Genomic DNA, 72,089 nt, shown 5'->3' with positions numbered 1-72,089 from the left:
GACCATTAATTAATAGAGGACCAGTTGAATAAAATATGGTATATCCACACAACAGAAGATTATGCAATTGTTAAATAAATTGTTAAAAGATGAGGAAGCTTGCTGTGTACTGATATGAAAACTTCTCCAAGATATTTTATTGAGTGGACAAAGCAAACTGCAGGATATTTTGTATATACTAGTCTACTTTTTACATATAATCGGAAGAAAATTAAGCACATACATTTGTATTTACTTCTATATCAATAAGGAAACTCTGAAAGCTATATCTAAAACTAATAATGTTTTTACCTGGGTGTATTTGTGGTAAGGTGGGGGTACTGGGGTGGATGGAAGACATTAATGAATGCAAGCTATTTATATAATTATCTTTATATAAATATCATTATATATTTTATATATATAATTTATATACATATAATGAACATGTGAATGTATTACTTATTCAATAAATTTAAAGTTGCTTAAGTGATGTATGTACCGTCAACAGGAAACTAGTTAAGTAAATATGGCAGATTCATAGAGTGGAATATTATGTGGCCATAAAACAGAATAAGGAAAGTCTTTATGTGTTGATAGAGAAAGATCTCTCAGATGTGTTACTGTGTTTAAAAGGATATTCACGTGCAGAATAATGTCCTTCACATGCTACCATTTTTTTGGAAGGAGGAGGAATATAAACTTGTACTTGCTTGTGGATGATTAATTAGCTCTAAAGGGACATACACAGAATGAATATCTGTGGTTGGTTCTGTTGAGGGAAACAACTTTGTGGTGTAGCTTGAAGGTAGAAGGGAGACTTTTCACTGAATAGCCTGTTATGCTTTTTTTAAAAAAACCATTTGACTGTTATTATCTTTTTATAAATATAAAATTCAAGCATTTAATTTTTAAAACAGTATTTAATTATAATTACTGCTTTTTCCTAAAGAAAGAAAAGAATGAATCAATAAATTGATCTCAAAAGTACAGAAAAGAAGAAAACCAAGCTCTAATTTATCAAACTAATTTATCAAATTATTAATCCAACTACTATCAAACTACTAATATTTCTCCTAATTTTCTTCTATACAAGTTTGACTGTAGTGTACTACTTTGATTCAAACTTAGCTTAATAAACTTAACTGGATTCATATTTTCTAGACATGTATATACATGTCATATTTGTCTCTCATCCACCCCACCTCCCACTCCAGGAAGGGAAGACTAAATGGACTGAGATTGCATAAGTTAAATTTTACCTGGTTCATTATCACTTTCAAATAATTTATGCATTTTAAGCAGCTGCTTTTCTTCTCCTATGTGTCAATCATGCAAATTAGCAAGACCTCAAAGAAACTAGCCCATAATAAATCAATTGTTAAGCTAAGTCTTTCACAGTGTTATCTTTCCCTGTGCAGATGTTAACAGCTGTAAAGCACCCACACTTCCACATTGGAAAGTAGTGGAATGATCATGAGTTTATAGCTAAACACATGTAAGGTTTAATCTTGCCCTGCCATTTATAATCTACATGTCCTTGGACAAATCATTTAATGCCTTTATGCCTCGGTTTTCCTTACCTGTAGAATTGGAATGCAAATGCCTATTCACAGGGCTGTCATTTATATAAGGTAGGAGACTAAAGTGTTTAGTAGAACTTTTGTTACTGGGATGACCGATTGTCCCAGTTTCCCTGGGACTTTTTCCATCAGCCCTGAAAGTCCCACGTCCTGGGAAACTCCTTAGTCCCAGGCAGATCAGGACAGCTAGTCACCCTATTTGCTACGAAAGGAATATTCAGTGTGAATTAAAATTTTGGGTGCCCAAACTAGGGAGGGCAGTAGTGTCCACAGTAGATTATTTTTATTCCTTCTTGAGAGGCTTCAGTGAGGACACAAAAAGTCAGTTCTGAAAGTTTTAGGCAATTAAAGTACAAGATTGGAAAAAAAAGAAAAAGAAATTAAGATTTCACTACTTGTGAAGGCAATATGTGGTTGTATGATAATAGAAATACTGTAGGACATTTGATGAGCGCTTATATATGTGTATGTGTATATGTATATATGTGTGTGTGAATGCATATGCCAGACACTGTTCTAAGCACTTCACATCCTTTATATCATTTAATGCTTACAATCCTATAAGGAAGGTACTGTTACTCTCATTTTACAGATGAAGACACTGAGGCACAGAGATGTTGAGAAATTTGCCCATAGTCACCAAAGAGGAGATGATCAAGGTGCAATTCAAAAACAGTAGAATGGTTCTGGAGCCCATTCTCTGTTAAACGTGCCTCTGAAGGACCCTCAGTATTGAGAACTTCATCGTTCATTTCTATTGTAAATGCTATAAACAGAAGTTCATCAGAGAACATTGAGGTAGGAACTCCACAAGGAGTTCTCAGCTGAGCAGGAGAGAGATGCAGCTGCTGCCTCTGGGAACCTTAGGAAACTCTGAAGAAGAAGGTGGAGCAGCCTCAGCTATTCATCATGGACACACTGACACTTTTGAGTATTGGAGGGTGACAAGGGGGAGTCAGACTCCTAGTTATTCCCTTTTTCCCCTGCTTCCCTCAACTTCTAGGAGACCTTGGCGGTTAGCTGAAGCAGTTCACAGAAAAATCCACCCACGTCTTTGACCACGGCAACACTATGAAGATTAAAGGGAGAAGTGTGTCCATTACAAAATGAAGACCCACCTTCCCAAAACCTACTTCTTTGTTACCTCCTGCCACTAAGCATGGACTCTGCTGAATCTCCTGTCCCCAGTATGGAATGGACTGGGAAGAGCACTGGCCTGGAGAGATTTTTAAACAACCTGTCCAAAAGCACTACCTCTTAGCCATTCTGTGCCTCAGTTTCCTTGTCTGTAAAATGGCTCTTATAACATTATTCCTGTCTACATCACTCACATTATTGTGAGGATCATGAAATCTTGGTCTGTACAGCAAATATTTGTGGAATGCCTAATACGTACAAGGTTATAAATGAGAGAAGACAACAATAACAACAAAAAGAAAGTACAAGATAGGCAGGGAAAGGTGAGTAGTGATTTGACTTGGGAGCCAGGTGGCCTGCATTTTAGTTCTGGTTTTGTTGGAGACCAACTATGTGTCTGGCCTCAATGCCACTGGGCCTTGGGTTCATCATCTATAAGTGAGAAATTTAGATCAGCTCTTTCTTAGCTCTAAAATTCTATTTTAGGGATAGTCAGAAATCCCCAACTGCTGTGAAAAATCTCTGCACACCACTAAGAGGAGATGAAAAAGCTCAGCACCCTTGTCTTTTCAGTCCCTCCAACGCTATGAGCATGTATCGAGCACTATCTACTGTGTGGAAAACTTTCTGCTGAGTAGGAACAAGGTGAATGAGACCCAGCCCGTGCCCTCCATTCACATAGGACTGAGTGAGAATTATTTTTGCCTGCCAGAATCTGAGAAATCTCTGGCAGGAAGTGGGTTACCAGCTGGGGCTGAAGGTTGGGTAAATCTTTAATGGGCAGTAGATGACCAGGCACTGAGGGCAGAGGCAGCAGCCTGAACAGGGCAGGGGAGTGCTAGTTGTCTAGAATCCTACTGCAGACTGCGAAGAGAGGTCACAGGGCTTGGTGAGAGCAGATAATAAATATTACAGAGAGCTCTTTTACTAGGGTCACAGCTACCCAGACTGCTAAGTGGGAACGAAATACCACCCAGACTGCTAAGTGGGAAAGAAAATGGAGGCCGTGGGTAATAAGGGGGAGCAGAGAGAGGAGAACCTGAAGTGGAAGCCTAAATGCAAGGCCCAGGAAAGGCTTCTTTAGAAAGGGCGGGGGCGGGATTTGAACAGGTTTGTGAATATATGACTAATTAGCAACCGAAAGAGAGCAACATAGAAAAGTTCACTTTGGGAAGGAGCAAGGAATTTTATTCTTTCCAGACTTCAGCTACGGGAAGAAAAGAAAACTTCAAGAAAATGAAAATAGTTGATAAAGGGTGGGGAGAGGTGGAATTGGAGGAAGGTCGTCAAAATTCCAGTCATAAGACAAATAAGTGCTAGGGATGTAATGTACAACATGATGACTACAGTTAACACTGTTGTAATCATATATAGAAAAGTTGTTAAGAGAGTAGATCCTGACAATTCTCACCACAAGGAAAAAAACATTTGTTTTTCTAAATCTGTATGAGACGATGGATGTCGACTAAACTTATTGTAATAATCATTTCACGATATATAAGTCAAATCATTATGCTGTACACCTTAACCTTATACAGTGCTATATGTCAATTACATCTCAATAAAAGTAAAAAATAAGTGCATTTAATAATAATACTACCAAAAAAAAGAAAATAGTTGGTGGAATTTGTGTTACATGGTCTCAATCAACAGAGTAAAGTAACAGTCAACAACACTGCACCAGCCCTTAGTTGACTCCATTTTCACCTCAGTTTGGTGAACTGTTCTTCATGTTTCTATAACAAGGACAGTGGTACTTAATTAGTGGGATAATTAATGTTTTGGTTAACTGAAGGCTTACTGAAGATTTCAAACAGAAATTCTACCTTTGTTCCAACTTCTGTTTTTAAATTTTGTAGAAGTCTATTATTCTACTCTCCTTTCTTGGAAATTAAAATGTAAAAATGGGCTTAAAGTTAGGATTTATTGGGTTTTTTAATAAAATATTCTCAATTTTAAAATCGATGATTATAGAAAATATGGAAAATAAGAAAAGTGTGAGGAGGAAAAATTTTCACATAGCCCACAGCCCAAACATTACTAATATTTTGGGGCTAGTATTTCCCTCTAGTTTTTTTTTTTCTAGGCATTTTTAACTGTTATGGTCTGATGCAAATAATATATATTGGGTTTTTTTTCCATTTAATCATAGAAAACAGGAATTTTCTCATTATTACAAACTCTGTCAAGAGTTTGCCTACACTCTTCATTTTAATATCTGAATTCTATGATGAAACTATGCCATTAATTATTTAGTCACTCCTCTATTTGGACATTTGGGTTGTTTTTAATTTTTCACCATGACATATAATGCAGCAGTATGCAAATTAGAAAGGAGTTTTCTAATTTATTTAGGATAATTTTCTTAACTTTGATTCACATACCATACAATTCATCCATTCAGAAGTGTTTTGAATTAAGTTTTAATTCTGTGATTAAGGATCTGGCTGTTACTAATGGTCAGTTGTTTCACTGGGAACAATGATGTCCCAAAGTAAAAGCCCAGGACAGTGTTGTCCAATGGAAATATAATGCAAGTTATATAGGTAATTTTAAATCTTCTAGTAACCACATTTTTAAAAGTAACAAGAAACAGGTGAAATTCATTTTAATAATACAATTTTATTGAACTTATATCTAAAATATTTTCAGCCTTTTTTTTTTCGGCTGCAAAAAGCTTTACTGTTCCCATTTGGCCCAAGGCTTGGGAGAGGGCTCCAGGGTGCTTACAAAGCTGCCTAGTGGCTGCAGAGACGGGGCTTCAGGCAGAAGCTCTGACGCAAGAGGGGCTCCTCAGACGCCGCTGTGGGACAGGCTGGGACCTGGGACCCTTTACTGGAGTGCTTGCACCTGGACAAATGTCTCCTCCAGCAACAGAATACAAAGAAACTATAAGGGACTAAAAATAACTGCCTGCTTGCACAGTTGGGGCAAATTATGAACAAAGAGATACAAAAAGGCCAAAACCCAACTGACACTTCAGAGGTGTGGAGAGCAAAAGCAGGATACTGGGCATGATCCCTGCTCACAGCACCGCCAAAGGGATGGGCAGACCACCTAAGCCGCCCCTCCAGCCCCACCCACCGATCTACCCCTACCCTCACCCCATTTAAGGGACCAGTGCAACGCACCCTAGCTATTCCCAGGAACGAGCGAGGGCACCTGTTACTTGCTTTTGCTCCCTCATGCTGCAGCATGAGTCCCAATAAAGCCTTGCCTAAATTCCCCCTCTGGCCTCTTATCAATTTCTATTGATTAAAGAGTCCAAGAACCCAGGTTGGTAACAGCTGGGCTCCAGAAGGCCCTAGCCATGCTTGAGGGTGAGTGTTTGTAAGAGAACTCACCCAGCCCAGCCTGGGGACCAACCAGCTTGCAGAGGTGAGTCACGTGGTCCTCATCTTCTATGTGAGTTTCAGCTGCTCAGCCAGGTCGCGGCTCTCCGGAAAGTCACAGAGCGGGGCGTCTGGCGGGCAGCTTCCACAGAGTCCTGGGTTTTACCCCACTTATCTTGGGGTGGCTTCTGCACGTCCAGGAAGGGGGCCAGCCCGCTGGCTTTGCATTTTCAAGAGACGGCTGGGCATCCTCGCGCTTCTCCTCGGCCAATTCATGGAAAAAGTGGCCCACGCTCTCCAGAGCCACGTCGTCTCGGTGGAAATAGGAGCCCAGAGAGAGGTAGGTGTTGAAGGCCTGCAGATGCAGGTTGCCCGGGCCGTGGACGGTGACCTCCACCTCGGTGGAATAATTGTGACGAATCTGGGAGCTCATGGTTGATTGGTAATAAGGCGCTAAGCTCAAAAAATGGTGTTGGCTGGTCCTTGTGGCCGAGGATAGCTCAGTGGTTGGTTCTGAAGGCTGCGACTGGAAAAAGGTTGGAGCTTGGTCGGAGGCTGGAGCAAAGGGCGTCCCTGGGCCTGTTCTGTCCAAATACTGTTGAAACAAGAGACAGATCCGCGGACCGCCAAGCTCACTGCCCCAGACTTTAATCAATATAAAAAATTATTACTGAGATACTCTTTTTCATCCACGTTCAGTTTCCAAAAATCTAGTATGTATTTCAAACTTTAGCAAGTCTCAATTTGAACTAGTCATATCTCAAGTACTTGACAGCCTCATGTGGCTAGCGGCTACTATGTTGGACAGTGCTTGCAGGTCTAGGAGTTTGGCTGACCAAATCTTTGGAAGGTAGCAGAAAGTTGCTTTAAATATATCTTCTGATTTATTTCCCCTTATCTTCCTTTTTTAAATTAAAAAAAAATGAAGCAGGAACAAAATTTAGGTAACTGAAAAATCCTCCTAGAGAATGGTTAACTAAGTACTTACTCCTTTCACATACTACTTCATACTGAATATTTCTACCTCATGAGTAACAATTTATAATGTGTGAAAAAAGATGGTTTTAAAATATCTACTCTGTTATTCCAGTTGGAGGCTGGAGCTATTTCTGTTTATAGAATCTATGTGATTGTGCTGAATGCTAAACATCAGTGCTAACATTCTCCCCTAGTGGTAAATACTTTCCTTTATTGGGTCTTTAATGATGAAATAAACAGGAAAGAAAAAAAACATAAATGGATTTCACTGTTCTATGCAGGTGAAAACCATGTTTTTCAGTGTATTCTTTTTGCAATAAGTATTTGATCTGAGGGCCTCTATAATCCCAGGACACACAATCGTTCTCTGTTGTATGACAACTTCCTGCCATGAATAATTATTTTCCAAAAGCTATCAGGTCAGAGATGAAGCAGAGAGTGGGGGAAAGAGTCCATGGTGACCTCAGGCAGATTTTTTTACTAGTAGGAATCAGCCGGCTAGTTATTACCACCTGGCGCTGCTAATGAGTCTAGTTGGGAAAACAAAGCTGCTGAGCGTTCCACAGCAGGCTGTGCTGTGGTCCAGGTCTGGGGAGTCCTTTGGGGTCTGGTGAGCATGTGAAGATACATTTTAAGGTGTTTTGATTATTACAGAAATCGAACTCTTAGTTCTTCAGTTTTAAAAGAAACTTGTTGGGAATTCCCTGGAGGTCTAGTGGTTAGGACTCGGTGCTTTCACTGAAGAGGGCTGGGGTTTTATCCCCGGTTGGGGAACTAAGATCCTACAAGCCGCACAGTGCAACCAAAAAAAAAAAATGTTGCTGAGAAAACATTATCAGTTATTGATTCATTTATGCTTCTGTAACCTAAGTATTTTACTGTATTCACAATATAATTTAAAAAACAAATATATCTGATACATTAAAACCCATTTATTTGTAGTACTCTCAGAGGAAGTATACTAGCTCTTCCAAGAAAGTATTTCCACTACTAATTCAAATTGCCTCTGACAATCTAAATAGACAATATAGTGCAGTTATCCAGAGCAGGAAGGCTATTGTCAGAGAGTCCTAGATTCATATCTGACCTCCACCAGTTACCAACCCTGTGACCCGAAGAACATTATTTTTCTGTGCATAAGATCTTTTCTAAAAATAGGAATAGTGAGAGTTATTTGAAGGCTCAAGTGAGATAATGCATATGTGGTACTTAGCCGAATGCCCATCACTGCTGTCATTGTTGTAGGGATTTTGGGGGGAAAAGGGGTTATTATTATCACATACATCTCACGTATTCCAAGGTATCACAGGGTAGAGAATAGCAAATGAAAAAGCCAGGGGAATAGCAAATAATCAAGCATCAATTATGTGACCCAACTGCTGTGCTACATGAGAGGAAAGCATGGCTATCCCGTAAGTTGTGAGAATGAGGGGAAAAAAGACTGGAGTGATGGGAAGAGGAAGTAGTAGGAAATATTAAAGTAACTTATTTACCAAAAAGATGCTTTACTAAAACACTTCACATGTTGTTAATTAATGAATTCAATATATATTTGTTAAACGGTAACCATATGCAAAACACTGTGCTTGGTATTGGGGTTACAAAGATTTAGATAAGTTCCCTGCCTTCAGTAATTTCAAAGCCCAGCAGTGTGTTGCCTTTATTATTGTACTGCAGTATGTACCACCTTGCCTTGTAGTCCTTGACTTGTTCGTCAGTGTTGGCCTCTTGATTGCTGTCTTATTCACATTTGTACCTCTGCACTCAGTACCGTGCCTGGCTCATAATGGGTACTCAGTAAGTGTTTGCTGATGTGAATTCCTTAGCATGAAAAAGGGATTCAATCGCTATTGAATTTCCAACTGTAATAGATAAGCTCCTTGAAGGCAAAGACCCATGCTTGTAAACGTCTTGATGCAAAGAAACTTCTTGATATTAGGTTAACAGTTATGCCAAAATTAAAATACCATTATTAAAATGAGTTTGTGTAATATTAAAATGCAGTTACTGCAGTCTCAATTTTCAGCAGGTTCGTTTAGTCACAGGTGCATAAAATATACAATTGCATTGCACTCTTATCTAATTAAGGGCAATAAAACAGTGCAAATATGCTCTCCGATAAATAGGTTATACTTGAAGTTTGGAAAAACTTTTATTTTTCAGTGAGATGCTGTAAATAAGCTTTTCGCTGAATCATAAATGCTGGGACTTCATCATTTGTTTTCCCTTCAGATTACTTTGGTCTATTTCCTATTTTTAAAAGTAATAAAATTTAAGTAATAAATATGTTTAAATGAGGAAAAACTGATTACATCATATGTGTGTTTTCCAATTCTCATGTGGACGTTATGTAGTCAGTGAGAGCAATTCATAATACTGTTGCAGTGTATTTGATAAAATTATGTTTTGAGAGTGCATCCTTTCTGATGTCCTGTGAAGTTGCGCATTGTGATATCATTACTGAACTTTGATAGATTGTGGAAGTTTGTAACTGATGCCTTGATAGGATGAGCAGAGACAGGCTATAGATATTCCTAGTCTATTAAAGCTCATTATAATCAGTAGTCAAATCAAATTGTAATCTACAGCCTAATCCAAGAATGATGACTTTCCATTAATCTGTGATGGATTTTTATTTCTTTATTATGAGCTAAATGTGTAAACACAGAAGAATTAACAAAGCCATCTTGGCACAATCTAATTCTCAGGGCTCCCTCTGCTGGTAGTGAAAGACAACAAATTTACAGAGAGTTTAAGAATAAGGGTATTATCATTATTACAATTTTGCCATTTATATTAAAGCTAAATTTAATGTTGGACCCTTATGCAATGAAACCAAATGTTTTGGTTTACAACTAGCTAATTTTCCCACTAAAGATTAAGTGATATTTTTGTGGTTGAATTAGTCTTTTCATCATAAAAAATTGAACTATTTTGTATCTAAAATAAATATTCACCAGAGTTATAAAGTATAATTTATAACATAACTTACACAAATGATTACCAGCAACTTACATAAACAGGATCAGAACACTTAACAGAGACATAGTGAAGATTTAGTAGCTACCTGAACTACTTCATCCTCCCCTATATAATTTCTATAAAACGTAAATACATACCCCACGTACCAGCTGATAAAACAGTTACGTTCTGGGCCATAATATCTCAACATAATACATAAAAATACAGTTTAAATGGAAAAATATATTTAACTTGCAATTCTCTGAGACCAAGCAGTTGTATACAGAGTGCCCTTTTTACTTTGAAAAGTACATTCACATTTATCGTCACATTTTATCCTAACATCCCTGAGATGGAGCAGTTTCTATCATCCCCATTTAACAAGCATAGTAACCAAGGTCAGAGAGGTTAAACAGTTGGCCCCAAATTACACACTAGTTAGTGGAAAAGAGCCTTGGGCTCTTTCAATAAGGCCTCAAGGCCTCTCTCTCTTGAGGACTACTTAATTAAAAGCATCAAGAAAATTATGTAAATTATCTCATTTTTTATTAACCATGTTGTCTTGAATTGCCTGCCCGTATTCTTCACAGTATCCTATTCAGACTATCTCTTAATAAACCCGTATCTGAGGGCTGTAGACAATTTTCAACTAAGCTTACTGGCAGTGAATTAGAAGAGAACTGGCGAGGAGAGATCATTTCAGCGTTATCCACTGTGTTGGTGATAAAGGGTGAGCTGTGTTCTCCTGGCTCTGAGTTCCCAGATCATTTGGGAAGTGGTGAGAGTTCTGCCATTTTATGGGATCATAATCTGGGTTCTAACTGGGTCAACCTCAAGATAAAGCGAATATTCAAGTTCCCAGGAGTCACCCAGGCCTATAAGCAGAGGATCTTTTGAGACCAAATCACAAACTTAGCTTTTTTTCCATGCATAAGTGAACAACGTTTCAGCAAAATTTAATGACAGAGTTCAGACCAAAGATTATGGTCTAACTAACAATCCTCAATGAAATAGGTTTGATGGTTTCAGTTCAGTGCATATCATGAAAGCATTCTGGCACAATTGATAGGATGTTCATGAGGAGGTAATATACAGATCCACAGATTAAATTACTTTTCACCCCAAGAGATATTTATAGGGGTGATCTATCAAGGTTACAGGGAAGAGCAGTGACATGACAGTAAGAATGCTCAAACTAAGCTTATATGCTGGAACATAAAGACACCTGCAATTGTGTCCTTGTTAACTACTGCAATGTGTCCTTGTAAACTACCACAATTGACAACTTTTCATTAAAAAGTGTTTTGGGGGCTTCCCTGGTGGCGCAGTGGTTGAGAGTCCGCCTGCCGATGCAGGGGACACAGGTTCGTGCCCTGGTCCGGGAAGATCCCACATGCCGCAGAGCAGCTAGGCCCGTGAGCCATGGCCACTGAGCCTGTGCGTCCAGAGCCTGTGCTCCGCAACGGGAGAGGCCACAACAGTGAGAGGCCCGCGTACCAAAAAAAAAAAAAAAAAAAAAGTGTTTTGGTGTAGGAATCAGTTCTAAAGATTTATACTTGTTTTTCAAGTTGAATAAAATGTAAAAATATATCTATTTTATTATAGAAACTACCTACCACTTAAGATATATGGAATTACTTTTTCTATAGCAAAAAAAGGTCAATTTATTTTATTATAGAACAGATGCTACTTATATCTTAAAATAAGGAGTAAAGACCAGAAATGTAAAATTAATATGTTTTCACAGCCATAAGTCCATTCAATTGCAAAACATTATTTTTCTGAATAGAAACTTTAGGAAACATTTTGCCTTCAGAAAGGCAACTACATTTCAGTGTTAGATGGTACAGATAGATGAAACTGTCATCTTCTACCCGACAAACTTTACTCCAATAACTCTTATTGTGATGAAATGTGGTCCACCTGACCTTAGAATTCACACATACATTGTATTATTTCCTTGACCTTGTCAACAATTGAGAAAATAGACCTAACTATGCTTTCAAAAGTATAGTAACACTTAAACTATACGTCATGTATCTGATCACTTCATTTTTCAGAATACAACACCCAAGGAACTAGAAGAAAACCGAAAAGACATCTAAGACATAAAAATAAATCAGGCCAAAGTTCATCCCCTTTCTTCCTGAGAAAATTCCTTGACCCCTCTTTTAGAGTCTATTTACTCTTTTATATATATTCCAATAAGCTTGGTTACCCTGGAAGAAAAGTATTTCTAGAGGTGGGCAAACTGACATTAAGAACAGTCTTATGCATATGCACATATATATACCAGATACAAATCAAATTACCACTCAGGTCCGGACAAAGGGAAAATTGTGAAATGCACGCCCACAAATCCATCTCTAGTCTAGTCATAATATCAGAGAGCAAGATTGAAATGTATATTTTATAATCTCTAATGAATGATGAGCTGAAGAATCTATATTGCCTGCTAACTCAAATAAGGAATATAGGCTGTATAGGCTGTCACAAACCCAGAAAGAGACCCCTGAGAAGATTTACACTAGGGAGGGAAGGACAGGCCTCTTCCTCCATGCCTGAGTGGAAGCCCAGACCAGGGCCAGCCAGGGAGGGGAGCAGCCAGAGTTGGCAGCCCATATAATAGGTGTTCACGTCTCTAGGTAGGGCCACTTCTACAGGGTCTCCACAGTAGGTTCTTCTGCCCTACTTGTATTTCAGCACAGAAAAGCTGTGTCCCCTACCGTTCCTGGGCAGCATCTAACGGGGGTGGGAGTGAAGGAAGATTTCTTTCTTCTGGTTTTGAGGTATTCTGACAAGAGCAAGAAATGGAGACTCGGGGTCACATACTTGGTGACCAGTTCTCCCAAAGCGATAAATCATGGTTAAAACAGAAAGTCATGTCAAGTACATTTTGCCGATCAACCTTTCAATACTGAATTGAAGTCCCATTTTTCCCTGCATAAATATAACCTTGATTTGAGGAAGTCATAGGTCCTGTATTTCTTTGGTTCTCTCCCGAATTGTTGAGCCCAACAAAAATCGAGATATTCTACAAAGACTATAAAATTTGTAATTTTGAGTGGATATCTTGAGTCTCTTTAAGTGAACATTTGAAAAGTAGTGATTATTTATCTCAAAGCCATCATTTGAAACTCGGTTTTTAACCTTCTTAAGTATGAGAATCCCTTGTTGAAAGTCCTTTAACTTTTAGTATCTGCTGATTAGGAAGCTACATAATGATGACAGGCTACTGCCAGCTTAATGATTAATTTAATTTTAAATTAACTTACACTTACTCAATCACAACATATTCATATATTTGGAAAGTAGCAGTGCCTATATGTGGGAGACACAAATTCAGAATCCATTCACACACCTTTTGCAGTAACTCCAAGGGCTCCTAGAAACTAAGATCCATAGGCTGGAAACTATTTCTTTAGAAAAACTAAACTTATGAAAATAAGTAACTGAAGGAACATCTGACCATTTTGAATGTGGGCATATTTTAATTTGGCAGGAATCTTAAAACAGATCAAATTGAGCACACTCCCCTTTTTCTAGATCAAGTGCATTTTGAATATGAATAGGATAAACTGAATAACTGAATATTTGGCACTGAGACAAAAGAGACTTTATATTTTAATACAGGAAGGGATGGCAGTAAAGACCAATCGTTGTGTGAAAAAAGAGTTTAGGGTTTTTGGGTTTTTTTTTTTCCTTTTTCTCTTTTAATCCAGAGGGGGAAGGGAAAAGGCAGAAACATGTAGTGGCCAAGCGCTCATTTTTCAGAGCCAGATAAACCAGAGTGTGAAACCAGGCCTCACCCGTAACCAACTGTGGAATCTTGAGTCTCTTCACACCTATTTTTCATGTGTAAAATGGGAATAGTACCTACATTAGAGAATGTGATAAGAGTTGAATGAAGTAAATGTCAAGTGCTTGGTCCATAGTAAGAGCTCTAACAGTGGTGGCCATTGGTATTACAGTGAATTTTGCATGGAAACGGATGTTCTAGTGAGGTTTAGCTTTAGAAATCTAATATTTTTTAGTACACCCAGAAAGGACAAATTGCAGACAGATCTAAAAGCTAGATCTCCAAAATGTAAAGAGAGGGCGCTCAGGTAGGTATCATCACTCTACTAAGTCAACACTAGGAGATGAGAAAACGAGAGCAGGAATTTTTATCACTGTTTATTCTGTGCTTGGGCTCTTTGCTGAGGCCACAAGTACTAAATGGTCTCTGTACTCTTGGTATTATGGGTACCACTTGCAGAAGAATTAAAACCATTTCCTTGCTAAAAACAAAAAAGCCCTGTAGATTTAACAGAATATCTGAGACAAGGGTGGATTATGACAGAGACATAGCTTTCAGACATTCTTATTGTCTGAGTGAAATTTATAATCGTCACTTGTGAGAGGAAGCCAGGTTTCCATGTTTAGATAGGCATTGTGTATCCCACTGCTAGGTTTAGACATTGCTTATTGTCACAAAGGATCTTAGGTGGGCTCATATGCTGACACTGCATTTTTTCCTTAATAAAACATTAATTCCATGCCACCACCCCTTCAGAAGAACAGGTGTAAAAAACTACAGATCACAAATATGCTGTGGCTTTAAGTTGGAAAACCGAACTTCCACTTCTCGTATGACTCTGAATATTATGCATTTCTTTTACCCTGACAATAAATAAAGATCGATTTCTTTGCATTTGGTGGTAAGGGGGCAAGGACTCTCAACTTAGAATACTCTTTTTTCTTGAAACTTATTAAAGTACTCAGGAGCCAAACATTTAGCTTCAGTTGAAATAAGGATTGTAACACCAAGAAAGTGTCTTTGGCCCTTCAGGGATTTTCTTGAAGTCTGCGAAAACTCATCCTGATAGCACCTGAAGGACGAGGAGGGGATAGTTCAATTACAGCCGGAAAGTGCTGCAAAGAACTGCACATAATTCGCACAGTGCTCATTACCTCTGGCTTTCTGCCTTAGCAACCGCCATGTACTACGTCAAGCGTGTAAATGTTCTATGCAGAACTCTTTTTTGTCACAGCCTGTGGGCCCCTGGGGCACAGACGGAGCTAAGAGAAGATTAGCATAAGACATTCAGGACCCAGTTCCCTAAAACTCTTCCAAATATTGAGGTGTTAATCATGAAACCTATGATGAATAAAAATATCTAGATGTACTAAGCAACAATTAGTTGGCTAAATCGTACAACAATTTCGTGAAGGATATAAACACCGTTACCATCTTAATCTGGGTTTCTTTGATGGGTTGCTTTCCCATATAAGGTTTAAGAATTCTTTCAGTATCGCCCATGAAATTAGGCCCACATGTCCTAATCCATGTAATCTGTTCCTGAAGTCATATAAGGTCCGGGCATCAGAATTCTATCACCCAGAATCCTATCAAGTTCTCAGTTTCCTGTTTGGTCCCTATTCATAAACCCATTCATCCATTCCACAAGTATTTCTTTTTATGCTAGGCACTAAGTATACATAGGTTTGTACTCCCTGCCCTTGGGTAGGTTACAGTCCGTGGGAGAGACCAACGATACACAAATAGATACACAGCTACATGCTGTGAAGGAAGCAAGTAGGGAGCGGTGATGGTCAAACAGAGAGGGCCTCTCTGGGATGACACTTAAGCCATAATCTGTAAGAAGTGCCCAGAGCTCTCCAGGGAGGAGGAACAGTGTTCCAGGATTCCTGGGTGTTCCCAGAAACACAGAAGGCCCGTGTGGCTGAGGCAGAGCAAGGGAGGGGCAGTGTGGGAGCAATCGCCTTGGAGAGGGGTTGGGGCCAGATCACGTACGGCTTATTAATTTGGGTTTTCTGAAGTGTGATGAGAAGCCTTTGAAAGGTGTTAAGCAAGGGAGTGACGTGTTTAAAAGCCCTTTCTCTAACTGTGTGTGTAAGGAGGCATTTGCAATCCGCCATGCGATTGTGGTGGTTCTCTTCATTTTGACTTCCAGAGAAGGTATAACTGCAGATGGAAGGTAAACTCCAAGGCAAGTCGGCATTGTGCTGCTAACCAAACTTTGTATAACATTTATAAGCTATGTCTAATCACTTTATTTCCCTGAGCACTGGTTTTTCTGGAGAAACTTGCCAACCTTGAAGAGTTAGATTGAGGATTCAGAGACATAATTCATGAATGTGAAGTCTCTAATACCATGCCTGGCACAGAGCAGGTACTCAGTAAGTTATATTGTTATTTCCATAAAGTAGTACCTTCTTATGACACATAAAATATCCATTTACTAAAATCATCAATATCTTCATTTCTAAACTTAAGACATAGAAATTACCTCATTTAAATGGTTTTCTATCTCCTTTCTTTTCCTTTTACATCTTGGAGTAGAAGCTGATTTTGAAAATGAATAGTCTACTAAATGTATGAACACCCTCAGTTCCTTAAGAATGCAAAGTATGTTCGAAGCCATCCTAGTAGTGGCTTTCTTTTAATTTCTGGTTAACATGTAGGACATATTTTATATTCCCATCTCTGTTTATATACAAATGGAGAAAAAGTATTTCAAAGACGAATTCATATCCTATTTAAAATTCTGCTTCCTATTTTAAGCAATTGTTCACTAAATCTGAATTATATTTTGAGTCAGTATTTGTCATTTAATAACAGTGCATTTGAATTTGATGTCATGGAGTCAAGTTCAATTAATAATTTAACTCACTAATATTTATAATTAAGATATTGGTGTGTCCTTGTCAGCAAACGATTATCCTTTACAATAAAGAAATATAAACAGTATTCTAACATTCTCCATATTCTTTCTTAGTGCTTTAATCTGTGTTCAGTTTTTAGCTATATGAACAGAAGGATACTTGGCCTGATTTCAGGAAAAAAAGTAAAATTCTGAATTTGGGAATGTTGGATCAGGAATAGCTTGAGGAGTATCTGGAAAGCACTCCAAAAGGATTTGTGGCCCAGTCATAAGAGAGAGAGTCAGAGAAGCCTGTAGCCACACAGGGCCCTAACCTGACGACATCCAATCTTTAGATTTTCTCTGCATCTTTTCCCCCTCAACTGAGCCACACGCAAAGAGAAAGGCCAGTTTGTGGTTGGGCAGATGTTTGAATCTAGTGCCAATTATAGGGTCTTCTATAAAGGAATATGTTATTAGGTTGATAGAATATAAGTCAGATCAAAAGAGGCTCCCACAAATATCTCCAGAAAAAAATTGGATTAAATTATTGTTGGTGAATAGCAGGTTCTAGTTCTATTCCCCAGCACTATTATCCCTTTTTAATGAAGAGGCTTTTGCTTCTAATGTTGACTCATGAATCAGGTGAATCACAGAATTCCCATTAACATCGAATGCAGGTGAAATACGGAATCAACAAGCACTGCAGAGAATAACCGCAGCTTGGCTCAATCTTTCTTGGAAAACGACTTCAGAAAATGAAGCGGAGATATTAATGATGCATTTCCTCTGGCTGCAGCCCTGCAAGGGAACGGGGACTTTGTCTTTCCCCTTCTCCCTCCCTGACAGATAGAAGTTGGGTCTTCCAAGCTCCAAAATACAAGCTGTAAGCACCTCCAAGGTGTGAATAGTGAGAGGTGATGGGACTCTGAACCACAAGAAGGAGCTAGAAGCATAAGAAGTAGTGATGGGGAAATGGAGGCAAGAGAGGGGTTTATAAAGAGGGAAATGCGGAGAGGTTCCCACATTAACTCTTTTTTTTTTTTTTTTTTTTTTTGCGGTACGCGGGCCTCTCATTGTTGTGGCCTCTCCCGTTGCGGCGCAGAGGCTCCGGACGCGCAGGCTCAGCGCCCATGGCTCATGGGCCCAGCCGCTCCGCGGCATGTGGGATCTTCCCGGACCGGGGCACGAACCCGTGTCCCCTGCGTCGGCAGGCGGACTCTCAACCACTGCGCCACCAGGGAAGTTCCCCACATTAACTCTTAAAAGCTCTTACCCCAGCCCCTGGGAAAGCTGGCGAATGATGGCAAGTGACCTAGTTATGTCCCAGGTAGAGGCAAGAGTAAGATGAGGGCAGAAGTAAGCTTGATCACAGAGAGAGGGGAAGGGAAGGGGAAAAGAGTAAGATGAGGGCAGAAGTAAGCTTGATCACAGAGAGAGGGGAAGGGAAGGGGAAAAGAGTAAATGCTTAAGGCCAACCACCCAGTGAGGTGTGTCCCCAGGTCCACATGACAGTAATTAATGCAACGTAAACTAAAGTAAGAAAAACTGGTGGCTTATCATATTTTTTATGTTGGTTTTAGATGAGATGTTCACTGCTCAGTTTCTATGCTTCTCAGAGGTTGGCAGCAACATGGATTGATTCTCACTGCTAAATGTGATTTTCTAGACTCTGGTACCCTCATGAAGAAAATAAGGAAAAGCTTATGTTTCTACCAGATTTATGTAAATTATCTTTGAGGATTTTTAAGGGATTTTTTTTTTTTTTTTTTTTTTACAAATTTAAGATGCAAACTATATCTCAGAGTTCCAATAGTGAAGGTTGGGAATTATCCAATGCTCTTTTCCTGTCTTGACCATATGTCTCAGCCCCCGGTACAGATCTGGCATGTGGATAGCTCTCAAAAAATACCTGCTGAGAAGATGATGATAATTCTTGCAATTAGCACCTCTAGACTTCACAAGTATAATAATCTTACTATGACTATAATGGGCACCAACACATTGAGAGAAGAAGAAACTGAAAGATTAAATTGGCCATACCCATGATCGCAGGACTACTAATCCAGATCATGAAAGAAAACAGATCACAGAAAATATTTTGTTGAGAGAAAGATTTTTTTTAAGTTTTTAATAAACTTTATTTTTTAGAGCAGTTTTATGCTCACAGCAAAATTGAACAGATTCATTGCTGATTCATTACTGGTAGGAATTCAAAATGGTGCAGCCACTTTGGAAGACAGTTTGGCAGATTCATACAAAACTAAACATACTCTTACCATTCAATCCAGCAATTTCACTCCTCAGTATTTACCCAAATGAACTGAAAACTTATATCCATACAGATACCTACACACAGATGTTTATAGCAGCTTTATTCATAATTGCCCAAACATGGAAGCAACCAACATGTCCTTCTGTAGGTGAATGGATAAACAAACTGTGGTACAGCCAGACAATGGAATATTATTCAGCAGTAAAAAGAAATGAGCTATCAAGCCATGAAAAGACATGGAGAAAACTTAAACGTGTATCACTAAGTGAAAGAAGCCCATCTGAAAAGGCTACATTCTGTATGATTCCAACTATATGACATTCTGGAAAAGGAAAAACTACGAAGACAGTAGAAGAGATGAGTGGTTGCCACGGTTAGGTGGGGAGGGATGAATAGGCAGAACACAGATTTTCAGGGCAGTGGAACTACTCTGTATGGTACTGTAATGGTGGATACATGTCGTTATATATTTGTCCAAACCCATGGAATGTACAACAGGAAGAGTAAGCCCTAAGGTACACTATAGTCTTTGAGTCATAGTGATGTGTCAGTGTAGGTTCATCAGTTGTAACAAGTGTCCCTCTGGTGGGGGACGTTTATAATGGGGGAGGCTGTGCAGGGGTTATGTGGGAAATCTGCTAAATTTTGCTGAGGGCTTTTGATAAGTAGCTTGCTCACAGTGTCTTACTATTTGATAATTGCTGACTGCTGAGTTCTTGCTATGTGCCAGGTACAGTTATACACCCGGTCACATTTAATCCTGAACACAACTCTGTAAAGTAGGTACTATTCTTATCATCCCCACTTCATAGAGGAGGAAATGAAGCTTGGAGAGGTTGAGTAACTTGCCAAAGGTCACAGTGTCACAATGGATAGAGCCACACTTGTCATTAGGCCAGGCTTTCTCAGTCCACAGACACTAACTGAAGTCAGTGCTTTGTCACAGGGACATTATGACATGAGGCACAACTCATAACTGTGATGGGATAGGAAAGACTGGACCGAAATTTCGCACCAAGCTATTTATAAATAAGTTGTAAAGATCACATAGATTGCCACCATGTGAGTGATCCAGGGAGGATCTTTGCACGATCCACTTAGCATCTGCGGCCTTAGCACCAGGAAACACGCAGATGCATGCGTTTGTGTGTGTGTGTGTGTTGAGGTAAGATTTGCGATGGTTTGTCTGTCAAAGAAAAGCAAAGCAGTTAAAAGTCTTCTGGTGGCAAAGTTGAAATAGATTCTAATGATTTATGCTCTGACCAAGAAAAAATGTTCTGCTCCTTCATTATGCCTAGAATAAAGTAAAAGATGACTTTCTCACTTTCTAGTGATTTATAGGCCATACCCCACACTGTGCCCTCACAGGGCATGTACAGAGGGAAGACTGAAATCATTAATAATGTAAAGGACCTCCACATCTGGTTGATCCTCCCAGGTGAGTGAAGCCGAAGCCTGATTTAACAGATGGACATTACGCTCTTTCCTGATGGTAAAATCACCAGATGTTTAGAGATTCTGGAAGTACAAAGGCAGAAGGAAGTGCGCTAATGATGAGGTTTCTAGCATACCTTTGAATTTTCTTACTTTTAACACCACACTTTCTTGCACATCGGGTATATGTGCGTGTCATGCTATTATTCAAATTTTAATTAAAATAGAATTCTACTCCAGAATATTTTATGCTAAAAATAAGGAACAAGGGAAATATTCTTACATACCGTCACTAGACAATACCAAGCATTATTCACAGCTTGGAAAACTCAGTTGTTTTATTTCCCATTGATTTTTTTCTTTCTTTTTTTTTTTTTTGCAGAAGCTCTTGAAGGGGCTTGGGCCTTTGTGGCAATGGCTTGTCTGTTCCTCCCTGGCTATGCAGGGGGACCATAGCAGATTTGCTTAGGTTGTGTCCATTATTTTTAAGCCTCTGATCCCAAAGGGAAGTTGAGCCCACCCTCACTCAAGAAGGGGAAATCATGGAGGCCATAATCACAGGGAACTGAGATGAAGACCTTGGTGCCAGTAGCGCTGCAGAGGGAGATTATTCCACTGTGGGGAAGAACATAACAGCAATAGCTGTGCAGAGAGTGAGACCTGAGTTCGAGTCCTGGCACCCACATTTCCCAGTCATATGGCCTTATCCTTGGACCAGTTCTTAACCTCCCTCCGTCTTGGTTCTCAGTTTTCTCCTCTGTACAATGGGGATTATAATGCGTACCTCATAGGATTGTATTGATGATAAAGAAGATAAGGAATGGAAATGGTCTTTGCACACTACCTGGTATAGAGTCAAGTCCTTAAATAAGAAATCAAAGAGAGAGAGAGAGAGAAGCCGTGCGTCATGAATTTCCAGGTACACTGCCTCTGGGAACACATCCTTCCTTCCTTTTGCATCCGAGTATTTCCGAATTGATGCCTAGGATGGACTAGCTTCAGCTTGTTTGTTCCAAACCTGTCTTGATCATTCCAGTAATCAGAATTCTGGGTCCTATGCATGGTGTAGTTTATATGGACAACAATATTGTATTATAATCATCAAACTTGCTAGGAGACTAGATCTTAATTATTCTTACCCAATTATTCCCACAAAAAAGAAATTATGCCACGGCAGAAGGGGCTAACCATCACTACAGTAGCAATCATTATTACAATATATGTATGTATCAAATCAATGTGTTGTACACTTTAAATTGACACAGTGTTATATGTTAAATACATTCCATTAATAAATGAATTAATAAAGAAAAGCTCAGGGCCCTGGACTTTCTGCAGATGGAGCTCCTTATTTCAGAACTGAGAGCAGGCTAAGGGGCCCACCCAGCACCACTCACTGGTCATGGTTCCTCTTTCAGATGCTCAGAAATTTGGCCTTCTGAGTCCATCTGGATACAAACTACAAAAATAGAAAACAAGACAAAACAAGTAGCTTTCTCTAAGAATCTTTTCTGTGTGTTTTCAACGGGATGAAGCTGCCCTAGGGTTAAGTACTGTGCTATCAACTGACCAAAGACCTGAAAGAGTAAGGCCCAGCTTCCCTTTTTCAAATTCTCTCTCAAACTACCTGCTGGATGATTGTTTCATTAGTGGGCAAACAGCAGTTCCCAAAAATGATGGGGTCTTTTAGTGTTCACAAGCATATAGTTCCTAATGTTTCTTCCCAGCAGCATATACAACCGTTTCCTACTATGAAATAGTAGACTAATCTGAATATTAACTATCTTCCGATTTCAACACACCTCTCCTATAAACATTCCCTTCCTGGGCAGGGAGGAAGCCCAAATGAGGTGGTCCTGTGTAGTTCTTTAACTTTCTTTTTTAAGATTTGTGCAGAACATCTGATTATTTCCAGGTGTTTCAGATTTTCTCGTGGTCTCCTTGTTATTTCTCCCCTCTTTGAGCTCCTCTGGCAATGAACGTGACCATGAGGTCCAAAGCCATAAAGGATGTGTTCACCACTTCCCTCTTATGTCTGTCTCTTTATTTAACCACAAGTTCAGTGTCTTTATCCATGTTAATTCCCTGAGGTATTCACACAGCGTTTGGGTTGACTGCCTTAATTTTGACCTTCTCTAATCATTCCCTGCCAGATGGTAGTTAAAGTTTAATGGCCCCCGTAAAAATAGTTCCCTTTCTTCTTTCATCAGTCATGTGTGTTTACTTAGCTAACTGCTGGATGTTCAGAATGAACGCAAAGTGACCACCAACAAAATGAAATCAGCAAACACATTGGCTTAATACTTTTCATGGTAGCAAAAGATGTTGCCTGCCATTATCCACTCAGCCATTAGCCTTACCTTTTGTTGTCTTTCCTTTTCTGTTTTGTTAGTTTTCTTTCCTTTTTACCTCCCTTCTCAGGTTGTTGGATGGAAAGCCAGAAGACCATGGGGCCTGGCAATCATCTGTCTGCAACAATTAAAGTGTGTGGATAGGTCCGGCTGCAGTAGCGTTAAGTGCTAGAGAGATGGCATTTGGCAGAGCCGGAGAGCTTTCCTTGCCACACCCATGCGAGGTGGGTAAGCACCCTTCCTTGCGTTCAGATAAAGAAGCTGCGATGACTCTCAGTGGGCCACACAAGAGGCTGGTGTAGAAACTTGGCATTCTTGAGAAGCAAAATAAAGAAGCAGATAGATAGAACAAATTCATCTCGAGATAAATGATATGCCCTTTGTATCTTTTGTGCATCCAACTATCATTCCTGAGCCAGATGGTTCAGAAAAAGCAACTAAATAAGGATGATACAATAAGCCATTTTACGGATGAGGTAACTGAGCTGCTCTTGCCAGGACACTCACATCTCTGGAAGTATCCTGTCACTTAGATTTACATTCAACATATTAAAATATGTAGGAGCTATTTTAAAAATAAATAAAACTAACCAAACAAAAGATTATTAGCATTTTTAGAGCAAGCATTCTGGGTGACTTTATATACACACACCACTTAAAGCCTATAAAATATAGGACTCTAGGGCAGGGGTCTGCAAGCTACAGCCTGAAGGCCAAATTCAGCATACTGCCTGGTTTTGTAAATAATGTTTTATTGGAACATAGTCCCACTCATTCCTTTGCATATTGTTTATGACTGCTTTCACACTGCAATGGCATTGTTGAGTAGTTTTAACGGAGACTATATGACCTGCAAAGCCTAAAATATTTACTATCTGGCCTTTTACAGAAAATGTTTGCCAAGCCCTGCTCTAGACCTTTGCATTATGGCATTGCATGTTATTTCTACTTAAATAATTGATTTCTTTTTATGATTTAGGAATGCTATTTGGTATTGTTGCTGAACATGGCTTAAAATGACGTGGCTTTTAAATAACATTTCAAATGCAGAAGGATTCTAAAATCATCTACCAAAATGTCTATCTCAATCGTACTAACCACCTTGAAGAGTTAGGAAACTATAAGTGTTCCACAACTTCTTGGTAATTTGGGAAGCATCCGGTGACCACTATGCATTCTATAGCTGGTAGTATTTTAGAATGTGGGCAAAAGATATCCCAACTAACTATTAATCAAGGAAAAAGTCAATGTTAATATTTGGCCAGCTTTGTAATTTGAGGCAAGAACCATAATCTCTCTGGACTTCTGCTGTTTTATCCGTGAATTGACGCTGTGTGTTAAATCATCTCTAGCATCCCTTTAAGACTTCTGTTCTATTGTTCATATTCTCCCCAAAGTGTAAGTGACCTCCTCCTCCCCCAGCCCCCTCCAAAACTAAGCTTCTAGGCTCTCATGGGAATCTAGTTAGTCCCAGTTTTTAAACATCCCCTGCAGGAAGATTTTAATTCTAAGCAACTTTAACCTGAATCTCAGGGGAGTGAAGGAGAAGTGATGCTCTGAAATGAAGAGCATTAAGTTACTCTCATGCCAAATATCTTAACTATGAGTATAAAAATGGGAAACTTGGGGACTTCCCTAGTGATCCAGTGGTTAAGACTCTGTGCTTCCACTGCAGGGAGCACAGGTTCGATCCCTGGTAGGGGAACTAAGATCCCACACAGCGTGCGGCCAAAAAAAAAAAAAAGGGAAACTTGTACCCTTGTGGACCTGAGGAAGTGTATCCAGACACAGGACCAATAAGGCATCAACTTTCCACAAAGATTTTGAATGGAGACTTCAGAAATTTAACTGATGACTTAAAAGATTCTTTTTATGTTAAAAGAAGTAAGGCCATGTTGTAGAGTAGCATGCAAAAATCAGCAAGAATTTTCAAAGTAAAGTACAACCCTTCAAAGATATTTTGCTCATGAGGCAGGAGCTTTAGATTTTACACCCAGAACCCTTCTCTCACCTTGTCCCCTCACACAGAGAGCTTGGTCACTGGGGAGCTGCAAAGGAGAAGTTGGAGAGGCATTGTCTTATGGAAAGTAAATGCTCATCTTCCAGGGTGAAGAAGAGCACTCATGCCTTTGAGTCACTGTACCAGAATTTATAATCAGACTCATTACTGTGTCTCAAAACTTCTAACTAGCTCCGAGAAGTTTATTCCAACAATAATGTGCGTAAGTGAACATTCAGAGTGGCCCATAATTATAAATTCCCAGGAGCGTGTGTATCTTTTCCTGATGTTTCAATAAATTACTGTGGGCAGAATTCAAGCATCATACATCAACCAAATTATCTCTAAGCTCCCTTCCAAGCAAGGGAGGCAGTGGTAGGAGGTGAGGAATGAAGTAGGAATAAACCAGGAGGCTCTGCCACTAATTCACGGTGTAAACTTAGCCAAGTACAATAACTTTGGGCTGTGGTTTCTTTCTCTTTTTTTAATTGAAGTATAGTTGATTTACAATGTTGTGTTAGTTTCTGGTGTACAACAAAGTGATTCAAATATACTATAAATATTTTTTTTCATTTTCAAATTCTTCTCCATTATAGGTTATTACAAGGTACTGAACAAGATCTTATTACAAGATACTGTTCCCTGTGCTATACAGTAAGTCCTTGTTGTTTATCTACTTTATATGTAGTAGTGTGTATCTGTTAAGCCCAAACTCCTAATTTATCCCTCCCCCTCCTTTCCCCTTTGGTAACCATAAGTTTGTTTTCTATGTCTGTAAGTCTGTTTCTGTTTTATAAATAAATTCATTTGTATCATCTTTAGATTCCACATAAAACTGATATCATGATATTTATCTTTCTCTGTCTGACTTACTTTGTTTAGTATGATAATCTCTAGGTCCATCCATGTTGCTGCAAATGGCATTATTTCATTCTTTTTTATGTGGGCCGTGGTTTCTTAATCTGGGAATGAGAGGTTGGAACTAGAGGCAGGCCCACATGGGCCAGATATGAAATTCTTAGTAAATTATAACTGCTGTGAAAATGTTGTTTGTATAATCTTCAATTCACTATCCTCTATCTGGCAGTTACGAAAACTTAACAGTATTTTCTTTATTTCCTAAATACGAGTGAAAATTACTATTATTTTATACTTACTCCTAATCCCTTAATTAATAAATATAGTAATAAACACCATGAACAATGCGGGTACCAGAAAAATAATTTGGAACATAAGAAGTGGAAAAAAAGATGATTACAGATCTAAAGGAGCTGCCATAATGAAACTCAACAACAAAAAAGCTTAAGAAATAAGGAAGTTGATTTCTCTCTCAGGTAACAGTCACAGGTGGGTGCACGGCTCTGTTTGGAGACTGTGGCTGATGACAGCTCTCCCTCTGCCACATGTGGCTGCCAAGGCCCTATTGGTTGTTGCCATTCCAGCCACCAGGAAGTCCAGAGCCAGGAATCTGTGAGAGGCAAGTTGCTCACCTCACTTCTGCCCACCTTCCATTGGCAAGAGTTTAGTCCCACACCCAGTGGCTGCAAGGGGGACTGGGAAATGGGAAGTCTCACCCTAGCCACAGCTCCATTATTATGGAAGAAGAGGAGGACAGAGAATCCCTTAGGATCATTGGAATGAAAGGAGGCTGAAGAGGCAGGCTAGCCAGTTACTCAATGTATAAAAGGTATATATTTATAGAATTTTAAAATATTTTAATATTTCATATTTGATATATGAAATACCTAGATATGGATAAAAATTCTAACAATAAAACAAATTAGTGATACTTACCCAAGCTTTAACAGCTCTTAGAATGTGTATCGTGGAAGACCTCCAAGTCTCTCTCCTCTCTTACCAGGGGGAACACACTCCTGAATTTAGCGTGAAGTCTTCCCTTCTGTGTTTTTTTAAATTTTACTACATTTTTAAATCAGTAAAGAATATTTCTGTGTTCCTTTAACTTTACATAGAGTGGTGATACAGAGCCACTAGCCACTGTGTAGTCATATGGATACTTAAATTTAAATTAATTAATTAAATTAATTAGAATTAATCACATACAATTTAATTTTAATTCCACAGTCACACTAGCCACATTTCAAGTGCTGAGTAGCCACACATGGCTAGTGGCTAGCATATTGGAGGGCACAGTCATCATCGTAGAAATTTCTACTGGACAATGTTGCTCTAAAGTATATATGCAGCAGTGGAGTTGCTGAGTTGTAGGGTATATACATAGCCTCAGTTTTAATAGACATTGCCAAATTGCTTTCCACATCAGTCAAGAGTCTTAGTTATAAGCAACAGAAAGCCATTATGGGTCATTTAAACAAGAAAAATAATTTTTCAAAGAATGTCAGATAGCTTACAGAATCTCAGGAAGGGCTTGAGAACCAACCTGAAGATAAACTACCTAACATCACACCATGGAATTGATCTAATAAGGACAATGCTGCTCTGCTTAAAGGCACAGGTACTGCCCCTTTTATTTCCAAATGACACCTGCTCGATGCTTGTGCTATTTCTAGGACTGTACTCATTGCCGACTCCAGAAATTGTACAGAGGTGCTGTCTCTGCTGCCACCTTCACGACAGGGGTTCCGCTTGGTCCCTACTTTTTTTTTTTTTTTTTGATAAAAAAGCTTTTTTGAAATATAATTCACATACTATATAATTCACCTTTTTTTTTTTTTTTTCTTGTGGTACACGGGCCTCTCACTGTTGTGGCCTCTTCTGTTGTGGAACACAGGCTCCGGACGCGCAGGCTCAGCGGCCATGGCTTACGGGCCTAGCCGCTCCGCGGCATGTGGGATCTTCCCGGACCAGGGCACGAACCCGTGTCCCCTGCATCGGCAGGCGGACTCTCAACCACTGCGGCACCAGGGAAGCCCACACCCATTTTTTTTTTTTTTAACATCCTCATTGGAGTATAATTGCTTTACAATGGTGTGTTAGTTTCTGCTTTATAACAAAGTGAATCAGTTATTCATACACATATATCCCCATATCTCTTCCCTCTTGCGTCTCCCTCCCTCCCACCCTCCCTATCCCACCCCTCTAGGTGGTCACAAAGCACCAAGCTGATCTCCTTGTGCTATGCAGCTGCTTCCCACTAGCTATCTATTTTACATTTGATAGTATATATATGTCCATGCCACTCTCTCACTTTGTCACAGCTTACCCTTCCCCCTCCCCGTATCCTCAAGTCCATTCTCTAGTAGGTCTGCGCCTTTATTCCCGTCTTGCCCCTAGGTTCTTCATGACCATTTTTTTTTGGTTTTTAGATTCCATATATATGTGTTAGCATACGGTATTTGTTTTTCTCTTTCTGACTTACTTCACTCTGTATGACAGACTCTACGTCCATCCACCTCAGTACAAATAACTCAATTTCGTTTCTTTTTATGGCTGAGTAATATTCCATTGTATATATGTGCCACATCTTCTTTATCCATTCATCTGTTGATGGACACTTAGGTTGCTTCCATGTCCTGGCTATTGTAAATAGAGCTGCAGTGAACATTGTGGTACATGACTCTTTTTTTTTTTTTTTTTAAAGAAGATGTTGGGGGTAGGAGTTTATTAATTAATTTATTTATTTTTGCTGTGACGGGTCTTCGTTTCTGTGCGAGGGCTTTCTCTAGTTGTGGCAAGCGGGGGCCACTCTTCATCGCAGTGCGCGGGCCTCTCACTATTGCAGCCTCTCTTGTTGCGGAGCACAGGCTCCAGACGCGCAGGCTCAGTAGTTGTGGCTCACGGGCCTAGTTGCTCCGTGGCATGTGGGATCCTCCCAGAACAGGGCTCGAACCCATGTCCCCTGCATTAGCAGGCAGATTCTCAACAACTGTGCCACCAGGGAAGCCCACATGACTCTTTGAATAATGGTTTTCTCAGAGTATATGCCCAGTAGTGGGATTGCTGGGTCATATGGTAGTTCTGTTTGTAGTTTTTTAAGGAACCTCCATACTGTTCTCCATAGTGGCTGTATCAATTTACATTCCCACCAACAGTGCAAGAGGGTTCCCTTTTCTCCACACCCTCTCCAGCATTTATTGTTAGTAGATTTTTTGATGATGGCCATTCTGTTGGTCCCTACTTTTTAACGTCATTTTCAGATTCAAAGTTTGGAGCTGATGTATCTGTTTGGCAGACTGGATCAGACACTTGCATCCCATCTTTACAGAAGGTGAAGAAGGCAAGTGTCTTGTAATTTTTCATTTCTGGGAGATGTGCAGATTTTCAGACTTACTATTACCTAGTTGGTCTCCAAAGTGGATATAAAAATTTTAATTCCTACGAAGGCAAGGGACAGTTCCCATTTCTCCACAAAGTTTCCAGCATGTGGTATCATCTAGCATTTTAATGTTTGCCAAACTAATAGTTGTGCAAAGATATCTCAATGTGATTTTAATTTTCATTCTTTTGATTAGTGGTAAAGCTGAGCATCTCTTAATGTGTTTCAGAATCATTAGAGTTTGTTCTGTAAACTGCCTATTCATATCCTTTGCCCAATTTTTAAGTTGGAATTTTGGCCTTTTTCTTATTGATATTAATAACTTCTTCTTATATATTTGTTTTTTTAAGTTCTAGGCATTAAATATCTCTTCCCAGGTGGTAGATTGTCTTTTCAGTTAAAAACAAAGTCTTATTATAGAAATCTTCAAGCAGATACAAAGTAGAATGATATAATGAATCCCAGTGTACCCATCACTGAGCTCATCAGTTTTGTTTCAGCTACATCACCACCCTGCACTCCCCACAGGTTATTTAGAGGAAAATTCTCAGATATCGTATTACTTCCTGCATAGAATCTCTGAAGAAAAGAACTCTTTGTAAAACCAGATCCATAATGCCCTCATCAACCTAATAATATGTAGAAAATATTGTCCTAGTATCAGAATTCTCCAGTGAGTGTTCAAATTTCCCCAATTGCTTTATAAATGTTTCCAGTTTGTTTGGGTCAATTTCCAAATAACCAATTACAATCAATATCCAATAGTCAATATTCAGTAAGTGTTAAAATTGGTTGATATGCCTCAAGTACATTTTAATCTGTAGTTTACTCCTCCTTTCCATACTTCTCTCTTTCTCTTTCTCTCTCTCCCTCTCTCTTTCTCTTTCTCTTTCTCTTTCTCTTTCTCTTTCTCTCTCTCTTTCCCCCTCTCTCCCTCTTTCTTCTCACCCCACCTTTTGGAAATGTTTTTGTTGTTGTTGAAGAAGTCAGGTTTTGGTCATATAGGCTTCGTAAGGTTGGATTTTTGCTGTTTGAATGTCTGTGGTACAGTGTAACATATTCCTCTGTCCCTTATATTTTCTATAAATTGGTAGTGATAGTGAGACACTTGAATGGACTCAACTGTTTTGTGGCAAGATTACTTCACTGTTGGTGTAGTCTAATTCCATCAAGAAGTACATAACATCTAGCTGTCTCTCTTTTTGAGATGCTAGCAGCCATTGGTGATCATTGCCCAGGTCCATTAATTCAAAACGGAATGGAAAATAGTGATATTCTAATGATACCAGTCCATCTTCTTTTGTTAGTTGAAATACTTCTATTGAAAAACAAAACACAGAACAGAAAAACTTCCCCTTATGAACTGTTGATATCTTGAGGTACAGTTCAAATGGAAAAGGCAATATAAATGCTAATTTCCCTGTAACAGTTTTCAATATAAGTTAGTTCCCTAGAATCTTACAAAGGGGAAGAGGTTGTGGACTCCAAATATTGTTTTCCACTGAACAGACCAAAGATCCTTGGGGAAATAGCTGTCTCCTGATTGGAACAGGAAATGTACAGGATGAGTCTACATATCACAACTGAAAGTGAGGAAGCTATAGAGTTAGAGTTGCATCAACAGTTCTCAGGAGCCAACTTGAAAGGTTTCCACTGACCAAAGACAGGGTAATATGAGCATTCAGAAGAATAATCATTAAATGTTTAAAACACAACTTATATGTAAAAATTCACATCACAATGACACCAGACAAAACACTCTTTTTATATTTCTAATGGCATTCTTTTTTGACCAGATTTTTTTTTAACCTGAATCTAGTCAGAATCATTTGCATTTTTCTAATTATAACTTCCAGACTCCTGCCTGTTTAACTCCACCACTAGAGATGAATGAGACTTCTCTTTCTAGATCCTATCTGAAATATCCCAACCAAAGGCTCTGATTAGCCATGGTGAAGTATTATTCCCACTCTTCAAGCCAATCACAGTGGCCAAAGAGATGAAGAAATTATGATTGGTCAAGTTTTGGCAGGTGGAGTAAGGTAGGGGAAAGGCTGTTACCATAAGGGAAAGTAGAGAACAAAAAATAATAACAAAGAGGAAGAGGCGGAGGAGAAGAAGAGGAGGTCTGTTCTGAACGCACAGTTTACCTATAGCTCCATCCTTAAATAATGTGTTTAACTCACAGCCAAGAATCTTATTCAAACGTTCCTAACCAAAAACACTTGACCCTGAGTGATGATAGACTAGGCTCTGGTTCACAAGTCAACATACAGGTGCCCATCTTTAAATGAGTCTGGCCAGCTATCTCTTAACACAAACCTATTATAACTCTGTGTTCCAGTGGGGACTATTCCTGTTGGGTGGTACAAGATACAAAAAGGTTACACAATTGCATGATTTTGTCTGACTTGATCGTGACATTTATGTGATTGCTTCTTGACAATGACCAGGGCCAGAGTCCCTCCAATAAATTAATTTCCCTTTATACCATCCTTAATCATTCTCTTCAGAGGCTCATGTACTTCAGAATTTACTTGTATTAATTCACCTCCATAAATTTTTTTTCTTTAGCTTCCCATTCATTGTGCTTCTTAAAGTCAATTTTCTCATCAGAACTTCTGCAGTTGCCAAAGTACAGAGATGAATGTCAGAATGTCAAGGGTTTTTTAATGAATTCTGACAAGACAGAAAAGGTCAAAGCAGATTTCTTCAACATGTTCAAATGTGGTCCTGATTATAAAGGTTTTTATGAGTATTTAGGCTATTCCTTAAAATGACTGCAGTGTTCTGCTATACTTGATGGGTTAAATTTTGCCTGGAACGGTCCTCTGTCTGTGGCCCCCACCTTCTGCCCTGATCACCTCCCCATCCTTCCGCTGTTGGATGAGGTATTCTCTTGCAAGAAGTCTTTCCAGGACCCCCAAGATATAGCCAATTGCCACTTCTAATACCTTCTTCATGCTCAGAGTTTACCTCTATTATAGCACTGTAGTGTAATTACACTAGATTGTAATTACCTGTTAATTTGTACATCTCTGCGCCTCTTCACTGTAAGACCAGCTTCCTGGGGGCAAAGACTGAACCTAGACTCAGGCACCCCAGAGACTAGCACAGCTTCTACAAAAAGTATCTGCTATGCATTTGTAAGATGAAGGGACATTCTTCAAAACAATTGCCCTGTACTCTGTAAAAGTATCAAGGTCATTGAAAGACTGAGAAACTGTCCCAGATTGGAAGAGATTGAAAAGGCATGACTCTGATCCTGTATTGGATCCTGGACCAGAAAAGGAACATTAATGGGACAATTGGCAAAATTTGAATAAGGCCAGTAGGTTAGTGAATAGTATTTGATAAATATTGATTTCCTGGTTTTGATCACTGTACTGTGGTTTTGTAAGATAACATTTGAGAAGCTGCATGAAGGGCATATGAAAGTTCTTTGACGTGTGCAGTCCTTTTTGTAAGCCTGAAATTATTTCAAAATGGAGAGTTTTTTTAATTTTTAATAGGAAAAAACAAGCATATGTTGACTCAGGGATAAAATGGAAGGCAGGAAGGGAGGGAGGGAGGGAAGGAAAGAGAGTAGGAGAAAAGAAAGAATGAAAGCTTAAAAGCTAGCTGGCTTTTGGAAGTACAGCTAGGATGATAAAAGGATAAATTTGAGAGCTTTTATAACCATAGGCACCTCAAACACCAAATTATTACCAAATTCTTAGTTTAATTAGGAAATGCTGTTCACGACCACAACCTTATGTAATCCTTTCTTTGCTGTTTACTCTTGAGCTTGGTTCCATCTGCTTTCAGATTATTCAGTTAGATTTAGCAAGCACTCCCTGAGTGCCTGCTATGTGCCGGGCACAGTGACGAGCACTGAGGGTAGATGCCAACGTGGTAAGATATGTTCCTCGTCTTCTCGATCCACAGGCGAAACCAAAGCAAAAGGCAGACAAAGAATGGCGATACAGGGAGAAACGTGCAACTGTTCCCCAAATACCAAATTGAGGCAAGACTTTGAGGGCGTCATGCTAAGTAAAATAAGTCAGATAAATACAGTATGAGCTCACTTATATGTGGAATTTTTTTAAAAAAACTTATAGATACTACAGAGAATAGATTGGTGGTTGCCAGAGTGCCAGAGGCAGGGGTGGGGGGTGGCGAAATCAGTGAATGGGGTCAAAAGGTACAAACTTCCAGTTATAAGATCAGTAAGTCCTGGGGATGCAATGTACAGCGTGGTAACTATAGCTAATAATACTGTACTGTTTATTTGAAAGTTACTAAGAAAGTAGATCTAAAAAGTTCTCATTTTCTCATCAATGTGTGGTGACAGATGTAACTAGACGTATTGCGAGCACTTCACAACATATACAAATATCAAAACATTATGTTATACACCTGAAACTAATATAATATTATATGTCAATTATATCTCAGTTAAAAAAAAGAGGCAGCCCGGAAAAGTGCTTACTTTCCTGGGAGGACTGAGGCTTCCCAGAAGAGGGGATGTGCAAACTGGGTTTTGGGAATAAATCAGGATTTACCGGTAGCAAAACTGGGGAGAACATTCCAGGCACACTATGTATAAGATCTCAGAGGTGGGAAACAGCAAAGGGAGTTCAGCACAGCTAAAATAAAAAGCATTCACAGAAGAATGGATTCCTTTTTCACAGCTTTATTGGGATATAATTCACATCTCATAAAATTCACCCATTTAAAGGGTACACTTCAGTGATTTTTAGTATAGTCACAAAGTTGTACAACCATCATCACTGTCTAATTTTAGGATATTTCATCAGCCCCCAAATGAAATACCATGTCCATTAGCAGTCACTCCCCATGCCCCACCCCCAGCCCTAAGCAACCACTAATCTATTTTCTACCTCCACAGATTTGCCTATTCTGGACATTTCACATTAAGGAATCCTACAGTATACGGTCTTTTGTGATTCTTTCATTTAGCATAACGTGTTCAAGGTTCATCCATTTTGTAGCATGGGTCAGTACTTTATTCCTTTTCATTGCCAAATAATATTCCAGTGTGTGGATACGTCTCATTTTGTTTATGGACATCTGGGTTGTTCCCACTTTTTGGCATTATTAAGAATGCCTCTATAAGCACTAGTATTTTTATCTGGGCATAAGTTCTCATTTCTCTTGGATATATATTTAGAAGTTGAATTGCTGGGTTTCATGGTAACTCTGTTTACCTTTTGAGGAATTGTCCAACTGTCTTCCAAAGTGACTGCACCATTTTACATTCCCACCAGCAATATACGAGGGTTCCAATTTCTCCACAATTCCACACTTCTTACTGTCTATCTTTTTTATCATAACCATCCTAGTGGGAGTGAAGTGGTGTATTAGCTTATCAGGGCTGCTATAACAAATTAGCACAAACTGGGTGCAGTAAGTCTCCTATGTATGGACGAGTTCCGTTCCGAGAGCACATTCGTTAGTCCATTATTCGTTAAGTCCAACAAAGTTAGCTTAGGTGCCCAACAAACACAGTCGGCTGTAATAGGTTTATAATACTTTTCATACAAATAATACATAAAAAACAAACACAAAAAATAAAACATTTTTAATCTTACAGTACAGTACCTTGAAAAGTGCAGTAGTACAGTACAACAGCTGGCATACAGGGGCTGGCATCGAGTGAACAGGCAAGAAGACCTACTGACTGGAGGAGGGAGAGGAGGTGGGAGATGGTAGAGCTGAAGGATCATCAACAATAGGAGACGGAGGGCAAGCTGCAATTTCACTCATGCTTGACATTCATGACACAGGTTCTGATTCCTTGCTGGAACCAGATGCACGTTCGCATCTTTGAAAGTTCCCCATGTGAAGGTTCATATGTAGGGCACTTACTATAATTTAAAACAGGAGAAATTTATTCTTTCACAGTTCTGAGGTTGTGATAAGGAAAAGAATGAACAAACAAAGATTATATTCAGGAAGGAGTATCACTAAAGATGAGAATAATTAGCTAGAAGGAGGAAGTCTAAAATGACTCTTGGGATTCTTAGGGCAGTGAAACTGCTCTGTATGATACTGTAATGGTGGATACATGCCATTATACATTTGTCCAAACCCATGGAATGTACACCACGAAGAATGAGCCCTGATGTAAACTATGGACTTTAGATGATAATGCAATGTAGTGTCAATGTAACAAATTTCTACTTTGGTGCAGGGTACTGATAGTGAAGGAGGCTATGAGTGTGGAGCGGGGGAGAAGGGGAATGGGTAATATTGGAACTCATAATTTTGCTATGAACACAAAACTGCTCCAAAAAATAAAGTTTATTTAAAATGAAAAAACTGTTTAAATAATAATAATAAAATGACTCGTATTTGAGACTGGAGTGACTAGATACATGCTGTGACCCAATTTGGGCCAATCAGGGTCTTGCCTCCTGGAATTTGAACCTTGAAAAAGCAGTGAGCAAAGCAGTGAGGGCTGACCTACACTTCCGCCATGCCTCAAAGAAACTGGCCTCCTACTTAGAACCCAGAGCTGCCCCAGTTTTTCATCCAGACAGAGCCTGGGCCAGGATTAGGGTGAGGGGGTGAAGTAAGTGAGGCACTGACCTGGAGCACAAAATTTAAGAGGTGCTCCAAAAAACTCAGTAGTCAATATAAATAATAATTTAATGCAATATTTTTAAAAAATCAAAATTCATGCAAATTTCCATGATGAACAAAATACCAAAATCTTAAAGATAGGATCAGTGTTACTGATTTTTTCTTCTGCCTCAGGCTTCAATATGGCTTGAAATGGCACTACAGGGTCCTGGTGGTTCACATTTTCCTTTTTTTCCATAAGCCAATCCCTATCTCTCCAGTAATTCCTCCTTTCTGTAAGTTAACCAGAAAATGTCTCCTTTACTCACAACCCAAAACCAACTGAGATGGACTCTGACATTATAAGTAAATGTGACTGCCTGCTAATTCCTTGGCTACACGGATTCCAACTTACAATTCCAATTGATTGGCCTTCTATTGGACAGAGCCTATGTCATCCTAATGCAAAGCTAAATCTCACTTGACCTAAAGACTATTTGAAATCAGGAATAAAAAGCCACCAGCTGAGAAAGACTCTCAATAATTATGCTGAGTGAAAGAATTCAGACAAAAATGAGCACACACTGTTTGGTTCCATTTATATAAAACTCCAGAAAATACAAACTAATCAGTAGTGACAGAAAGGCAGATCAGTGGTTGCTTGAGGGGAGGGGGTGAGGGTGGGCAGGGAGGGATTACAAAGGACATCAAGGGAACTTTGGAGCATGATGGATGTGTTCACTGTCTTGAAGGTGGTGTTGCATTCAGGTGTATACATATGTCAAAACCTACCAGAGTATACACTTTAAATATCTGCAGTTTATTGTACGTCAATTATACCTCAGTAAAGATGTTTTCAAAAAGCCACCAATTGGCCTTTAGACTTTGCAACTTTACTATAAAATAATTTTTACCTTTTGAAATTTTAAAAGTTTTGCTTGAATATTACATAAAATGTTTTAAATTGATGTTTCAGATGTTTGATATATTTGGCTTTTTCCATTTCTTCCTTTCTCTATACAGAAGTGGATTTATTCAGATAATTAGAAATTGTTCCAAGAGAATGTTTCCCTAAGGTTGCAATGGAATAGTAATTTAGTCTCTGAAGTGCATAACATCCCAACTGAGAGTGTGTGAAAAGTATACCGAATGTGCTGACTTCCTATTCAAAACCTCCTGTGTGCAGATGATTCTCAACTTCTGAACAGATTGTCTGCCCAAGATTTTTGCTCATTTCTAAGCTGTGTACTTCTCTCTTGGATCATACTTTCTCAGAGGAAAGATGTTGTACAAGCTAGATGCATCCGTAGGCACATTCCCCAAATCCTATTTGAGTTTAGCCACAAATCCAATCTTGAAAGTACAAAGGAATAAAAAATTTTTCTTGAAAAATAATTACTAGTGAAGAAGATAACATTTAATTATAATAAGGCTTTTTTCCCTTAATTTAACTTCAAAACTTGCCCTTGAAAGGAAGTACTTGTATACAGAAGTTGGAGGGATGGTCAATGGAGACTTCAGTGGAAATTCTGAAGGAAACGTCTAGACCCTTCCAAGGGCTTTAGAGACTAATAGGGGCCTATCATTTCTAAATCCAATTTCCTCATTAAATTAGGTAGGAACAGTTGATAAAAATGATTTTCCATAGTCACAATTCATTATTCTGCCTTGCTTTAGGTCTCATGGCCAGAGGTTCCTTTCCCTGGAATTTGGGGTACATAATGCTTCAGATCCTGACTGCTCTTTCTAGCCCACTTAATCAAATATAACATCCAAACCATAGGGCTTCCCTGGTGCCGCAGTGGTTGAGAGTCCGCCTGCCGATGCATGGGACACGGGTTCATGCCCTCGTCTGGGAAGATCCCACATGCTGCGGAGCGGCTAGGCCCGTGAGCCATGGCCACTGAGCCTGCGCGTCCGGAACCTGTGCTCCGCAACGGGAGAGGCCACAACAGTGAGAGGCCCGCGTACCGCAAAAAAAAAAAAGAAAAAAAAAAATCCAAACCATGGTAAAGAAAGAGGGCTGTCTCTTCTCATTTTTCCTTGCCCCTTCATTCTCCCAGCCCTAGTTTCCCTTGTATAATCCCAGCATAATCTGTATGATTTCTTAAAAGATTTTGCAGAAATCAGTGGGTTTCTTTCTTATAAATGAATGAATTTCTTTTTTCATTGTTTCACTTTGTATTTATTTTAAAGTGCTCAAGGAATTCTTAATCTGAAAACTAATGTTTTAATCTAAAAATGTTCAAAGATCTCTTCAAAGCCCAGGTTTGATCGTGGGACAAATGAAATAATAAATACACTTTGATTTATAATCAATGTAATCGATTTATAATGTAATTGGAATTCTGCAGCAGAAACTCCCCCACTCCCAGTTTAACTTTTTAATAAGACACTTCCATACTTTAAAAGTCAAATCAGAGACTTCAGAAAACTGGAGATAAAAGGGAAAAAAGCCTAGCTCAGAAACAGAGTGAAAACCTTTATTTAAAAACAAAGAAAAAAGATAAAGAGAAATAAATTTTAAAATTAAGATAAAGAAAATTTTAAATAAAGAAAGCAAAAAAAAAAAAACCAATGATGACATTTACAAACAAATACATGCAGTTCATCCAAATCTTGCTGTTTTCAAGCATTACATATGTAAAGTACTTAGGAATGGCTTCCAGCTCACCGAAGGGAGAGTGCTTCTCTACATGCCAAATTACAACACTAAGGCAGATTGAGGGAGAAATATAATCAACCATTTGTTGATTATTTTTTTAATCATGTCCTCAAGCACCTACAGATGTAAGGAAGCATGAGGCCCCAGACTGGAGCTGTTTGCAAACAGCAGGATTGCCTGGCCCAAGAAACAGCGCTTGCTGTGTGCTGAAAACCATCCCTACACAACCGTGTTTGGTTAGCACCTATGCCCTGCTGAAATTGGCATAGCACATTCTCTGTGGGCATGCTGCCAGCCTAACAGATGGGCATGAATGTAGCCCTGCCAAAGAACCAGTGTGTGCAGTGAGCTCACAACTGTGGTTAGATTCCTTTCCAAGGATGTTGCATCTACTTAAGCTGCCCAGCAAAAAAATTTATGACTTACGTGTCTTCAGATGGCATTAATGAATATGTAAATAATTCTCCAAATCAGTGGCTCTCAAAATGTGGTTCCCTGGACCAGCAGCATTGGCACCATTGGGAAGATGGCTAGATCTACTGATTCTCAGGCCCCACCCCAGACCTACTGAATCAGATACTCTGGGGGTGAGAACCAGCGAGCTGTGGTTTAACAAGCTCTCTAGGTGATCCTAGTGCAGCTCAAGTTTGAAAGCCACTGCTCTAAACAATGTTCTCAAATGTTCAGATGACTTGAGAAATTTTTTAAAAGACTGATGCCTACGTCTCAGGCCCAGAGATTCTGATTTAATTGGTATAGGGTACAGCCTGTGCCGCAAGAGTTTTAAAAATCTCCTCACTTGATTCTAAGGGACAGCAAGTTTGAGAAGCCCTGTTCTAACTACCTGGGATATGTGGAGAGGGCTTTGAGGAGAAATACTTAAGACCTTCTCAAATGCAGATAAGTCTTTATTGGAAGAACATTTGTATAGATCTTTGCATAAATAATTCTTTGGTTGATTGCTTTCAGTTCTTGGCTAAGATAGAGTTTATGTAATCTGGATTTTTGCAAATTCCTGTGTGCTCTGTGAGTCACTTACCTTCAAGATCACCCTCTCGTGCAGCACCGTATTGAAGTTTACTTCCAGTTTCAATGTGCTTTTTTTTTTAACATTTTAACCATTTTTTAAAATTGAAGTATAGTTAAATTACAATGTTGTGTTAGTTTCAGGTGTACAGCAAAGGGATTCAGTTATACATATATTCAGTTATATATATTTTCAGATTCTTTTCCACTATAGGTTATTACAAGATGTTGAATATGGTTCTCTGTGCTTCCAGTAGGCCCTTGTTGTTTATCTGTTTTACATGTAGTAGTGTGTATATGTTAATCCCAAACTCCTAATTTATCTCTCCCCCCACCTGTGTGTTCTTTTAATCTCAATGAACTCAACATCTTCTAATGTAATATCCCAAAACTCTATTCTACTGGTATCTCACTCCTCTGTGTCTCTTAAATACTGAAACCTTGCCTTCTTCCAAGCCAGGAAAAAATCTAATTTCAGAAAATTAAAACTTCAGATGGTCTAAATTGAGATAATAAAAAGAGGGAAAAAAAGCTCCTTTAAGCCGCAAACTTACCCAGCACATTTAGTATTGAAGTATTCAACAAAGAAGGCAAGAGCAAGAAAACTTGAAATACCCATTAATTTGCTGTGCTTTCACTACCAGTGTCACATCAAGGCACCCGTAGACATGATAATATTTGCACATTCCACTGGAGTGAATGGGAGAGGTTACTGCCAACTAGCCAGTCTGAGGGCAAGAGATCAGGATCTCACACAGACCAACTTCACTGCTGGGAAGCTCTGAATCAATGAAAACTCAGATTCAAGGATGAAATCAATATAATTCTTTGGAAAATGAGACTTATCCAACAAATATTTGGTTTCCCTTCCATTTTTCAGCAACTAATCTGTTGTAAGATGATAGTGATGGCCCTTTGCACCACTCGGGACTCTGTTGAAGTCTATTTAACACTGAAAAGAAAAAATGTTAAGGGGAGAAGTTAAGTGATGGGATTTTTTTCCTGTGGTGGAATCTCAATTTGGGCAAGTAACTTAATTGTGTTTTACCTCAATTTCCCTACCTATAAAATGGAGGAATGATAGCATCTATCTCATAGGGTTGTTATGAAAATTAAGTGAGCTCATTAATGTATGGAAGCACATAGTAAGTCGTGATTAAGTGGTCACTATTCTTATTAACAATAGTTACATCTAACGATGCTGTTGTGTGGACCTATTCTTAGCGCTGGGCCTCATTTCCCTTGTCTCGGTCTCCCCTGGCCCCAACAGATGGACCTACTGAATGAGTGGCCATTCAGCGATCCTAACGGATGAACAGAACAGGGCACAGCAACAAACAGGGAATTGGTGAGGCATGCTCTGCCCTCGGACAACGAGGTTCCACTGTGCGTTCAGCACGAAGTCCGGCACCCTAGGAAGGTGTGCAGACAGGGTGGTTTTCAAGTAGAGTGGCACAACAAGCTTGGGGGATTGGAAATATTTGGAAACATTTCTGGCTGTGCGCAGCTGAGGAACACTACTGGCATTTAGCCAGTGTTGCTCAATGTCCTGAAATTAATGGAAAGCAAATGGCAACAGCAACTGCATAGAGAACAAATCAGAACAGGACCAGCCCCCAGTGTGATGACTGGGGCATAAGACAAGTCACCAGTACAGGCACTTGAGAACAAGAACTAAGAATGAGCAGCAACATGTAAACTGAGGCCCGTGGCAAGGAGGTTTACAAAGGAATACCCTTGAGACGAGCACCTGAGGAAGGAAGGGGGCTATCTTAGTCTGTTCGGGCTGCTATAATAAAGCACCACCAGATGGGTAGCTTATAAACAAAAGAAATTTATGTCTCACAGTTCTGGAGACTGGAATTCCAAGATCTAGGCACCAGCATGGTCACGTTTTCTGGTGAGAAGCCTCTTCCTGGTTCATAGCCAGAGCCTTCTTACTGTGCCCTCACATGACAGAAGGGGCTAGGGAGCCCTGTGGAATCTCCCTGTAAGAGCACCAGTCCCCTTCATGAGGGCTCCATCTTCATGATCTAGTCACCTCTCAAAGGCCCCACCTACTAATACTATCACTTTTTTTTTTTTTTTTTTTTTTTTTTTTTTTGCGGGACGCGGGCCTCTCACTGTTGTGGCCTCTCCCGTTGCAGAGCACAGGCGCCGGACACGCAGGCTCAGCGGCCATGGCTCATGGGCCCAGCAGCTCCGCGGCACGCGGGATCCTCCCGGACCGGGGCACGAACCCGCGTCCCCCGCATCGGCAAGCGGGCTCTCAACCACTGCGCCACCAGGGAAGCCCAATACTGTCACCTTTGTGGTTAGGATTTCAACATATGAACTCTGGGGAGACACAAACATTCAGACCAGAGCAGGGACAGAAGTAAAACTGGGCAAAGGGAGAAATCAAGCTGCCTCAGGTGACTCTGGGGGAAGTGCCGGAGCTAGAATAGCCCTTCAGAGTTGCCTCAAGTTGGGCCAAGATGTCAGTGTCTTTATATTCCCCATTGGTCAATCATTGGATATGGGCTGTCTCAGAAAGGGTGACCTCAGGCATGGCTGTTTCTCCTTTGTTAGGTCATTCATGAAGGGGCTGGCAACTGAAGGCTGTCTGCTGACAAGGCTCTTAGCAGCTCGGTTAACAAGATCCACTAAAGGAGGATCTGAATGCCGTGTAACAGGGATGGACAAAGTATGCAGAATAACATGGAATCCCAGTGGCCAGTGCCACAACACCATCTTCCAGGTCAGCTTTCAGCATGAGTGCCTTGATCAGACACATTCGTTCTATGTCCGGAGTTTGGTTGCTGGTCTACGAAGTAGGGAATTTGCACGTTCTCAGGACAATGCCTGCTTAGCCTTACTTGGATGGTCTGAAAGAGGGGATCAATCAGTAAAACCATGGAACTCCTCTAGACTCCCGAGCAAGACGCTGATTGTCACACTCTCTGTTTTGTGTGCTCAAGCCCAGATATGGGCAGTTGACATGTTCAACCTTCTGGCTCAGTCCCACCCTGTCGTTATGCTAAAGAGAACCAAACATAACTATAATTAGGTTCTGCTTCTCTCTCCTTTCATCAGTCTTACCTGGAAGGGAGGAACAGCAGCCTTCTACATGAATCCCTGTCATAGATATTCAGTTTGAAGGAAGAGGCTATTGACACCAGTTCTGGTTTATTCACTGGTCCAGCACTGCCTTGAATGTGTTTGTCTGGCTGGGACTCTATCAGTCTACCTAGTTCTGGTCAATCTATTTTTCCCAGGATTTGGACCATGTCCTGATCCCCCCCCCCCGCCATGCTGTCTAGGATCCTGTTTTCATGAGAACCAAAATGACATCAGCCATTGAGTATCATCAGCATAGCTACTGCTCAGGGAATCTAGCTGCAGGATCCCAGCTCCCCTTATCTGATACCTTAATTTGCATTTTGTGATTTGGACTTCTGGGCCAGCTTCCTCAGAAACTGGTCAGGTCGGTCCCCCCAAACCCTTGTTCCCTAAAAGCTTAAGCTTACTCTCATCTCCTCATAGACCCACACTGTTGAGGGGCCAGGACAACCACTGGCAAAATATATAGTCTATGACACCTTGAAGCCTCTTAGAAGGATGTCTCCAAAGTAGTCTTCAGGAATCAAATTGGTATAATAATTCTATTCTAGCCGTATAGAGATGGCCGACTTTAACCCACAATTTCCTTGGCCTCCTTTCCTCCCAGATCTCAGTCTTCCCCTCCCAAGGAGGGTCATTTTGCTTCATACATCAAGGAGTGTTCCTCGAAACATACCAACCCCTTTGCTAGAACATGGCTAAAGACATTGCTCAACATCCCAGACACTTTCCTGTGTGATTTGTATTCCTTATGCAGTTAATTGACTGCACACAATCAATAGTCTAAACATTCCAGGCTATTTGGGATAACTCCAGCTCCCCCAAAACTCTGGGCAGTGGTTTTGTCCAGATAAATAATATCTTAGCCGTTTAAATAAAATAAATATCTTAACCATAAATAATAGGTATACATGTATTATTATAACAAATATATTAAATATATATACTTAACTATTTAATACCAATAATATAAGTAATATCTTAACAATCTGATACCAATATTTTAAATGAATCCTAACTAATATAAATATAATTTATATAAATTATAAATAATAACCATTTACTACCAGTATTATTCATTCAAAAGGGACTCTGCACAAATTCATACAGACAGAGGTAGAATAGTAGTTGCCAGGGGCTGCACGAGGGGACAGGGGGAGTTATTGTTTAATGGGTACAGAGTTCAGGATGATGAACAAGTTTTGGAGATGGGCAGTGTTTATGGTTGCACAACAACATGAATGTGCTTCATGCTTCTGAACCGTGTACTTAAAAATGATTAAAGGGGTAGATTTTATGTATATTTTACCACACTTTTTCAAAACGGACTCTGGAAGCAGTAATATTTTTCTCTCCCATTACCCCTATTCTCGTTAGTTTGGTTAGAGAGAGACAGATATTCACTCAAGTTTGCACAATTAACGGCTGTTTATTATAAGACTCAGGATGGAGCCAGGATCTCATGGCAGTCAAGGAACAGGGACCAGACTGGACCAGAAACAGGGACCAGACTGTTCCCAAGGACCCTCGGGAACAAGACCCATGACTCTCCTCTAAAGTGCTCCATTTCCACATGGCTCAGCCTCTCCCTGTCTCTGCTTCTCCTCAAACTTCTTGCTACTCCTCCCGCAAATGACTGGATTTCTCTTCTCTGTCTTCTCCTTCTCACAGCTTCCACTTAATTATTCTCATCTTTTTCACAGCTTAGCTTCCTCATACTTGGCTTTGCTCTTGGCCTCTATTCTACACTGTACCCCGCTCTATACTCCTTCCACATCAGTTCCTACTGTTACCCACTTCGTGTTTCAGTTTCCCAAATTAGATTCCTGCAAGCGAGCACATGATTGGTCCAGTTTGTCCCTCTTTGAGTAGCGCTTTTTGAGCCAGATCACCCTGCAAGCTGCTCTCCAGTCGATATTTTGGCCCCCTCTAGTGCAAGGCAGATTTATATGGTACGAAACATAGCCACCTTCATCTGCCTCTTTAGCAGAGGTGGTGGGTATAAAAGACACTGTGATAGCCACGTCCAGTAGAATCTCGTTTTCCATATCTTCTCTCCTTATGTTCTAGAATAATAACCCCTTTCTAGGCAGTCTTGGCAACTACATCTGGGTCAATGACATCTTTGACAGTGTATTTCAGGAGCATCTCTACTATCTGATACAGCTGAAGACCAAATGACTGACCTAGAGATTATATTAGCAGTAACACCTGTAGAAGCCCTCCATGCTCTAGAGATCACCAGAGAGCATGCCTCAGGTGAACACACATGCAAAATCAGTTTGAAACATTTAGCTTGATTTTAGGACACATTTTTACCCCTGCTGTTTATGTTTACCCCTGTTAATTATTATGTGCCTAATGTTGGCATAGCATAAATCCAAAAACCCCTTTGGACAAATATATCATTTTTAATCAGCAATTATTTTTAGGTCTTGGTCGTTAAATCCTAATAACGTATCTAGTACATTTGGCCTGTAGCAAATGCACTAATTATTAATGTTTTAAATAACACATAACAATGTATTGTTCAGGCAACAGGCTAAGGAAGATATTCTCCCCACTTGGAGATACAGGAGGCACTTCCTTGAGACATGAGATCCTGCTGTCTGAGTCCTGTAGAGCAGCCTGAGCTCATCAGCTAGCTCAACTCCAGGTCTGCAGGGCTTAAAGCTTCTGGGCAGGAGAACAGGCAGAAAAGCTGCATTGTGGGTGCCCCCAAGTGGGTACATTTTGATGTGCACGCCGAGGATTTTCTGGCCAGTAACTCTAGCATTAGGTCATGTCTGTGAAGCATTTTTAAAGATGGAAAAAAGCTATACAAAAGTGTGAATGTTTTTCAGCATGTACCTCTTATTATATAATATCTACTGAAACAATACTTAATATTTCAGGTTATCACAGATCATTTATTTTCTAGAAAATATCTTACGGGAAAATGTTCAAGTAATGCTGCCATATAAAACTGTGGAACTGAAGAGGGATGGACTTTAGTGTCAGACACAACTTGACTTTGAACACTCAGCCCCGTATTAGTTGTGTGACCTTGGGCAAGCCACTTAACCTCCGTAATCCACAATCGTCTTATTTTCAAAATGGGACTCAGGACTATTTGAAAGAGTATCTTATAGGGTCATGTTTTGGGTAAGACAATACTTATAGTGTAATAGGGACAGTGGCACATTAGAAGTGCTCAATAAATATCACTATTTTGTGTGTGTAAACAATATGGTTTGATATATATATATATATATATATATATATGCAAAATAAAATGTATTTATTGAGATATGTCAAGGAGCTCCCCAATACCTTTTTAATAAATTCCTTTCCTGCTCAGTCAGCCATAGGCAATTTCTGTTATTTATGATGAGAACTGAGTAATGTATATGGTTATGGCAGGAAAAAATGAATGAAATTGACCTGGATTCCTCAAAAATGTCAGTGTCATGACAGAGCAAGAAAGGCTAAGGAAGTGTTCTAGATGGTAACAGATTAAGAGGCACAGTGACTAAATGCAGTAAGTGACTTTGGACTGGATTCTGTATTAGAGGGGAAAAATTCTCTAAAGGACCTAATTGGGACAACTGATGAAATTGAAATGTGGGCTGTAGGTTGAATAAAAATATTTTATTAATGATAGATTTTCTGAATTGATAACTGAACTGTGATTATGTAAGAGAATCTTTTTGTTCTTAGGAAATATGCACAGAAATATTAAGGGGCATGAGGCATGAAACCTACCCTCAAATGGTTTAGGAAAAATAAATAATATATATAACACCTGTGTACATATGTGGATAGAGAGATATAGACATATCTATGTATAAAGACAACACCATACATACACATACACCATACATGTGCATGTGTGTGTGTATACAAACAGAGGGAATAAGAGAGAATATGAAAAAGTGTAGAAAAATGATAGAATTGGTGAGTAGGGTAAAGGGCAAACAGTAGTTCTCTGCACTCTCCTTGCAATTTTTCTTTGCTTAATATTTAAAGTTTAAAAATATAGCTGAGGGCTTCCCTGGTGGCGCAGTGGTTGAGAGTCCGCCTGCCGATGCAGGGGACGCGGGTTCGTGCCCCAGTCCGAGAAGATCCCACATGCCGCGGAGCGGCTGGTCCCGTGAGCCATGGCTGCTGAGCCTGCGCGTCCGGAGGCTGTGCTCCGCAACGGGAGAGGCCACAACAGTGAGAGGCCCACATACCGCAAAAAAAAAAAAAAAAAAAAAAAAAAGCTTAAATTTTTTACATAAAAAATTTTAAAGATAATGAAGTAGTCCCCCCAAAAATATCAGCTAACTCTCCAGTACTTTGAGATAAACCCACAAAATTATTGCCAATTATTTGGCAAATAAATTATGCTATATGTTAAAGGAATGTCTTACACTCTAAACAACATTAGAATATATTAACTAATTCTTTACAAAATTAAGAAATAAAGCATAAATGTTTTTCACGAATAAGAAAAATTTTGAGCTCAAACAGACCTTACAGGTCCCCTAGAACAGGCTTCTTTCAAAGACAGAAATCATCCAAATTTCCTTAAAGATATATCCCCCACTCTGAATCCATGGGCTAAATCACTCTTGTATTCATTTCCTGATGGTTTAAAATTACCTATGGCTCATTATTCTGAAAACTGTAATAAAGGGAAAGAATCAACAATTTCTTCTGCCTTTTCTGTCCTAACTAACACAAGATAGTAAAAATAGTTGATATGGAAAAGTTTTTCTTTGTGGAATAATTCCAGCTAAGTGAAGAAGAAATAATAGAAAAAGAATCTCGCCATATTTCAATCCTAATGAAATAATCATCAATGAGCACTAAACTTGTTAAGTAGGAAGCTGATGGGGAGCTTTATAATGGATAAATCAAGCTGAACTCATTGATCAATTTTAATATCAGAAAAAAGACAACCAGACATCGTGTGCCTCCAAAATGGTGCACATAGGAAGTACACAACACAACCTACAAAAGCTGTTTTAAGAAGGAAAAAAAAAAAAATGACCAAGCCTCTAGGTCTATCTACCAATTTTCAGGAAATACAGAGTTCAAATGAACATGTTCAATGACACCATGAGGATAAAATCAGCAAAATCCAGATTATGGGAAACACTACATAACAAACAACTGAGTTTCTTCAACTAATAAAGGTGAAAGAAGAGTGATGGAGAGTCTATAGATGAAAAGCGACTTAAAAGACATATAACTAATTACAATGTGTAGAACTTGTACAGAGTCTTAATTTCAACAAACCAACTAAAAAATATTATAATACAATCAGGCATATCTGAACACTGGCTGCATATTTGTTGAGATTAAGGAATTATTAAATATTGTAGGTGTGATAATGGTATTGTGGTTATGTTTTTCAGTAAAGAGTCCTTATACAGATTCATACTTAAACATTCATAATTTAAATATTATGACTTCTGGAATTTGTTTCAAAATAACATGAGGTAGAGCAGATAGAGGGGAAAAGGAGTAGATGAGAGGGAGAACAGAAGAAACGAGACTAACCACGCGTTGATAACCATTGAAGCTGGGTGATGGGTGGGAATTTAGTATACTATTCCCTTTGCTTTTTAATATGTTTGAATTTTCCATTATAAATTTTTAAAATTTATTTACGTATTTATTTTTGGCTGCGTTGGGTCTTTGTTGCTGTGCGTGGGCTTTCTCTAGTTGTGGTGAGCAGGGGCTACTCTTTGTTGCAGTGCGCAGGCTTCTCATTGTGGTGGCTTCTCTTGTTGCGGAGCACGGGCTCTAGGTGTGTGGGATCCAGTAGTTGTGGCACGTGGGTTCAGTAGTTGTGGCACTCGGGCTCTAGAGCGCAGGCTCAGTAGTTGTGGCTCGTGGGCTCTAGAGTGTAGGCTCAGTAGTTGTGGCACACGGGCTTAGTTGCTCCATGGCATGTGGGGTCTTCTCAGACCAGGGCTTGAACCTATGTCCCCTGCATTGGCAGGCGGATTCTTAACCACTGCACCACCAGGGAAGTCCCTCCATTATAAAATTTTAAACACTATTTTTAAAAGATTGAGGTAACTGTGTGTTTACTGAAATTGAAATAATACTAACAGGTATTTGTTGAAAAAGCAAGGTATAATTTGGGGGGTTGTTTTATTATATTTATCATTATATATTATGCTTATTTAGTTAAAATGTACATAATATAAAATTTTGTATACAAATTTATATTAAAAATTATTTCATTTTAAAATGTGCAGTTCAATGGCATTAAGTAAATTCACATTTTGTACAACAATCACCACTATCCATTTCCAGAACTTTTTCAGCATCCTAAGGAGAAACTCTGTACCCATTAAACAATAACTCTCTATTTCCCTTCCCTTCAGTCCTGGTATCCTCTGTCCTACTTTCTGTCTCTATGAATTTGTCTATTCTATGTATATCATATAAGAGGAATCATATGATATTCATCCTTTTGCATCTGGCTTATTTTAATGTTTTCAAATTTCATCCATGTTGTAGCATGTATCAAAAAAATGTTTTGCTGAGATACAATATTTTTGTCATAATTTTTGTTTTATTAAAAACTCACTTTTCCAAAGCCTGTTTCTTATTTTTTTTGGAATTGAGTATAGTTGATTTACAGTGTTTCAGGTGTACCTCAAAGTGATTCAGTTTTATTTATATACATATACATATATTCTTTTTCAGATTCTTTTCCATTATAGGTTATTACAAGATATTGAATATAGTTTCCTATGCTATACAATAGGTCCTTATTGTTTATCCATTTTATAGATAGTAGTGTGTATCTGTTAATCCCAAATTCCCAATTTATCCCTCCCTCCCCCTTTCCCCTTTGGTAATCATAAGTTTGTTTCCTATGTCTAAGAGTCTGCTTCTGTTTTGGGTTTTTTTTTTTTTTAATTTATTTATTTTTGGCTCTGTTGGGTCTTCGTTACTGCGCGCGGGCTTTCTCTAGTTGAGGTGAGCGGGGGCTACTCTTCTTTGCAGTGCGCAGGCTTCTCATTGCGTTGGCTTCTCTTGTTGCAGAGCACGGGCTCTAGGTGCGCGGGCTTCAGTAGTTGTGGCACGTGGGTTCAGTAGTTGTGGTTTGCAGGCTCTAGAGCGCAGGCTCAGTAGTTGTGGCGCTCAGGCTTAGTTGCTCCGCAGCATGTGGGATCTTCCCGGACAAGGGCTTGAACCCATATCCCCTGCATTGGCAGGCGGATTCTTAACCACTGCACCACCAGGGGAGCCCCCTGCTTCTGTTTTGTAAATAAGTTCATTTGTATCGTTTTTTGGATTCCACATTTAAGTGATACTATATTTGCCTTTCTCTGTCTGACTTAATTCCACATGTAAGTGATATCATATGATATTTGCTTTTCTGTGTCTGACTTAGTTCACTAGTATGATAATCACTAGGTCCATCCATGTTACTGCAAATGGCACTATTTCATTCTTTTCTATGGCTGAGTAATATTCTAGTGTGTGTGTGTGTGTGTGTGTGTGTGTGTGTACCACATCTTCTTTATCCATTCATCTGTTGATGGACACTTAGGTTGCTTCCATGTCTTGGATATTGTAAATAGTGATGCTATGAATATTGGGGTGCATGTATATTTTCAAATTAGAGTTTTCTCCAGATATCTGCCCAGGAGTGGGATTGCTGGATCATATGGTAATGCTAGTGTTGGTTTTTTAAGGAACCTTCATACTGTTTTCCATAGTGGCTGCACCAATTTACATTCCCACCAACAATGTAGGAGGGTTCCCTTTTCTCCACACCCTCTCCAGCATTTATTATTTATAGCCTTTTTGATTATGGCCATTTTGACCAGTGTGAGGTGATACTTCATTGCAGTTTTGAACTGCATTTCTTTAATAATTAAGCAATGTTGAGCATCTTTTCATGTGCCTGTTGGCCACCTGTATGTCTTCTTTGGAGAAATGTCTATTCAGGTGTTCTGCCCGTTTTTTTATTGGGGTTTTTTTTTTTGATATTGAGCTATATAAGCTGTTTGTGTATTTTGGAAATTAATCCCTTGTCAGTTGCATCATTTGCAAATATTTTCTCTCATTCTGTGGGTTGTCTTTTCATTTTGTTTATGGTTTCCTTTGCTGTGCAAGAGCTTTTAAGTTTAACTAGGTCCCATTTGTTTATTTTTGCTTTTGTTCCCATTATCTAGGAAACGGGACAAAAAAAACTATTGAAGCAATTTATGTCAAAGAGTGTTCTGCCTATGTTTTCCTCTAGGAGTTTTATAGTATCTGATCTTACATTTAGGTCTTTAATCCGTTTTGAGTTTACTTCTGTATATGGTGTTAGAGAAGTTCTAATTTCATTGTAGTGTGTATTTTGTTGTAGCATGTATTAAAATAATATTCATTATTTTTAAGGCTGAGTAATATTCCATTGTATGTATATACCACACTTTGCTCATCCATTCATTTGTTGATGGACATATATGTTGGTTCCATCTTTTGGCTATTGTGAATAATGCTTCTATGAACACTGGTGTGAAAGTATCTCTTTGAGTCCCCGCTTTCAATTGTTTTGAGTATATATACCTAGAAGTGGAATTGTTGGATCATATGGTAATTCTGTATTTAACTTTTTGAAGAGCCATCACATTGTTTTCAACAGCAGCTATCCCATTTTACATTCCAACTATTGGTGCACCAGGATTCCAATTTCCTTACATCCTCACCAACAATTTTTTCCATTTTTTGGATAATAGTCATTCTAATAGGTATGAAGTGGTATTTTGTGGTTTTGATTTCCATTTCCCTAATGACTAGTGATGTTGTACATGTTTTTATGTGCTTATTGCCCATTTGTATATCTTATTTGGAGAAATGTCTATTGAATTCCTTTTTCATTTTTGGATTGGGTTGTTTGGGGGGGGTTGTTGTTTAGTTGTAGAAGTTCTTTACATAGTCTGAATATTAATCCCTTATCAGATATATGATTTGTAATATTTTCTCCCATTCTGTGCGTGTGTCTTCCACTCTCTTGACGGTGTCCTTCGATGCATACAATTTTTAATGCTGATGAAGTCTAGTTAATCTATTTCTTGTTTTGTTGCCTGTGCTTTTGGTGTCATATCTAAGAAATCATCATCAAATCCTTTGTCATGAAGATTTTCTCCTATGTTTTCTCCTAAGAGTTTTATAGTTTTAGATCTTACACTTAGGTGTTTGATCCATTTTGAATTAATTTTTGTATTTGGCATAAGGTAAGGGTCCCACTATTTTGCACATATATATCCAGTTTTCCCAGCACTATTCATTGAAAAGAAGATACACATTTTTATTTAAGAAAATGTAAAACTATATTCATAAATTTGTATACTACTATGTAAAAATACAGTGAAAGATTTAGAAAGGTATACACTATGTGGTTAATAATGATTACTTTGAGAAGGAAAACAATATTGGGGAGGAGGATATATAAGAGCTATAGTTTTTATTGTCTATACTTTTATACTGTTTAGATTTTTACAAGCCTGTAGTCATATATTATATAATTTTAGAAGGATAGTTTTGGTGGGGTTTTTTTTCTTTTTGTTTTTAAGAGAAAATTGGTTAGATGTCAAAGCATGGGATGTGTAAGCCAAGGGTCTATATTCTGGTACGCTAGAGGTCCAAATTAAATCAGAACTCCAAGGCAGGAGAACTGTAATGTGGCAAGGAATTAGCAGATCTCAGGGGAAATGCTGTTTGTCCAGATAATCTTGGAGCAACAATAGCAAATAGAGACAGTTAAGAAAACTTGGTCCTAATTCTTAACATTCCACCCAGCCTGCCCCCTATTTATTTTGTTTTAACCTTCACTTGTATTTGCATAGCATATGTTTTGTTGACATATGTAAGAGGTAACTGAAGGGGTCCCTGTGAGCTTTGCCAAAGCAAAGCAGCCAGTTACAAAGAGGCTCTTATGCAATGGCTGTTTGGAGGATGGTTGTTTGGCCAGACCAGAGGATTTTAATAGCAGACTGAGTAGCAGGGTTCCAGAAAAAAATGAAAGCTTTTAACTTTACATTCATTACTATATATTTTATTCTAGAATTCTCAGCAAAGAAAATATCTATGGAAAGGAGTCTCACAATTATACATAATAAATAAAATGCTTGTTGAATGAATGAATGAATAACGTATGAATCTGAAGGACCAAAAATGAAGACAAGTAGACTAAGTAAGAGTAATATGGGAGTTCCCTGGTGGTCTAGTGGTTAGGATTCGGCGCTTCCACTGCTGTGGCCTGGGTTCAGTCCCTGGTTGAGGAACTGAGATCCCTTAAGCCGTACAGCCAAAAAAAAAAAAAAAAAAAAAAGTAGAGTAGTACTAGTGAGGTATTGGCCTAAATAGGGTAGTCTCAGTGGGGGAAAAGAAGAAAGGAAGGAATGTGTCTAGACTTAGTTCATAGTGCCACCTAGATCAGACCTCTGAATAGTCAAAAAGTATGAATTAGGAAGCCTGTGACTTTTACTGTTCAATAAGCTATCAATGACCCTGACTCATCATTGAATTGACACTGGCCCACGTTTCCTGACCCTCCCTCTATTCCCTTTCTGGCCAACAGCCTATCATTAGTGATTCTCCTGTAGCTGCACTCTTGCTGCAGGTTTTCTAACCCTAAGAGCAACTTGGAGGCCAACCTGGAAAGCTATTTCTAGTCTTCTAGAAGTCACTGTGGTTCAGAAAGTATATTTTGTTGCTTTATGCTCAAGAGCATTTCAGCAGCACTGTTATATACCAGCTTCCTATATCTGCCTGCCTAGAGATATCAGTCTTCTCTTTTGATATACTTCTGTCCAGTTTCTTGGGTACCTGGCTTTTTTTCTGTCCTCCAGTAAGCTGGCTAGTATACCTACTATGCTCTTGGAGATCATGTCCTCTTCTGTCAGAGCACACCCCTGCTACTCATCTCCCAGGCCTTGTACTAAACTAAGATCCATAATGAATGGCCCATGCCACATAACACTGGGCACCTTGGTTGCCTGGATTCCAAAGTCAAGGCCCCATCCCATCTCCTTGATTTGACCCATGCCTGGAATCACCACAATTTGACCTCTGTATTAGTTTTCTACTGCTGCTGTAACAAATTACCACAAACTGGGTACCTTAAGAAAAAACAAACACAAATTTATTATTTTACTGTTTTGGAGGACAGAATTTTGAAATGGGTCTCACTGGCCTAAAATCAAGGTATTGGCAGGGCTGCATTCCTTCTGGAAGCTCTGGGAGAGAATCCATTACCTTGCCTTTCCAGATTTTGGAGGCTGCCTGAATCCCTTGGCTGGTGGCCTTCTTCCATTTCCTCAAAGCCAGTAACAGCCAGAGTCTTTCTCATGCTGTATCACTCTGACTCTGCTTCTAGGGTCATATCTCCTTCTCTGACTATCCAGCCTCCCTGTTTCACTTATAAGGACCCTTGTGATTACATTGTGCCTACCCAGATAATCCAGGATAATCTCTTCATGTCAAAACCCTTAACCTAACCACATCTGCAAAGTCCCTTTCACCATCTAAGGTAACATATTCACAGATTCTGGGGTTTAGGACATGGACATCTTTGGGGAAGGGCATTCTGCCTACCAAAAGCACCCTCCAAATTTATCTGAAAAAGTCACAGCCTTTGTATGGGGGAAGAAGTTACCACTTCAGACCCTGAGTTTAACCTGAACTCCTTATACCTGGTCCCTCCCTTCCAGTTCATTCCCCAGAGCTCTCAACATGCTGTCGTGCTGTTGATCAGATGAGGTTAACTGATGCTGATCAGACGTAGGATGTAGTGTAAGAAACACTAAGATATTTTGCCAAGAGGTTGAAAGATAGTTTGGAAACAGTGTAGTGGAAGGGTCTGATTAAAGTTAACTCTTGAGAAATTAAAATTGTTAGGATCTTAATAAAAGGATTATATACAATTTGCCAGTTTAGTTTTCAGAAAGGTGGACTATCTACCTGGTATATAATACATACCATATTGTTGTGTATTAGTGTACCCTCTGTTAATGTACCCATGGCCACAGGCCATGGGTTGAGCAGACCAGAAAGAGGAAGGTCTGACAATAAATCCTTCCTCCTAAAGCTGAGGTCCTTGCAATCTTGAAGTAGGCAATGGTTGTGTAAGAAGTGAGCAAAACCATGCTTTCCTAGCACGACCTATCTCCTGGTACATCAGTTTCACTGAAGAATAATAAAGGGGAGAATTAAGTAATTTAATTGGTAATTTAAAGCATTTTAAATTATCTCAATTTCTACAATAGAGTATCATATAAACATTGCAGGATTTTTTTAACATAAAATAGAACAGGGCCTTTTGAAAAGTTTCCCTGATCCTTTAAGGCTGTACTCCTATAGGGGGGTCTGCTTGTATTCCTCAGCTGGTAGGAGTTCTCTGGTAGAACAAGCTGAGAGAACTCCCTTAAATGGTCAAGAAAGGCAGATGGAATCTCACCAAGGAACAACCTGGAGCAACTGGTAGAATCTGCAGTTCAATAACCTGTGTCTACCATGAATATATGGCCATTCTCCTGAATGATTGACCAGCCCCATAATACTGTATAAGACTGAGCAAAAAATATGACCAGATAAAAGAAGTTCCACGTGTGACTTTCCAAACTGGAATGTTCTCATCACAATGAGGGAATAGGACCCTCTAAATTAAAGATTTTATCTACTATGAACTTTGCTTTTCCTATAGCTATTGACCACTGGTGTTTTTCTGGCCATGTTTTCCACTTCAAGTTAAAATACAAGTTGCTATATTTAAAACATACACATTTTGCTTATGCTCTCCTCTAGTTCAAATCAAGAAAGGCAATTTCAGCAAGCACTGTAACTTAATCCTTGAGGTTTAAATGAACCTTAAGGTTTATAGACCCCATTTTGTGAAATGTGTCTCCTTGATATTTTGCCTCTGAAAACAATGCTTCCCTTAAAATTAATACAGAGCCCTCACTACTTTAAGCCAAGTTCCCTGGCTTGGGGACATGACATAGGAAACTAACCTTGGTAGTAAAGCCCATAGATCAGAAATTCTTAGATATGTGAGATTGGTAAGGAAAAGTCTGAGACTCTTTGTCTGAACAAACTGGAATAACTGACTAAAGTAATGGAATAACTGACTAAAATCAGTGATGTAAGAGGTGGCCAAGGAGAGTGACTCGTGCCATGTAACCATATTATTCTTACACAGAGCCACGATAATCCAAAGGTGGAAAGAAAACAAAGCATTACTCAGCATGGGGCACTTGTACCATATGGAAACCCTGTAATTCCCTAAATTGATGTAAGACCTTCATTTATCACATAGCACTAGGACTAGAAATATGACCCTTAAAGACCTCACTGAGGCTAGAGTAGCAAAAAAATTGATAAGCAAAAGTCCTCTCAATCATTTTGTTAGTGTTGTGAAATCTCTTATCTCTTAACAGTAAGTTCAGTATCTGGGTCCATTGATTATGAATGGATTTAATTTCTCGAAGGAGAATAAGGACTTACATTTGCATTTGGTTGTCTTAAAATATAGCTGAGGGAATTCCCTGGTGGTCCAATGGGTAGGACTCAGTGCTTCCACTGCTGTGGGCCCGGGTTCAATCCCTGATCAGGTAACTAAGATCCCACATGCCGCGCAGCACAGCCAGAAAAAAAAAAATTATACACACACACACACACAGCTGAAACTGACAATATACTTTCCTATCACATACAGGAAACTCCAGCCAACATATAGATAAGAAGGTATACACACCCACACCCACACCCACGTGACGCTTTAAAACAGGAATAGCCTTACCATGGAGAGGTTAGAGTTTGAATATAAAAGTATACCGAAGCCCATCACCAAAAACTGAAATTCAACATTTAATAATGCTTCCCTTTGGTTTCATTAATACAAGTGCCATAGAAGGGATAATATAATACATTTATCAATTATTATGAAGTATTAAAACTTTCCTAACATATTGGTTTTTTACATTTTAAAGTAATGCTTATGGTAACATATCAAATAATACAGAGGTATGTGAAGAAAATTTAATAGTTCCTTCCAACCTCATTGCTCAAAGATGTACTGAGTACCTATTAGTGGGCCAAGCAAGTTCTAGGCTATGTGGATACAGCAATAAACGAAACAAAGTCCCTGTCCTCATAGACTTAGAGTCTAATGTGAGCTACAAACAAACAAGCAGTAAATAATGCCAGGTAGCAATAACTGCTATGGAGAAATATAAGGTTAGGTAAGGGATCCAGGAAGGCCTCTCTTAAGAAGTGACTTGAGCAAAGACTTGAATGAAGTGGAGATTAAACCATAAACATAAGGTGTTCCAAACTAAAGGAATGAAAAGTGCAGTTCTGTCAGGGGAATATGGTTGGCAAGTTGCAGGAATAACAAAGAGGCTGGCGTGCATAAAGTAGATGATCTAGGAGTTGCGTGTCTTTTTATCCATTTGTAGACTCTTTGTACTTACCAAAAGTAAATGTGTGGTTATGTTACCGACTAGATACAGTTAAATTCAGTTGTTTCATTTACTTTCAATTTGTAGGGATTTAAATTTTTTTTACTTCTATAAATGGTTTGCATGGTTCCAAATTCAAATCCAGAAAGCAAAGCATATTCAAAGAGGTTTAGCTTCTATTCTTGTTCTCTCTAATCTATTCCTTCCACCATAGGTAACCATCGATGAACCTTCTATTTTTTAAACACAGGAAATGCATTTGTAATTCTCTCCCTTTCTTAGATGCATTCACATCCCTCCCCACCTGTGAGGGAAATGGTAGCAAATTATTAAAACATGGAATACGTGATAAATTTGAGTGTCATCCTTGCACAGGTGCCATGTTAGTCTTCTCTGTATCATTATAATTTTGGTATATGCACTGCTGAAGCAAGCAATAAGTTAGATTTTACATGGATAAGAGTTCATAAGCTGGACACTACCTGGAAAGAGATGGCTTCAGTAGGTGCCACCATGGAGAGCCTAACATAGCCAGGAGACACCAAGAAGGTACAAGGTGCTGGCAGAGAGAGTAAGTTGCCGAAGGATGGACCAAAGGCATTGAGAAAAGAAGTGAAAGGTTGACCACAGACAGACCTTGCCTACCTCACAACCTAGCCCAGGGCCTATTATGCTTCAGCTGATGTCCCATTCCTGCCAATATTCTATTGTATCATAGAACAGGTCAATAAAGGGCTTTATTGTTTTGTTTTTTAATGAATTCTTTAGGCATATGAGAATATACACACAGAATCCTTCTTAGGCACAGAAAAAATGTTTGTTTGAACAAATTCATGCCACAAAGCAAAAATATGTTCCTCAAGTTCTCTAAGTTTGAATTTTGCAGTATGAGCAAGAAAAAGAAATTCTAGAGGTCATTCCAATTTTTCCCAACATCCTAAAATTTTAGTTAAAAGAGAAGAATAATAAAGTTTCTGCAAATTACTTCGAATATACTAAGTACCCTATTTATTACTGAGCAAACTTTACTGAGTGACTACTATGTTTAATACTCTACATTAGGTGCTGTGGAAGACATAAATACAAATTAGACCTAATCCCTGCCCTTGAGAATCTTACCATCTGTGCTAGTTAGTAATTTATGACTTCTCCACTAGAAATCCATCTTTCTATGCCTTGTTTCTGTTCTACAACTGGCCCCTATTAATAGGCATTTCTGCTATGACAACTGGCAAAATGTTAGGCTTGGCCAATAGAGGGCACTGGAAAGACACTGTGAGGCCAGAAGAGGAGGAAGGACTTTCCTTTCTTCTTCAGGTGGATTGGCTTGCAGCAGAGGCCTGGTTGTGTTCACCTCGGCAATCCTCATGGTTCACTTGTGGCCCGTGCCTTCAGCAAGTTTCTTCACCACAAGTGAACTTCAAGTTCCTGTGACAGCCATGTCCTCTCCTCTAAATTTCTAAGTTTTTCGTTACTATTCACTCTTACTCAGCCAAAGGTAGTAGCTATTCCTATAGTTCCTATGGTTTATCTCTAGGCTTTCTATCCTGTGCCATTGATCTATATTTCTGTTTTTGTGCCAGTACCATACTGTCTTGATTACTGTAGCTTTGTAATATAGTCTGAAGTCTGGGAGCCTGATTCCTCCAGCTTTGTTTTTCTTTCTCAAGATTGCTTTGGCTATTCATGGTCTTTTGTGTTTCCATACAAATTGTGAAATTTTTTGTTCTAGTTCTGTGAAAAATGCCATTGGTAGTTTGATAGGGATTGCATTGAATCTGTAGATTGCTTTGGGTAGTATAGTCATTTTCACAATGTTGATTCTTCCAATCCAAGAACATGGTGTATCTCTCCATCTGTTTGTGTCGTCTTTAATTTCTTTCATCAGTGTCTTACAGTTTTCTGCATATAGGTCCTTTTGTCTCCTTATCTAGGTTTATTCCTAGATATTTTATTCTTTTTGTTGCAGTGGTAAATGGGAATGTTTCCTTAATTTCTCTTTCAGATTTTTCATCATTAGTGTATAGGAATGCAAGAGATTTCTGTGCATTAATTTTGTATCCTGCTACTTTACCAAATTCATTGACTAGCTCTAGTAGTTTTCTGGTAGCAACTTTAGGATTCTCTACGTATAGTATCATGTCATCTGCAAACAGTGACAGCTTTACTTCTTCTTTTCCAATTTGTATTCCTTTTATTTCTTTTTCTTCTCTGATTGCTGTGGCTAGGACTTCCAAAACTATGTTGAATAATAGTGGTGAGAGTGGACATCCTTGTCTTGTTCCTGATCTTAGAGGAAATGCTTTCAGTTTTTCACCATTGAGGATGATGTTTGCTGTGGGTTTGTCGTATATTGCCTTTATTATGTTGAGGTAGGTTCCCTCTATGCCCACTTTCTGGAGAGTTTTTATCATAAATTGGTGTTGAATTTTGTCGAAAGCTATTTCTGCATCTATTGAGATGATCATATGGTTTTTATTCTTCAATTTGTTAATATGGTGTATCACATTGATTGACTTGCATATATTGAAGAATCCTTGCATTCCTGGGATAAACCCCACTTAATCATGGTGTATGATCCTTTTAAGGTGCTCTTGGATTCTGTTTGCTAGTATTTTGTTGAGGATTTTTGCATCTATGTTCATTAGTGATATTGGCCTGTAAGTTTTCCTTTTTTGTGACATCTTTGTCTGGCTTTGGTATGGGACATTCCATCTTATCTTCTCAGACTGGGATTTATATCATTGGCCTCCTTGGTTCTCAGGCCTTCAGATCCCAATTGAATTATACCACCAGCTTTCCTGAGTCTCCAGCTTGGAACATCAGCTCATGGGACTTCTCAGCTTCTATAACCACATAAGCCCATTCCTCATGGTTATCGTGTCAGTCTGTCTGTCTCTCTCTCTCTCTATAAACAATAGTGCTCTGTACTACTCAGGGTTCTCCACAGAAGCAGAACCTGTAGGATCCTACTGAGGGAGGTCAGTTTTTCTTCCAGCTGGTTCTGTTTCTCTGGAGAACTCTGACTAATACAGAGCATTATTGTTTATTCTACTTTAAGCATCACAGGACATCTTACCACATACTTCAGGCAAGAACTGAGTACTTGAGAAAATATACTAATAATTTCTCTTTGAACTGCACGTATGCATTATCTCTATTTTATGGGCTAAAGATTGAAACTGGGGACTTCCCTGGTGGTCCAGTGGTTAAGAATCCGCCTTCCAATGCAGGGGATATGGGTTTAATCCCTGGTCCGGGAAGATCCCACATGCCACAGGGCAACTAAGCCCACATGCCTCAACTAGAGAGCCAGCGTGCTGCAACTGGAGAGAAGCCTGCGTGCTGCAACGAAGATCCCGCGTGCTGCAACTAAGACCTGACACAGCCAAAAATAAAAATTAATTTTAAAAAAGAGATTGAAACTAAAATGATTAGCTCGTGTGTGATTTTGAAGCATTTGTCTGTGAAGTTAGATCAGTGACAAAGTCTTATTCACTCTTCAAATTTTAGTTCTGAGGGCTCCTCCCCAGGATTACTGCTAGATGATACTGCACCTTTGTGCCAACTAGAAGAAGAAGTGATCCTCTGGGTCCATGTTGTACCAGGGCTCTAGACCAAGTGGGTAGGATTTCAGTCCCCAGCCATCCCATCATCTGGGCACACTAGATATTTATTCTTTTATGTTGACTTGTATCACCTCTGATAGCCACTTGTTAGAACTATTAAGTCAGATTTACAGAATTCAAGGACTTAACAGAAGTCCAGAAAGAGCCATTTTTCTGAGACATTTCTGTATTCATCTGAAGTCCAAAGTTACCAAAAACAAGTGTTAAAGTTGGGTCAGTTTTGAAAAAACTCAGACTTTCTTTAGTCCCTGGCCCTACATGAAAAAACATTTACAATCCCTTAATTCTCCCAACCATGGGTCTGGGATTGAAAAACCGACCTGCCTCACTTTACCAAGAGGCAATTTTGTGCCCAAGTCACTAAGCTCTTAGATCTATTCATTTGCTTATTCCTTTGTCCCAGTAGGTCAGGCCCACTTTCACCCAAAAGATTATTCCAGACTCTGGAACCTTTTCCAGATTCCTTTAAAGAAATGTATTTTCACTTTGCTGGGAACCCTAATTGCTTCTGCCAAGCAGAGAATGAACCGTTTCCCCACACTGAGTCCCATTTCACAGAGGAGAATGACCAGGAAGGGAGCTCCTCTATGAAAGGGACCTAGAAACTGATAAAAGGCCAAATCTCATCAACTGAAAGACAAAGTCCCACTATCCTCCGACCAGCCTAGATCAAAGGCGAAACAACTTGTTCGGTTCTCTCTGCCTGGGCTGGTCTTAATTCTTCTTTTTGTCTCTCCGCCACCCTCTGCTCCTCAGTCCGTCTCCGGGCGGTTGTCGCTGCCTTTCCTGACTGGTTACCAATAAAGTTGTTACACAGTGACCTTGAGCGTCTTCCCAGCTGTACCCGATTCCCCGCCTTCTGCATCCGGGTGCCGCGGCGCGGATAAGAGCCGGACCGCGCCTGCGCACCCAGCCCCATTCCTTCGACCTCTGCTGACTCGGCCGCTGCCACCTCCTGGGAAGGTAAGCGGAGGGTGCGGGAGCCGGACCTGGCCGAGGTGGAGCCGCGCCCAGGAGGGACCCATTCATTCTGCTGTCGCCTCGCTTGGCACGGGACCCGAGCTGACCGCGTGCACGGGAGCCCGCGGGACCTGGGTGGAAGGACGGGCCCTCGGAGGGCACTTGACCTTAAGCCTCTTTGCCTCCGCAGAGAGGAAGCGGGAGAGGAGCCCTAGCCGCTTGTCACCCAAGTCCTCCAGCCGCGCCGCCCCGAAGAGTGCAAGATGTTCGCCTGCGCCAAGCTCGCCTGCACCCCAGCTCTGGTGCGTAGCCCAGGCTGGGCCGGGGGCTCGAGGTCCCGACCACTTGGCCCGGGCGTCCACGTTGTTGAACGGGTCACCTCGGGGCAGGACACACCGCCCTCTCGGGACAGCTCTCCCTAGCCCCATAACCTCTGTGTCCTTTTCTCCCTTTCCTCCTCTTCCTGGGGCTTCTCATTCCGCTCCTCCCCTCCACTCGCGGGGTGGAGAGCCGCCGAGGCCTAGCTGTCAGGCCCAGCTCGGTGTAGGTCAAACCCTCCTTGCCCCTCGTTCCGGAGCGGCCCCCCACCCCACCTCCTCCGACACCCTGTTGGATCGCGGCCTCGCGAGGGTTGGGGTGCAGTGGAGGGTGGAGGGGGACCCTGAGGCCTAGCGTTGCGGCTGCACTCTCACTTGCTGATCTGTAGGTCAGTCTCGCTGCTGCAGAGGGAGGGACTTTCCTCACCCTGTGTGGGCGGAGGCGGCTGGTGCAGGACCCGAAAATCTCTCCTCCTGCTTCTGGGATGTTATTTCCAAAACCATTTTGGACACTTTTGATGACGTGAAGAGAATCAGGTCTTGGTTCTGAAGGGGTTTTCTGTGACCTTAATTTAGTGGACACTCAAGGGCGGAGAAGGTGGACTGGAACGTGTCCTTATGGTCAGAGTATTTCAACGATTGTTCTTCCACTGATGTGGAATTGCTTAAGCTGCTTTTTAATTCTATGATTAATGGACATATAAGAATATCTTAGAAATAGCGGGAGCTCATGTTAACTAATGGGCTGTTTAAAATGACACGCTGTTTATAGTGCTGTTGTACCTACTTGTTGATCCACTTAAACTTAACCAAAGAATGTGGGGTGTTTATTGCTGGTTTTCTGATCTGAATTGTGGCGCTACAATAATTGAAATTTTAAAAGCAATACTTATTCTTTTTAACTAATTCTTAGAAGTTTTGTTCAGGATATCACAAATACATTATGAAGCAAGCTTTAAAATTGCATTAACAATTTTATTAAAATTGCTTTGTGCCTTGAAAAATGACCAAACAGACAAGATAAGAATCAATAGAGGAAAGTCATAATTTTTCTTACTCATTTTTGCAGTTTGCCTTTTTAGAATTCATGGTGCAAGAAGGGTCATTGAAGTTTTATCTGTATTTTTACTTAATACATGGAATCTTTTTTCATTAACAGATCCGAGCTGGATCCAGAGTTGCATACAGACCAATTTCTGCATCAGTGTTATCTCGACCAGAGGCTAGGACTGGAGAGGTAAATGTAGTAATAATAGAAATTAAGTAACACTACCAAATAAGCCTTATGGTTTCGATTAAAGTGAAGGGGAAAAACCTCATTAATGAGTGGTCTGAGAGGGTCCTTTCCACCCTTTCATCCAAAAAATTTGCAGAGAATGAGCCAATGAAAGAAACTTCTGTATCCAAAACTTATACACCTGAATTGGCTAAGAAATATAGTCAGTATATATACTTAAGTATATGGTTTTGAGTTGCCTGTATTTAAGATTATGATAGCAACAGTTACTGAATAGCCTACTCTATTAAAAAGCATATGCAGGGCTTCCCTGGTGGCACAGTGGTTAAGAATCTGCCTGCCAATGCAGGGGATATGGGTTCGAGCCGTGGTCCAGGAAGATCCCACATGCCGTGGAGCAACTTAGCCCGTACACCACAACTACTGAGCCTGTGCTCTAGAGCCTGCGAGCCATAACTACTGAGCCCACATGCCACAACTACTGAAGCCTGCACACCTAGAGCCCGTGCTCTGCAACAAGAGAAGCCACTGCAATGAGAAGCCTGCTCACTGCAACGAAGGGTAGCCCCTGCTCGCCACAACTAGAGAAAGCCCATGTGCAGCAATGAAGACCCAATGCAGCCAAAAATAAATTAATTAATTCAAAATTAAAAGCATATGCACGTACACCGTTTCTTAATTTTCAAAAACTTTATGCAGTGTGATATTGCTGTTCCTATTCTGCAAGATGGGAATTATTCTAAGCCCCAGATTTTTCTGTTGTGCCACACCACCTATTCAAACTCAGCTACAAAAATAGAGAAGTGGTTATCATTTTGACAGTACGGTAATTAAAATAGATAACTGTGATTGCTGATTTGACCTTTGCCTTTATTTCCTGTTCTCTAGAGCTCTATGGTATTTAATGGGGCCCAGAATGGTGTGTCTCAGTTAATCCAAAGGGAGTTCCAGACCAGTGCAGTCAGCAGAGACATTGATACTGCGGCCAAATTTATAGGTGCAGGTGCTGCAACAGTAGGAGTGGCTGGTTCTGGTGCTGGTATTGGCACAGTCTTCGGCAGCCTCATCATTGGTTACGCCAGGTAATTCCTGTTGCCGAATAAACTAATTTAAAAACATGCTTGAAATAATTGGAAACTTAGGAAACTAGTGAAATCATCATAGCTACTTTGTATTAAGTGCCTGTCTGTGTCTTGCATTATACTTTGAGGTCTTTGCATGCAGTTATCTCACTGCTTCCAACACGCCTTGGAGAAACACTGGTTTACCTGTGAAGGACTAGAGACACAGAGGTTATACGGCTTGCCCAAAGTCAAAGCCAGTGTCAGAAAATAAATTATAACTCACTTTGACTTCAGAGTCTGCACTCTTTAATTTTTAAGTTGTAGTGGGAATATAATTAAGAGAGCTCATGCTTTAAAAATATCAGCTTCCGTTTTATCACTTAAGACCTTATTTTTAAACTAACAAATCTTAAAAAGTATAGAACATACTTTCACGGGGATAAGAAGAATGTCAGAATCCCTCAAAATGGATGAAGACTAACCACTTATATTGATATAGAGAGACAGTGCCTCCCTTTCCCCATATGATTAGGAATGAGGAGAAAGGAATGTCAAAGGCAGAACCAAAAGAGAACTAGGCAAAACACTGTTCCAGTACTTTCCAATTTACAAAGATCCTCACGCTAGTAATCTGGTTTTTTAACATTTACCAACCATGTTAAAATTCAAATAATATTTCAAAGTAACAATGATATGTGTTGTCTCTTTTAGAAACCCTTCGCTGAAACAGCAGCTGTTCTCATATGCTATCCTGGGATTTGCCTTGTCTGAAGCTATGGGTCTCTTTTGTTTGATGGTTGCTTTCTTGATTTTGTTTGCCATGTAACAGAAATTACTGCTTGAAATGTTGGCATTCATGTTAATTACAGATGTAATTCTGTGTATCTTACTGTGACTCCAAAAACTGTAGCATTGGTGTCATGAAAATGTACGTTATTTCCAAAGTCATTAAAGATGAAAACTTTAATTTTTGCTGTGATTTGTACTTACCTAATTTAAATTTAGATCATCACAAAGAAGAACATGTATTCAGGCAGAGGCTGTACAAGTCAGAGGAAACTACTGCAGTTGCCCTGGTGATGGAAAAGATCCTAATGTAATTTTTATGGGAATTCTTTTATATAGTGTTCTGAACATTGTAAATTATAGGGCTTTTGTTTATTCGTGTAAAGGGGAAATGTTTGAGTGCTTTGAGCTTCTATGAAATATGATTAATTAAATCAAGATATTAATTACTCAAGATGGTTTTGTGTTTTTAAGGGCTAATAACGTGAATTACAATACCTGGAAGCAGGATCACCTTCCAGGACTAACCTGGCTGGTCTTAACACAGCTGGATCTAAAAATAAATCATGTCGGGTTTTTAGGAATTGAAGCCTTATTAAATGGGTGTTGGGATTAGGGAGGTGATTTTTACTTTTCAGTAGGTCTCACATTAAGCAGTTGTGTGTCTATAGGGAATCTTATCTGTCTTCTAAGAAGAAACTCAATCTAACTAGCAGCTAGTTTCTTGCTTAAACAAGGCTCTCATTAAAAACCAAATATCAAAAAGTAAACTGAATTTAAATTTAAAGCCAAAAGTTGCTAAAGCATTGCTCATCTTTGATACCAACAAATGTTTATAATAGGAGCCTTGGGAATGACAATTGGTTCAATAGTATTCTGTTTCTAATACTACATGTTGCTTATTGGTCAAATTTTGCCTATTAAAATGAAGAAAGGGGTGCTACTATAGAAAGACTGAGCTTTCCCCCTAGCAAATATATTGTACCATTACATTATTTGTCATCACAGTTTCAGGGTTTCTATAAAAGGTTAGGCTGACAGTTGGAAAGCTTCATTTTATTCCTTTAATCCCTTCTGCCTAATTTGATTTCAGTTAAGAGCCGTCAGCTACAAGGGTTTGTCAAAGTGCAGTGGGAAGACCCATCTCCATCAGAATCACCTAGGATGTCTAAAGTACAAATCCCTACGCTCCAGACCTACTGAATTAGAGTCTTTGGCCTTGAAACTCAGCCATCTGCATTTTTAAAAAGGTTTCTCAGGTAATTTTTGAGCACATTATTTGAGGATCACTAACTTATATGTATCCTTCCCACTCTCTATAAAGTGTCAGAAACACTAAAGAGCTAGAGCTACTACCACTTTCTGGTTGGTTAATCACCTAGTCTATGTTACATAATTTCCTGGAACCTTCACCTTTTTCTTAAAAGTACTACTCAGTATTTGAATTTAGCAATGTAAAGAAGTATTACATGTATTATATGACCTAGCAATTCCACAGCTTGGTATATACCCAAAAGAATTACAGGCATTCAACAAAAACTATATACAGATGTTAATAGCAGCACTATTCACAATAGCCAAAAGGTAGAGACAACCAAACTGATGTTTGGATAAACTGATGATAAAATGTGGTATATCCATATAATGGAATATTATTCAGCCATAGAAAAGAATGACGTACTGTTGAGCGTTACAACATGAGTGAACCTTGAAAACATGAAAGTGAAAGTGCTTTCACTTGGCTAAGTGAAAGAAGCCAAGCACAAAAGGCTGAATATTTACATGAAATATTCAGAATACACAAATCTGTAGAGACAGGGGAATTCCTTGGTGGTCCAGTGGTTAGGACTCTGCGCTCTCACCACCGAGGACCCAGGTTCAATCCCTGGTTGGGAAACTAAAATCCCACAAGCTGCGCAGTGCCACCAAAAAAAAAAAAAAAGGTCCATAGAGACAGTAGATTAGTGGTTACTAAAGGCTAGTGGGAGTAGAGATTGGGAAGTAACTGCTTAATAGGTGTGGGAGGTCCTTTTGGGGTAACCCGTGTTCTGGTGATGGTTGTACAACATTGTGAATGTACTGAATGCCACTGAATTGTACACTTTAAAATGGTTAAAAGAAAATACATATCTTACTACAATTTACAAAGAAGTACTGCACAATTAACACAAAGTCCATAGTGTAAAATCATATGACATTTTTTAAGTCCTAGGGAAATACTTAGATTAACCAGTCCTCTGTTACAAGTTCATTTTAGGCCAAACAAACAAAAAACCTGCTCTTACTGCTGGTTTGGTGTTTAAAGAGGCCTGAAACATTGATTCTGGAACAGGTTTCTTATAAGACATGCCCTTAGCTGAGGAAATCCCCTGAGAATGAAAAGGAAATTGTGCTGTGGCTGCCTGGCTTCCAAGTTACTGAGGAAAAAAGAATTCTTTAGAAAATCAGTATAACTTAGAAGTATAACCACAGGCGATCTTACCTTACTTGGAGTAACAAGTTTCTGACGTTGAAAGTACATCACTAGAATACATCTATTTGACAGCAGAAATGTTTATTGTACGCCATTTTTGCAGCAAGTACTACCAGCCTTATAAGCAAATATTAATGGTGTATGCTTTTCACTAACTTCTTAGTTTCTGAACAGAGGCCAATAAAGATATTTTTGCATTGAAGACCAAATGAGTTTTCCATGTTGATAAGTTTGGTCTGTTTAAAAACTCCAAGAGACAAGAGCACCCAAGAGTGGTAGAGTGCTAATTCATCTATTTATTTAGAATACCTAAAGGTATTTCAGATTTCCAGGCATACTTCTTATTTGGTAACATGTTGTTACCTTTCTTCATTGCAGGAATGTGGTATTTTTAATGCCTTTGGGATTAACCCAAAATACAGATTTGAGTATGAAGTGTATGTTTGAACTAAAGAAAAACTTGTCATCTAGCCCCAAACACTAGACATGTATGGAAATAACTAAAACTCAAAGTAGAATGGTGAGTTCCAGAAGAGTGGCAGGAAGTACTAAGATGTTCAGGGGAGTAGAAAGAGTTTTCTAACAATGGAATCACATGAAGAAGAGTTATTTTTCTACAAATTAATACAAACCTTGAACTGGTGGAATGAAGAAAGGCCAGAATAAGAGGGTATCTTAGCTAGTGAAAGCATGTGGTAAGGTTCGGGAGAAACAAGGAGCTGCCTGGGTATGGAAGGGAAATAGTGTAAGATAAGGCTGCAAAGGTAAACAGGGGCCAAATTATGTAATTTGTCAGATGTAAAAGTGTGGGTTTTATTCATTTGACACAGCCAGCCATTGAAGGTCCAGAGCCAAGGAAGTTTAATACAAGAACAGTGTAGGATAGACCGGAGGCAGTAATGGTCAGTGGTTGCTATAGTAGCTTTGCTGAGAGGCAACGAGGGTCCAGTCTAGGATGGCGGCAATGAGTACTTTTTTTTAAAAGAGTCTACAAAAGTTGTATCAGTAGGATTTGATGGGAACCAGTTGGAGGAGGAGAGGGTATGTGCATCAGATAAGTGCCATTCCCTATCCTAGTGACTTCGTATACTATGTCATTTAACTTTCATGACAACCATGCAAAATTGGGATTGGTTTCCAAGATGTAGAGTAAAAAGGCTGAGAGGAGTTAAACAGTTCCCCAAATTACATAGCCATTAAGTGGCAAAGTCAGGATCCAAATTCAGGTCATCTTTGATTGCAAAGCCCATGCTTTGATTTTTAGTATGATTATCTTAGGGATGACAAGGAAAAAGTTGATTTGGGGGAAGTTGGTATGTTGTTTTGTTACAGAATTCTAATACAAGATTGAAGCATACTCCTGAAGAGAGACTTGTGGGCTTGAAAAGGGGAAAGGTATGGTATATGATATGGAGTACATGTGAATAAAAGAAGTGCAGAGCAGGAGTAAGGACAGTGACCACTTGTGCCCAAGGGAAGTCAAGGACTCAGAAAAGACCTGAGAAGACCTTATGTTTACACATCAGGTTGATCCTTAGCACAGAGACAGCCTACAACAATAAATAAAAATAATAAAAAGTGCAAATCTTGGGGAAGAAGGAGAATCTGATTTCCAGAGATCCCACATTATTAGATTCAAATGTCCAGTTTTCAACAAAAAATATCACAAAATATTCAAAGAAACAGGAAAGTGTGGTTCGTTAAAAGGAAAAAAAGATCAACAGAATCTGCCCCTGAAAAAGACCTGATGGCAGATCTACTAGGCAAAGACTTTTAAACAACTGTCTTAAAGATGATCAAAGAACTAAAGGAAGATGTGGAGAAAGTCAAAAAAAGAAAAGTATGAACTTTCTGATTTCAAAACTTACAAAAGCTACAGTAATCAAAGCTGTGTGGTGCTGGCATAAAGATAGACATAATAGACCAATGGAATAGAATAGAGAGCCCAGAAATAAACCCTTGCATATATGGCCAAATAATATTTTTACTCTTTTTTTTTTTTGGTATAGGATAGTTGATTTACAATATTGTGTTAGTTTCAGGTGTACGGCAAAGTGATTCAATTATTTTTTTCAGATTATATTCCATTATAGGTTATTACAAGGTATTGAATATAATTCCATGTGCTATATAGTAAATCCTTGTTGCTTATCTGTTTTATGTTCAGTAATTTGTATCTGTTAATCCCATACTCCTAATTTGTCCCTTCTTCCCTCCCTCTCCCCTTTGGTAACCATAAGTTTGTTTTCTATGTGAGTCTGTTTCTGTTTTGTATGTAGATTCATTTGTATTGTTTTTTAGATTCCACATATAGGTGATATCATATAGTATTTGTCTTTCTCTGTCTGACTTCACTACGTATAATATTCTCTAGGTCTATCAATGTTGCTACAAAAGGCAATATTTCATGCTTTTTTATGGCTGAGTAATATTTTTTTGTAAAATAATTTTTGACAAAAACGCTAAGACCATTCAATGGAGAAAGGACAGTCTTCAGCAAATGATACTGGGAAAACTGGCTATCCACATGCAAAAGAAAAAAGCTGGCCCCTTATTTAACACTGTATACAAAAATTAACTCAAAGTGGATTAAAGACTTAAATGTAAGACCTAAAATTATAAAACTCTTGGAAGAAAACAGGGCAAAGTTTGCAGGACATTGGATTTGGCAATGATTTCTTGAATATGACACCAAAGGCACAGGCAACAAAAGAAAAATTAGATAAATTGGACATCATGAAAATCTTTAAAAATTTGTGCAATAAGAAAACCATCAACGGAATAAAAAGGCAATCCACAGAATGGGAGAAAATATTTGTAAATCGTATATCTGATAAGGGATTCATATCCAGACATATAGAGTACTCCTGAAACTCAACAACAAAAAGCAACCCAATTGAAAAATGACCAAAGGACTTGAATAGACATTTCTCCAAAAAAAAAGATAGCCAAATGGCTAACAAGCACATGAAAAGATGCTCAACATCACTAATCATTAGGGAAATGCAAATCAAAACTACAATGAGATACCACCAAGCACCCACTAGAATAGCTACTATCAAAGAAAAATGGAAAATAACAAATGTTGGCATTGATATGGAGAAAATGGAACCCCTGTGCACAGTAAGTAGGAATGTAAAATGGTATGGCTGCTGTAGAAAACAGTATGGTGTTCCTCAAAAAATTAGAAATAGAATTACCATATGACCCAGCAATTGCACTTCTGGGTATATACTCAAAAGAATCGAAAGCAAGGTCTTGAAGAGATACTTGTACACCCATAGTCATAGCAACGTTGTTCACAATAGCTAAAATGGCAACCCAAGTGTCATCGATGGATGAATGGATAAACAAAATGTGGTATATACATACAGTGGAATATTTTTCAGCCTTAAAAAGAAGGAAATTCTGACACATGCTACACTGCAGATGAACCCTGAGGACATTATGCTAAGTGAAATAAGCCTGTCACAAAAAGACAAACACCATATGTTTTCACTTATATGAGGTACTTAGAGTAGTCAAAATCATGGAGACAAAAGATAGAATTGTGGTTGCTAGGGGCTGAGGTGGGGGAAATGAGGGGGACGGGCAGCTATAGTTTAATGGGTATAGAGTTTTAGTTTACTAGATGAGAAGAGTTATGGAGATGGATGGTGGTGATGGTTGCACAACATTATGAATATATTTATTATAATATGACTGAAATGTACACTTAAAATGGTTAAGATGGTAAATTTTGTGTGTATTTTATCAAAATTTTTTTAAAAGAGGGGGGATCAAGGGCTCAGAGGTTGCAAGAAGGTTGAAGATCCATTTCAGTAAGCACCAAAAACTAGACAACTTTTTTAAATTTCAGAGTTCAGATCTTAGAAGTAAGGTAGGTCCAAGGAATGACCAAATTTTGTGGTCAAGTTGTTAAGCGGCTAAAGTTGGGTAGAAATTAATGTCCTTGAAGTTAAGTTTAAGGAGAGATTGTAGAGAAATGGGAAATAACATTTAATAACCAAATAAACTATCTCATGCTTCTACTGCAAGTTTTAAAGTCTGTTTAATAGGCTTCCCTGGTGGCGCAGTGGTTGAGAGTCTGCCTGCCGATGCAGGGGATACGGGTTCATGCCCCGGTCCGGGAAGATCCCACATGTCGCGGAGCAGCTAGGCCTGTGAGCCATGGCTGCTGAGCCTGCACGTCTGGAGCCTGTGCTCTGCAGCGGGAGAGGCCACAACAGTGAGAGTCCCGCGTACCGCAAAATTGTGTTTGATAATTTTAGCCAATATGGTTTGTTTTGCATGTTAAGTAAGGAGAAGTTTGTATTATTGCAGTACTATCCTCACAAAGCCTTTTAAAGTATGATTTCTACACATGAAATTATAAATGAGTTGTTGAATTCTCTACATGCTGAGCATATATAAATTGCATAATTTCATGCTGTTGCTCTACTGCTAATACTATGGACTTAAGACTCTAACACATAGTTCATCAATTACTTGCCCAATCCTTTACATTATTAGGGGAAAAAATTATTTTTTTTCAGATCTAATACCATTCTCCTCTGCCTCAACAAACATAGCAACATTATGCCTTAGTTTGCTTTGCTGGTTGACAAGTAGTAGTGAAAATCTGTCATAGTATAGGATTTATAAAAAACGATAGTATCTTTTAAATAGTTTTTTAAAAAGTATTGGTAGATAGCATGCATTTATTTATACTTCTCTCTTTCCTCCACCTATCCCTATCCTACACTTCCCTCACACACACACACACACACACACACACACAAGCTTACTTGTGCATTCTCCTGTAGGTTTTCTGGTGATGTGTATATCATAATTTACTAGAGCATTGCTACTCAAAGTGATGTCCATGGATCAGCACCATTGGCATCACCTGGGAGCTTGTTAG

At 39.3% G+C, this 72,089-nt stretch overlaps 2 protein-coding genes, 1 long non-coding RNA gene and 1 other non-coding gene across 4 annotated transcripts; 2 read left to right on the top strand and 2 right to left on the bottom strand.

The window, feature by feature from the left end:
• Positions 1–6,146: 6,146 nt before the first annotated feature.
• Positions 6,147–6,464, bottom strand: LOC101280471 (ferritin light chain-like). Its single transcript, XM_049712183.1, has one exon. The coding sequence runs from the start codon at positions 6,462–6,464 to the stop codon at positions 6,147–6,149; it is 318 nt and encodes a 105-aa protein (XP_049568140.1).
• Positions 6,465–22,754: 16,290 nt separating this feature from the next.
• Positions 22,755–32,867, top strand: LOC125965077 (uncharacterized). The gene is made up of 3 exons (XR_007478576.1): positions 22,755–22,901; positions 25,273–25,330; positions 32,841–32,867. It is a non-coding gene; the product is annotated as an uncharacterized LOC125965077 (long non-coding RNA).
• A 24,183-nt stretch (positions 32,868–57,050) lies between these two features.
• LOC117200522 (U6 spliceosomal RNA) lies at positions 57,051–57,155 on the bottom strand. The gene has a single exon (XR_004482116.1). It is a non-coding gene; the product is annotated as a U6 spliceosomal RNA (small nuclear RNA).
• A 4,338-nt stretch (positions 57,156–61,493) lies between these two features.
• ATP5MC3 (ATP synthase membrane subunit c locus 3) lies at positions 61,494–65,167 on the top strand. Its single transcript, XM_004267340.4, has 4 exons — positions 61,494–61,611; positions 62,786–62,863; positions 63,752–63,945; positions 64,639–65,167. Exons 1-4 carry the CDS (start codon positions 61,573–61,575, stop codon positions 64,751–64,753), a joined length of 426 nt encoding a protein of 141 aa, XP_004267388.1. The 5' UTR covers positions 61,494–61,572; the 3' UTR covers positions 64,754–65,167.
• Positions 65,168–72,089: the final 6,922 nt, after the last annotated feature.

The sequence above is a fragment of the Orcinus orca genome, chromosome 7 (genome assembly GCF_937001465.1).
Source record: "Orcinus orca chromosome 7, mOrcOrc1.1, whole genome shotgun sequence".
NCBI classification, from domain to species: Eukaryota; Metazoa; Chordata; class Mammalia; order Artiodactyla; family Delphinidae; genus Orcinus; species Orcinus orca.
The sequence above is the reverse complement of the archived record's forward strand: the minus strand, read 5'-3'. Positions and strand labels throughout refer to the sequence as shown.

What these genes read in the sequence shown, in the direction of transcription:
- LOC101280471 (XM_049712183.1), bottom strand. Translation starts at nt 6,464, where the DNA reads ATGAGCTCCCAGATTCGTCACAATTATTCCACCGAGGTGGAGGTCACC.
- ATP5MC3 (XM_004267340.4), top strand. Translation starts at nt 61,573, where the DNA reads ATGTTCGCCTGCGCCAAGCTCGCCTGCACCCCAGCTCTG. An exon ending in TCGCCTGCACCCCAGCTCTG is followed by an intron (nt 61,612 to 62,785) that starts GTGCGTAGCCCA and finishes TTTCATTAACAG; the next exon opens with ATCCGAGCTGGATCCAGAGT. An exon ending in CAGAGGCTAGGACTGGAGAG is followed by an intron (nt 62,864 to 63,751) that starts GTAAATGTAGTA and finishes CCTGTTCTCTAG; the next exon opens with AGCTCTATGGTATTTAATGG.